General features: G+C 42.2%; 4 protein-coding genes and 1 pseudogene across 7 annotated transcripts; 1 reads left to right on the top strand and 4 right to left on the bottom strand.

Annotated features, from left to right (window-relative positions):
• Window positions 1-24,981: 24,981 nt before the first annotated feature.
• LOC110523549 (growth arrest and DNA damage-inducible protein GADD45 gamma-like) lies at window positions 24,982-26,622 on the bottom strand. The gene is made up of 3 exons (XM_021602340.3): window positions 26,392-26,622; window positions 26,054-26,261; window positions 24,982-25,936 (listed from the first exon to the last, which is right to left on the bottom strand). The coding sequence occupies exons 1-3, from the start codon at window positions 26,490-26,492 to the stop codon at window positions 25,823-25,825; spliced, it is 423 nt and encodes a 140-aa protein (XP_021458015.2). The 5' UTR covers window positions 26,493-26,622; the 3' UTR covers window positions 24,982-25,822.
• A 3,399-nt stretch (window positions 26,623-30,021) lies between these two features.
• gadd45gb.1 (growth arrest and DNA damage inducible gamma b, tandem duplicate 1) lies at window positions 30,022-31,643 on the top strand. The gene is made up of 3 exons (XM_021602339.3): window positions 30,022-30,249; window positions 30,361-30,568; window positions 30,686-31,643. The coding sequence occupies exons 1-3, from the start codon at window positions 30,107-30,109 to the stop codon at window positions 30,797-30,799; spliced, it is 465 nt and encodes a 154-aa protein (XP_021458014.1). The 5' UTR covers window positions 30,022-30,106; the 3' UTR covers window positions 30,800-31,643.
• A 1,529-nt stretch (window positions 31,644-33,172) lies between these two features.
• Window positions 33,173-34,826, bottom strand: LOC110522905 (serine/threonine-protein kinase NIM1-like; annotated as a pseudogene).
• A 6,409-nt stretch (window positions 34,827-41,235) lies between these two features.
• ccdc152 (coiled-coil domain containing 152) lies at window positions 41,236-44,309 on the bottom strand. Of its 3 annotated transcripts, none has more exons than XM_021602337.3 (8): window positions 43,883-44,309; window positions 43,650-43,755; window positions 43,132-43,200; window positions 42,935-42,999; window positions 42,657-42,792; window positions 42,187-42,314; window positions 41,772-41,867; window positions 41,236-41,609 (listed from the first exon to the last, which is right to left on the bottom strand). In XM_021602337.3, the coding sequence occupies exons 1-8, from the start codon at window positions 43,928-43,930 to the stop codon at window positions 41,484-41,486; spliced, it is 774 nt and encodes a 257-aa protein (XP_021458012.1). In that variant the 5' UTR covers window positions 43,931-44,309; the 3' UTR covers window positions 41,236-41,483. The 3 variants fall into 3 exon arrangements, with proteins under 3 accessions (XP_021458012.1, XP_036832414.1, XP_036832415.1); XM_036976519.2 differs by having other exon boundaries at window positions 44,088-44,276; XM_036976520.2 differs by lacking the exon at window positions 43,650-43,755 and having other exon boundaries at window positions 44,088-44,278.
• A 114-nt stretch (window positions 44,310-44,423) lies between these two features.
• Window positions 44,424-69,314, bottom strand: ghr1 (growth hormone receptor). Of its 2 annotated transcripts, XM_090233547.1 has the most exons (10): window positions 69,029-69,314; window positions 65,028-65,243; window positions 58,264-58,356; window positions 51,824-51,965; window positions 51,429-51,595; window positions 50,542-50,720; window positions 46,731-46,875; window positions 46,524-46,614; window positions 46,335-46,404; window positions 44,424-46,168 (listed from the first exon to the last, which is right to left on the bottom strand). In XM_090233547.1, exons 2-10 carry the CDS (start codon window positions 65,122-65,124, stop codon window positions 45,263-45,265), a joined length of 1,890 nt encoding a protein of 629 aa, XP_090089673.1. In that variant the 5' UTR covers window positions 65,125-65,243; window positions 69,029-69,314; the 3' UTR covers window positions 44,424-45,262.
• Between the last annotated feature and the right edge of the window lie 2,377 nt (window positions 69,315-71,691).

The raw sequence follows: 71,691 nt of genomic DNA, 5'->3' as shown, positions 1-71,691 counted from the left end.
TCACGTTCTGACCATCGTTCGTGTGTGTTTTCCTTGTTTTAGTGTTGGTCAGGACGTGAACTGGGTGGGCATTCTATGTTGGATGTCTTGTTTGTCTATTTCTATGTCTGGCCTGATATGGTTCTCAATCAGAGGCAGGTGTTAGTCATTGTCTCTGATTGGGAACCATATTTAGGTAGCCTGGGTTTCACTGTGTGTTTGTGGGTGATTGTCCTTAGTGTCCTGATGTCCTTGTTCTGTGTTAGTTTACACAAGTATAGGCTGTTTCGGTTTTCGTTACGTTTATTGTTTTGGTAGTGTTTGTGTTTAGTGTGTTTCTTCATTAAACATGGATCGCAATAGACACGCTGCATTTTGGTCCGACTCTCTTTCACATACAGAAAACCGTTACACCATCAACATGTATGAGTTTGTGAAACATTTGGCCAGTTCTCACCAGAACTGCATAATTCTGCTATTTTAAATCTACCTAGGATAATTTGGCACTTAGGCGGTCCTTCTGGTCATAATTAAAACCTTCACTGTGTACTAACTAGTACACTGACATTCTAAAATGATTCATCCAAAGAAAATCATGTCACACAGATTTAATTTGGTCTTGATTAGGCCAATTCCAAAACTTGTCTTTGCTATTAGTTAACATAATATATATGAGCATAAATATGATACTGTAAGTTTGTAATATGGATGGACACCAAAATTATTTTTATTTTTCATGTCCATTTCTGCTTGATACCTGGTATGTCAAATTGCAGTGTGATTTATTGTAAATGTATTTTTTTGTAAATAAGCATTTGTGGGCTACAAACATTGCAATCTTATCTCCTTGGTGCTTGAGCTTTATTTTCTGAAAATATTTTGGATGTTCAACACTTACAGACCCAGATTACATATTCATGAAAACAGAGTGACCCAAGTCTCTCCAGTATGTGAGTACAGTACTCTCTCTCTCTCTCTGTGTGTGTGTGTGTGGTGTGTGTGTCTGTGTGTGAGAAATACATTGAGTTGCAGTTCCGAGGTAGAGACACTGACTGTTCATAGTATGTTAAAGATTTTTTGTGGTCCAAAAGGGTTACTTCACTATCTGCCACATTGAGGAACTCCGGGTTAAGTGAATTACCACTTCTACCTCTAATCAGCAATCATAGAATTCATTCATGCTCCTTAGATGCCAGGTTAGGGTTACACACTCATTTTCTGTCATGGTTTATGGACCCCCTGAAGTAGCCTTGGCCACCCCCTGTATAAAACTCTAGTTCCGACTCTGTGTGGCCACAAACATGTAAGGAAGCCTTAGCATGATTGTTAGGGCCTGTGTTTGATGTTTCATAATGTTCTCTGGGAAGAACTGTTCTCAACATACAGGTAAAATGACAAAATAAAGGAAATACCAACATAAAGTGTCTTAATAGGGTGTAGGGCCACCACGAGCCAGAACAGCTTCAATGCACCTTGGCATAGATTCTACAAGTGTCTGGACATCTACTGGAGGGACGTGACACCATTCATCCACATGAAATTCCATAATTTGGTGTTTTGTTTATGGTGGTGAAAAACGCTGCCTTAGGTGCCGCTCCAGAATCTCCCACAAGTGTTCAATTTGGGTTGAGATCTGGTGACTGAGACTTCCATGGCATATGGTTTACATCATTTTCATGCTCATCAAACCATTCAGTCACCACTCGTCCCCTATTGATGGGGGCTTTGTCATCCGATTGGAGCATAGCTTTGGTAGCCAAAATAATGGTCAAAATACACATGACCCTAACTAAGCAAGATGGGATGTAAATTGCTTAATTAACTCAGGAACCACACCTGTGTGGAAGCACCTGCTTTCAATATACTTTGTATTCCTCAATTACTCAAGTGTTTCTCTTGTGGGGTAATGTTTATCTTATATTATATACAGTATATACAGTATATACAGTACCAGTCAAAAGTTTGGACACACCTACTCATTCAAGGGTTTTTCTTTATTGTTACTGTTTTCTACATTGTAGAATAATAGTGAAGGCATCAAAACTATGAAATAACACATATGGAATCATGTAGTAACCAAAAATGTGTTAAACTTGATGACAGGTTTGCACACTCTTGGCATTCTCTCAACCAGCTTCACCTGCAATATTTTTCCAACAGTCTTGAAGGAGTTCCCACATATGCTGAGCACTTGTTGGTTGCTTTTCCTTCACTCTGCCGTCTAACTCATAACAAACCATCTTAATTGGGTTGAGGTCTGGTGATTGTGGAGGCCAGGGCATCTGATGCAGCACTCCATCACTCTCCTTCTTGGTCAAATAGCCCTTACACAGCCTGGAGGTGTGTTGGGTCATTGCCCCACTAAATGCAAACCAGATGGGATGGTGTATCACTGCTGAATGCTGTGGTAGTCATGCTGGTTAAGCATTTATTTGGGCTGCAATTGCTGAGGCTGGTAACTCTAATGAACTTACCCTCAGTAGCAGAGGTAACACTGGATCTTCCTTTCCTGTGGTGGTCCTCATGAGAGACAGTTTCATCATAGCGCTTGAAATGTGTCTCATTGACTGACCTTCAAGTCTGAAAGTAATGATAGACTGTCATTTCTCTTTGCTTATTTGAGCTGTTCTTGCCATAATATGAACTTGGTCTTTTACCAAATAGAGGTATCTTCTGTATACCATCCCTACACAACTGATTAGCTCAAACGCATTACGAAGGAAAAAAATTCCACAAATGAACTTTTAATAAGGCACACCTGTTAATTAAATGCATTCCAGGTGACTACCTCATGAAGCTGGTTGAGAGAATGCCAAGAGTGTGCAAAGCTGTCATCAAGGAAAAGGGTGGCTACTTTGAAGAATCTCAAATATAAAAATCTATTTTGATTTGTTTAACACTTTTTAGCTTACTACATGATTCCATATGTGTTATTTCATAGTTTTGATGTCTCCACTATTATTCTACAATGTAGGAAATAGTCAAAATAAAGGAAAACCCTGGAAAGAGTAGGTGTGTCCAAACCTTTGACTGGTACTTCACCTCACCTGCAACCTATGATAAGACTATGCAATTAGCCTATTACAATGTTTATCAGACTCCATAAAGAACATGCAAGCAAGCATTAGGCAATGGTCTGGTCTGAGAGTGGAATACTAAAGGCAGATATTTAATCATTTGTTGTGGAGTGGGTAACAGGTGCACTGTATCACTTTAATTGCTGAGTTCTCTGCCATATATGACATTGACATCAAGTTACATCCTTAGTTCAAGAACATTGGGAAACGGTGGCTCTCCAAAAGTTTTTTTTTAAAGGGCAAGATGAAGTCACCTTTCAATTTTCAGCCGGGTAGGCTAACGTGTTTCGGCAGCTATGCATTCATCAGACCATCTCTTGAAGCAGATATTTAATAACTTTGAAGAAGATATTTATTTACTCTTGGAGCAGACATTTAATAACTTAGCAAAATGAATGAAATCACATACAAGGCATAAAGCTTAAGTCACGGGAGGTTGGTGGCACCTAATTGGGGAGGACAGGCTTGTGGTAATAGCTGGAGTGGAATTAGCAGAATTGTATCAAATACATCAAACACATGGTTTCCATGGTTTCCAGGTGTTTGATGCCATTCCATTCGCTCTGTTCCAGCCATTATTATGAGCCGTCCTCCCCTCAGCAGCCTCCTATGATTTCCATACAATCTTATTCAATGGGCAGGACAGAGAAGCGAATAGACAACAAAGGCATGTCATTGCATTTATTACATTTGAAGGTGTAACTCTTCCAAACCAAAACCAACCACCATTGACCAATCAAACGATAGTTTACATGATCACCCAGGCCCAATCTCAACAGGATGTCACGGCATCTAAAGGCTTGTGTGGGGGATGAGACCAATGTAAAAAGATAGAATTCCTAGAGACAATAATCCCTTTGCATAGAGTAACTTAGAGTTCACTCTGTACAGATAGATACAAATTACCATAGAGATCATACATCCACATACTGTAGATGGCATTAGAGTTCTATTTTTTTATTTTATTTAACCAGGTAGGCAAGTTGAGAACAAGTTCTCATTTACAATTGCAACCTGGCCAAGATAAAGCAAAGCAGTTTGACACATACAACAACACAGAGTTACACATGGAGTAAAACAAACATACAGTCAATAAAACAGTAGAAAAATAAGTATATATACAATGTGAGCATATGAGGTGAGATAAGGAAGGTAAAGGCAAAAAAAAGGCTATGATGGCGAAGTAAATACAATGTAGCAAGTAAAACACTGGAATCGTAGATTTGCAGTGGAAGAATGTGCAAAGTAGAAATAGAAATAATGGGGTGCAAAGGAGCAAAATAAATAAATAAATACAGTAGGGGAAGAGATAGTTGTTTGGGCTAAATTATAGATGGGCTATGTACTTTGCATTAATCTGTGAGCTGCTCTGATGCTGGTGCTTAAAGCTAGTGAGGGAGATAAGTGTTTCCAGTTTCAGAGATTTTTGTAGTTCGTTCCAGTCATTGGCAGCAGAGAACTGGAAGGAGAAGCGGCCAAAGGAAGAATTGGTTTTGGGGGTGACCAGAGAGATATACCTGCTACAGGTGGGTGCTGCTATGGTGACCAGCGAGCTGAGATAAGGGGGGGACTTGTAGATGACCTGGAGCCAGTGGGTTTGGCGACTAGTATGAAGCGAGGGCCAGCCAACGAGAGCGTACAGGTCACAGTGGTGGGTAGTATATGGGGCTTTGGTGACAGAACGGATGGCAATGGGGATAGACTGCATCCAATTTATTGAGTAGGGTATTGGAGGCTATTTTATAAATGACATCGCCGAAGTCGAGGATCGGTAGGATGGCCAGTTTTAAGAGGGTATGTTTGGCAGCATGAGTGAAGGATGCTTTGTTTGCGAAATAGGAAGCCAATTCTAGATTTAACTTTGGATTGGAGATGCTTAATGGGAGTCTGGAAGGAGAGTTTACGGTCTAACCAGACACCTAGGTATTTGTAGTTGTCCACATATTCTAAGTCAGAACCGTCTAGAGTAGTGATGCTGGACGGGCGGGCAGGTGCAGGCAGCGATCGGTTGAAGAGCATGCATTTAGTTTTACTTTCATTTAAGTTGGTGGCCACGGAAGGAGAGTTGTATGGCATTGAAGCTCGTCTGGAGGGTTGTTAACAGTGTCCAAATAAGGGCCATAAGTATACAGAAGGGTGTCGTCTGGGGAGAGGTGGATCAGAGACTCACTAGCAGCAAGAGCGACATCATTGATGTATACAGAGAAGAGAGTCGGCCCAAGAATTGAGCCCTGTGACTGCCAGAGGCCCGGACAACAGGCCCTCCGATTTGACACACTGAACTTTATCAGAGAAGTCGTTGGTGAACCAGGCGAGGCTATCATTCAAGGAATATTCAAGGAAGAAGTTTCAAATAGATACCAATCATGGCTGCAGTAGTATTATTCTATCACACATTCTAGTAATCAGTTATCTGGATACTGTGTGTGAGAGAGAGAGATGCATTTTGTGCCCTCAGAGTAGGTATGTACTGGTCATTAAATCATTGTCCTTTGTGTTTTCCACATTTTCCTGCGACATTTGCCATGCAGACCCAGAGGTGACAGAGAGTACATAGATTAGGGCCAAGCCTACATTTCCATTATTCGGTCAGTTACTGCAACATAACCATGTATTCTATAAGTTACCTTAACATTTACATGTACTGCAACACTCTGTGTGTCCTATAGGGAGACTTTGGAGGAGGATGATGACGATGGTAAAGATGGTGAAGACCATAAAGAGGGTAATAATGACAGTAATGGGCATGATAATGATCGTAATTATGACAAAATATATAATTTACATTAAAGATTATGATGAGGAAGATAAGGAGTGAATGGAGGACAAAACATAGCATTTATTCTTAGAAATAACTGATATTTCCTCTATGGGAGAATATTTCCTGTCTCTTCTCCTCTTGCACATCCCCTCCTACTGTGCTTTAATGTCTGAGTTATGGCTGACCTCGCAAACTGCAGCATCTGACTGATCCCATCACAAATGAGTTTTAACATTTTCATTATCCATTCTCAGAAAAATGGATCCAATGAGTTTGAATTAAATCTGGAACATATGATTCTAAAATGACGCCCGATAAACATCTCGTTTTGTGTAATGTTTTGGTTTGTCAATCAGGCCCCATTCAGCTGTCACGTTCTGACCTTAGTTCCTTTATTTTGTATTTTTTGTTAGTTTGGTCAGGGCGTGAGTTGGGGTGGGTAGTCTATGCTCTTTTTTCTATGTTGTATTTCTGTGTTTGGCCTGGTATGGTTCTCAATCAGAGGCAGCTGTCGATGTCGTTGTCTCTGATTGAGAATCATACTTAGGTAGCCTGTTTTCCCCATTTTGGTTGTGGGTGATTATTTTCTGTGTCTGTGTTTTTCCACACGGAACTGTTTCGTTTTCATTTTGGGTAGTGTTCAGTTTTAATAAAAAATATGACGAACACTTACCACGCTGCATATTGGTCCGATCCTTCCTACTCCTCCTCAGAAGAGGAGGATGAAAACCGTTACAGAATCACCCACCACAACCGGACCAAGCAGCGTGGTAACCAGGAGCAGAGGGTTCTGGACTCCTGGACATGGGAGGAGATTTTGGCCGGAAAGGGACCCTGGGCACAGGCAGCCAAAGCAGGGCGGTGGCATTATGAGAAGTTAGCACGGCAGCGCAACAGGAACGAGAGGCAGCCCCAAAAATGTATTGGGGTGGGCACACGGGGAGTGTGGCTAAGTCAGGTAGGAGATCTGAGCCAACTTACCGTGGAGAGAGGTGGACCGGGCAGGCACCGTGTTATGCCGTGAGGCGCACGGTGTCCCCAGTGCGCAGGTATAGCCTGGTGCGCTACATCGCAGCTCCTCGTATCAGCCGGCCTAGAGTGGACATCGAGCCAGGAGCTATGAAGCCGGCTCAGCGCATCTGTTCTCCAGTGCGTCTCCTCGGCCCGGGTTATATGGCATCAGCCCTACGCACGGTGTCCCTGGTTCGCCAGCACAGCCCAGTGCAGTCTGTTCCACCCCGCCGCACTTGCCGGGCTACGGGGAGTATCCAGCCAGGACAGGTTGTGCAGGCTCGGTGCTCGAGACCTCCAGTGCACGTCCACGGTCCGGTCCATCCGGTGCCTCCTCCACGCACCAGGCTGTCTCTCCGTCTCCTCCCTCCAGGTGCTCCCTCCTGTCCAGCGCTTCCAGAGTCTCCCTCCTGTCCAGCGCTTCCAAAGTCTCCCTCCTGTCCAGCGCTTCCAGAGTCTCCCTCCTGTCCAGCGTTGCCAGAGCCACCCGTCCGTCCTGAGCTGCCAGAGCCGCCCGTCCGTCCTGAGCAGCCAGAGCCACCTGTCCGTCCTGAGCTGCCAGAGCCGCCCGTCCGTCCTGAGCTGCCAGATCCGCCCGTCCGTCCTGAGCTGCCGGAGCCGCCCGTCAGTCAGGAGCTGCCGGAGCCGCCCTTCACCACGCCGCAGCCGGAGTCTCCCATCTATTCGGGGGCCGCTGCAAGGGTCCCCATTCCGAGGTCGGCGGCGAGGGTCGCCGCTCCAAAGGCGCCACTTAAGTTGGCCAAGACTATGGTGGAGTGGGGTCCACGTCCCGCTCCAGAGCCGCCACCGCGGACAGACGCCCACCCAGACCATCGCTTATAGGTTCAGGTTTTGTAGCCGGAGTCCGCACCTTTGGGGGGGGGGGGGGGGGGGGTACTGTCACGTTCTGACCTTAGTTCCTTTATTATGTCTTTGTGTTAGTTTGGTCAGGGCATGAGTTGGGGTGGGTAGTCTATGTTCTTTTTTCTATGTTGTATTTCTGTGTTTGGCCTGGTATGGTTCTCAATCAGAGGCCGCTGTCAATTTTTTTATTTTTTTATTTTTTTATTTTACCTTTATTTAACCAGGCAAGTCAGTTAAGAACAAATTCTTATTTTCAATGACGGCCTGCCTGTTCAGGGGCAGAACGACAGATTTGTACCTTGTCAGCTCGGGGGTTTGAACTCGCAACCTTCCGGTTACTAGTCCAACGCTCTAACCACTAGGCTACCCTGCCGCCAATCATTGTCGCTGATTGAGAATCATACTTAGGTAGCCTGTTTTCCCCATTTTGGTTGTGGGTGATTATTTTCTGTGTCTGTGTTTTTCCACACGGAACTGTTTCGTTTTCACTTTGTGTAGTGTTCAGTTTTAATTAAAAATATGACGAACACTTACCACGCTGCATATTGGTCCGATCCTTCCTACTCCTCCTCAGAAGAGGAGGACGAAAACCGTTACAGCAGCCAATGTACCAGATGAATGAATCACCCAGTGCATGTGGGTAAAGAAATCCATGCCATATTTCTAGCTCATCCATTACTTGATCTAATACCCAACTCATATGAATGGATATCAATCCTTGTCTGAATGATTCACAGATTTAGCTAACTCTGTGGTCTCCTTGATTCAGAACGTAATCAAATCAAAAGGATTAACCCTCATCTATTTCAGTTACCTCAGAATTAAGAACTAATGATGATTTTTGAGTGACAAGTTATATTACTCATAGGTCAAGGTCCATCATGCAGGAGTCAGGGGGGCTCATCTGGCAGGAGTCAGATATGGTACAACAATGTGTTGACATAGAGGTTCATATGCTGCCAGAAACAAGTGGCCAACTTCTTTTTTGTCATTATGTCAATATGAAATGAAATAATAAAAAGTCTATGTCAAGATTGAGCTACTCTCCAACAACTGGGGATATCACTGCTTGATACAATGCAGTCACTAAATAGTAGCCTAATAGAGGCCAATGACAGGTCTGTATGCATTCATTGTCTCACTCTTATCAAACAGTCAATGACAGGGAAAGTCACTCTCTCCAGGTATATGCAGATAAATACAGAAAATACTCACTCTGATAAAGTGTATATGTTGGAAGATTGTTCACATATTCCAACTTGAACTTCACTCCTTGCCTGTAGTTGTACTAGCCCAGTTTATCAGCTCCCCGATGTACATCCCCTTGCCAGGCTAGCTAGACTCCTTGCTCCAGCTACGTCATGCCCACGGAGTACATCCCCGACAATTTTTGAAACACAAACACATTTTAACCGTTCTAATTGGTCCCAGCAACCGATGGGTTGGACCAGAGCCAGAACACACAGGTCAATAAATTGGCGTTTAAAAAATGTGTCATTGGCTTTGATACTCTGATTGGTTAGCGATGATGCAATCGCTGATGATGCACCCTTCATTTTCGACGCCTCTACAAATGACTTCAACGATGGTAGTCTCAGACTGAAGTATGTAGTGAACATAGAGCAGCGGATGAATTTAGTTTGATCTCTTTATGACAGAATGTAAAAATGTAGTGAAATTAAACACTTATACATCCAAAAAGTACTCAATTGGTGAAACAACCCCTTTATACGAGAGGTGTTCCTGATGCGTCATCCCAGGGAGGTGTGTCAAACAGTGGTGGGTTTTTAACAATGATTGGCCATTAATGCAGGGTTTAACCTGTGTTGCGGGTAGCCTAGTGCAAAGGTTGCCAATTCCCACAGGGAGGATAAGTTTAGCACCTTCATTGAACTGTGTGCTTATGGTAACATGTATGTTGATTATCTTACGATGTTTATAATGTAACTCACTACTTTTTGGATGTTAATGAATCATTATCTGAAATGGCTTCCCATTGGTTGAATGCATTATGGGTAAAGTATTTAAATCCCTGTCATTCTGTCCTAACCGGATGGGTGAGAAGTTGGGCTCCAGGTGCTGTCCCATGTTATGTATGATTGAGCCTGGGTTGAGCTACAGACTTGGTCATTTTTCTGTTCCATGTTCATTGTCTGTTTTTTTATTATGTAAATATTGTGGGCCTATGATCACTGACACCTGTCTGTGTGTAACCTTGGTGAATATTAGAGCTCAGAGTATAAATAATCCCCCCCTTCTCATGCCAGTGCTCTAATCTATGCCAATAAACATGTTTGTCCTGGATTCTCTAATCCTGTTAACAGACTGACAAGAAGAATCAAAGTCCACAAAAATATTAGAAGAGTTTTTTAGTTCTGTGGATGCAGGGAGGACCACATATACGTAGTCGGCTATTCTGTCCCACAGCTCATTAACCTTTTACTGCAGTGGACTAAATCAGGGTCACATCGAGTGTGTCTTAGTAGTCTTAAACAAATCTACGTTGAAACAAAAGTATACACCTTACACACATGGTTATGGGCTTACAAAAAAGAAGACACCTGTACCATGTCAGATATAGAGTTGAAATGTATTTTTTTTCAGTTTTCATCCCAATATTACACTTTATATACATCACAGAAGACTGAAATATAACAAAACTGTTTGACATAGAATCACAGGATTTTCAGAGTGTTTAAAAGAATAACGTTTATGAATGATGAAATTATGAAAAATATGAACATTCCACCCATGAGGCCACTAGGTCATTTGACTGCAGGAAAGGGCTAGGAAGGAGTGTATCTGCTGTGGCTTGTGTGTTTTTAGTTCTGTGTGGTTCTTGTAATTTATGGAACTATATCATTTCAAATCTATTATGTTTTAAGGATTCAGTTTTCTGTAGACTGAGATGTTTTATATTCCGCATTCACTTGTGTGTTATGTAATCTGGCCTCAAGAATGGCCTCTCAATGGAATGGAGTCCTCTGATCATCTTACTAGCTGCTATAAGACTAACTAAAGTAACTGAAAACCCTATGTATATTTTGGCATACATCTATCTCTCTCTACCTACGCCTCCTGTACTCATCCACTCATATCAAAACATACCCGGACTTGAAGTTTATTTTCCATGGATGGTTTTCTGACACACACCACACATGCAACAACATGTCCAACCCTCATTGGATGAATGCAGTACACATTCTGAGAGTGAGTGAGTGAGTGAGAGAGAGAAATAATTCTAAACGGCTAGTCATCATAACCCCCTGCACCTATGAGGGCCAGAGGCATAAGCACATAATAAAGGAAACTTACAACAGATTTGATATTGTATAACCAAGGTAATTCTCCAGTAAAACAGGTATACAGTCCTTTATTGAAGTACCGAGTGATGCATTCATCTAGGTGTTCCCAATATGCCTTGTCTCAACCTAACATTAGTGCCATGATGGATCAGCCAATAAGCCACGAGCAGCAGAAGCAGGTAATTGTCATATTTGTCACCTTTAGAAAAGAGCTGGCTTTTGGCTGTGTGTTCCCTGTGTGATCTAATTGGACGGAGTTATCAGGAGCGAGGCAGCAGCACAGTAGAGACTGTTGATTCATATCCTGTTCCGGAGGAGAAGGATAGTATATGAGTTGTTAGAGAGACCAGCCTGGTCTCATAGACTAGACGTAACATAGTAAATGTAAATCCGGGACACTCAATTAGTAAGATATGTCACGTTTGGTAGGGTTACATAAGACAGAAGGTTACTTAAGACAAAAATGAAAGTAGGGTGGTTGGTCTAGAGAGAGAGAGAGAGAGAGAGAGAGGAGAGAGGGGGGGAGAGAGAGAGACTGGTATTTACTGTCATCCACACCGCAGGAGAGGAGGACGCTACCTTGTTTGAGAATGTGATGAAAGAGTTGAACTAATGTGTTTGTGTCGCTGGATTAATTTATTACCCCCTGCAGTTGTCCAAATACCAGTGTTGAGCATCATTCCTCACTGCAAATGACGGGTTGTGTTTCACTATCATGCTAACAGACCATCACTGTGTGATTCATCTGAGGAGCATAAAATGTGCAATGACTTCACATTTGTTTTGAATACATTCATCATAGGTCTCAATGCAATGCCAAGAACACTACAGTATACTAACAGAACAATGCTAGATATTACAATGGAGAAGGGAGAAGGCACTTTACTGCAACAAATTCTGAAGGCACTTAACCAGACAGACTTTATAAATAGGTGTTGTCACATTCATGTTATTCTATAGGGTAACATCAGTTACATTTTTGACATGAGGGATTATATGGAATTAAAGAGACAGATGAAATGGTGTTGTCATCTTCGTGAATGAACTAACACTAGTAGTAATGTTACTGTTATCCTATAAGGGGAAAACCTTATAAAGGGCTTGGAAAGTACAGTAAGTACTACATTTGGACCTTTACATAAGTAGGATGATATGTAAACAAATAAACTATATATGTTGATATATGGGACTGGACACGATTAGTCTGATGACTCAGTATTACCTAACACAGAATTTTCTTTTAGGGTAAATTATCTTCCTTGTCTTTCTGTGCACATCAAATCAAATCCTTAGTTTGAGCTATTTAAGCTAGTTCATTCAGCACTGACCTCTGTGGTGTCCTGTCACTGCTTTGGGGCACAGGCAGCTCATCACTGCAAACACATCAAAGTGTATTTACTCATCCCAGCCTGTCTTCATCTAGAGGGAACCAGGCTTTCATATCCATTACAGAGTAATTTGCTGGTAATATCTCAGCCAACATTATGACTGTAATTAAGTCTGTCAGTCAAACCACGCTTTTAACATAATTGAGCCATAAGGAATTAGCATAAAGGCTAATTTATTTGATTATGCGTGAATTTTGAGAATTATAGAAGTGAATGACAATGGCAGGAAAAACGACTTCCCAGAGGATCATTTACAGAGTTAGCACACACACACACACACACACACACACACACACACACACACACACACACACACACACACACACACACACACACACACACACACACACACACACACACACACACACACACACACACACACACACACACACACACACACACACACACACACACACACACACACACACACACACACACACACACACACACAGTGTTATGAGGGCCAGAGGATTCAATTCCCACTAAACAAAATCAGAATGCCAATACTGCAGACTGGGACTAGAGAGTGACCATTGGCTGGTTTGGCCAGTCTACACCTTGTAAGCTGGATACAGCCTGAGACCACTAGCACATTACACTCTTAGAAAAAAAATATTATCTAGAACCTAAAAGGGTTCCCTAGGGTTCTACATGGATCCCAAAAGGGTTCTACATGGAACAAAAAAGGGTTCTCCTATGGGGAAAGTCGAAGATCCCTTTTGGAACCCTTTTTCTAAGCGTGTAAGTGATAAATTGTGGTAAAATGTCATGATCTAGTCTCATGTGTCCACTTTCTGACCAGGAGGAGAGCAACTTTGGTCTTCTGTAATACAGTGATACTCAGGAGGCAGCCGAGCGCAGAAATCCAATTTGCTCTGTGGAAGTATTAGCCTCCTGTGTTAATTCTCCTCTGAAATGACTTCCATTGGGTCTATCTGCGGAGCAGAGGGACTGTGAAGGAGGAGAGGGTCGCTACTGAGCCGTGTGTTGGCGTGGGAACTGGGGTGGACATAAGCCCAGAGTGAAATAAATCCATCTAATGGTGATGCAGTTCAGACACAGAAACACCCCTAAGAGCAACCTCAGGTTGTCTTCTCCTCCCTCTGCAATGATGAGGAATGTGATGAATTACTGAGGTTCTCTCTCTTCTATAGCATCATAGTCAGCGCATTGGAATGCCTTGAACTGCCCAAAAAACGTACTTGAGGTATGATCGTGATGATACGCACACAGTGATGTAAGCTTTAATTTGTGTCTGAGCTGCACACATACATTTGCAAAGAGATGCGCTCCTGGACTGACTTCAGAAGAATTGTGGACAGAAAAATAATAGGAAAGTTAGTCAATCACATTTACATCTTTCATGTTAGGCAGTATGGCCGTGAGTATTTGGCACAGGTGAAGAGTCAAACATTACGTCTTCTAGCCCTTTGTGGGATTCAGGCATCAAACACATCAATCACATTTCTCCTCTGCCTTAGACTAATCTGTATAAATATATTTTTCCACATATAGTTCTCATCAATATTCAGATTCATCCATCTTCTCCATCTTTTCATCCTAGCAAGCAACTATGCTGCATGGTTTACCTTCTGTCTTCCTGTAACATAGTCAGTCTCTCAGAGCTAAAACCACAGGCCTGTAGTATTGTCTCTGTAAACAACATTGTGGAAAACCCACCCGTTCCTCCTCCTCACTGTGGATGGTCCATTTGACACAGGAAGTGTCCTGTTCTGACATTTCCTGTCCAATGTGCCTTCAGGCAGTCTAATGTTACTGATGAGCTGTTTGGGGATAGCTTACTGAGATCTGACCTGCCCCCTGAGCCCACTCAGACACTCTTGACACCCATTACAAATGGGAACTACAAATGTGGCTCATATGCACAGTGCAATAGCACTACAACAACATCCTTCTCCAGACACCCACATACAGGTAAAAAAAAATCCATGTTCGGGGGATCATCTCATGCTAGACAAAGGGAGTAATCTATCTCATCACCTGTTCATGTGAGAAAGCATACGTAGGACAAACGAAAAGACAATTAAAACAACACATAACAACCCATAGTATAAAATGGCGGCAGAAGAAATGGCAGCAGTTTTACGGTCGCCCAACCAATTGTGCTTTCATGTGGTTTTTTTGTGTTGGTTGTAATTTATTTTGTCCAAAATGTTTCTGCAACCGTATCTTTCAGAAAAAAATAGCTTCTGGATATCAGGACAGCGATCACTCACCTTGGATTAGATGAAGACTCTTTCGTCAACAAGCAGGACACACAGGACATTCTCCAAACACCCGACAGGGCCAATATCCCCGTTATTTGCAAGAGGAAGAGATGCAGGTACAGAGGACACGGAGCGGGATGCCTCGTGAGGACCCGCAGAAGGCGAGTGGGAAAGCTGCCGTTTACCGTCAATATTACTCGTCAATGTGCAATCATTGGACAATAAATTAGACTATTTTAAATGTAGAAATGTGCTGATCCTCAACACTGGAGCCCCCCAGGGGTATGTGCTCAGTCCCCTCCTGTACTTCCTGTTCACCCATGACTGCATGGCCAGGCACGACTCCAACACCATCATTAAGTTTGAAGACGACACAACAGTGGTAGGCCTGATCACCGACAACGACGAGACAGCCTATAGGGAGGAGGTCAGAGACCTGGCCGGGTGGTGCCAGAATAACAACCTCTCCCTCAACGTAACCAAAACTAAGGAGATGAATGTGGACTACAGGAAAAGGAGGACTGAGCACGCCCCCATTCTCATCGACCGTGCTGTAGTTGGCAGGTTGAGAGCTTCAAGTTCCTTGGTGTCCACATCACCAACAAACGAGAATGGTCCAAACACACCAAGACAGTCGGGAAGAGTGCACAACAACGCCAATTCCCCCTCAAAATATTTGGCATGGGTCCTGAGATCCTCAAATGGTTCAACAGCTGCAACATCGAGAGCATCCTGACTGGTACGGCAATTGCTCGGCCTCCGACCGCAAGGCACTACAGAGGATAGTGCGTACGGCCCAGTACATCACTGGGGCTAAGCTGCCTGCCATCCAGGACCTCTACACCAGGCGGTGTCGGCTTCTCAACAGTATTTACCCCCAAGACATAAGACTCCTGAACAGGTAATCAAATGGACTACCCGGACTATCTGCATTGTGTGCACCTAATACCTAATACCTAATACTTTTTTTGGACTATTGGTTAGAGCCTGTAAGTAAGCATTTCACTGTAAGGTCTACCTACACCTGTTGTATTCGGCACACGTGACAAATAAACTTTGATTTGATTTTAACACAGCAGCTCAATCAGGTGGAAGAACACTGACTATCCAGTAGCAGCTCACTTTGTTGAAGCTAACCATCCAATCTCCTCCATCAAATTCACATGAATTGAGCATGTTTACCAAGGAGAGGGGGTAACATCGAGATCCTACTAATACATAGGGAAGCCTACTGGATATTTAAAAACATTGACGCCTAGTGGTCTGAATATTGACTTTGATCTCAGGTCTTTCTAATGAACAAACAATCCTTCTTTCTACTCTCTTCTTTATGAACAATATATGATTTCTACAGCTTATCAGAATACAGCCAATATGTTACCCATGTTGATGATGCTTATTATGCATTATGGTTGAACCATACGACAACAATTTTATGAAATTGGAAACAATTACATATTTGTGTGAAATTAAATTAAACAATGTATGTTGATGCTAATATTATGTACAATATATAATTATGTTGCAATATAATAACAATAGCCTAATATATTCTACAGTGGGGCAAAAAAGTATTTAGTCAGCCACCAATTGTGCAAGTTCTCCCACTTAAAAAGATGAGAGGCCTGTAAATTTCATCATAGGTACACTTCAACTATGACAGACAAAATGAGAAAAGAATTCCAGAAAATCACATTGTAGGATTTTTAATGAATTTATTTGCAAATTATGGTGGAAAATAAGTATTTGGTCAATAACAAAAGTTTATCTCAATACTTTGTTATATACTCTTTGTTGGTCAAATGTTTTCTGTAAGTCTTCACAAGGTTTTCACACACTGTTGCTGGTATTTTGGCCCATTCCTCCATGCAGATGTCCTCTAGAGCAGTGACGTTTTGGGGCTGTTGCTGGGCAACACGGACTTTCAACTCCCTCCAAAGATTTTCTATGGGGTTGAGATCTGGGGACTGGTTAGGCCACTCCAGGACCTTGAAATGCTTCTTACGAAGCCACTACTTCGTTGCCCGGGTGGTGTGTTTGGGATCATTGTCATGCTGAAAGACCCAGCCACGTTTCATATTCAATGCCCTTGCTGATGGAAGGAGGTTTTCACTCAAAATCTCACGATACATGGCCCCATTCATTCTTTCCTTTACACGGATCAGTCGTCCTTTGCAGAAAAACAGCCCCAAAGCATGATGTTTCCACCCGATGCTTCACAGTAGGAATGGCGTTCTTTGGATGCAACTCTGCATTCTTTGTCCTCCAAACACGACGAGTTGAGTTTTTACCAAAAAGTTATATTTTGGTTTCATCTGACCATATGACATTCTCCCAATCTTCTTCTGGATCATCCAAATACTCTCTAGCAAACTTCAGACGGGCCTGGACATGTACTGGCTTAAGCAGGGGGACACGTCTGGCACTGCAGGATTTGAGTCCCTGGCGGCGTAGTGGGTTACTGATGGTAGGCTTTGTTACTTTGGTCCCAGCTCTCTGCAGGTCATTCACTAGGTCCCCCCGTGTGGTTCTGGGATTTTTGCTCACCGTTCTTGTGATCATTTTGACCCCACGGGGTGAGATCCTGCGTGGAGCCCCAGATCGAGGGAGATTATCAGTGGTCTTGTATGTCTTCCATTTCCTAATAATTGCTCCCACAGTTGATTTCTTTAAACCAAGCTGCTTACCTATTGCAGATTCAGTCTTCCCAGCCTGGTGCAGGTCTACAATTTTGTTTCTGGTGTCCTTTGACAGCTCTTTGGTCTTGGCCATAGTGGAGTTTGGAGTGTGACTGCATGAGGTTGTGGACAGGTGTCTTTTATACTGATAACAAGTTCAAACAGGTGCCATTAATACAGGTAACGAGTGGAGGACAGAGGAGCCTCTTAAAGAAGAAGTTACAGGTCTGTGAGAGCCAGAAATCTTGCTTGTTTGTAGGAGACCAAATTCTTATTTTCCACCATAATTTGCAAAAAAAATGAATTAAAAATCCTACAATGTGATTTTCTGGATTAATTTAATTTTTGTCTGTCATAGTTGAAGTGGACCTATGATGACAATTACAGGCCTCTCTCATCTTTTTAAGTGGGAGAACTTGCACAATTGGTGGCTGACTAAATACTTTTTTGCCCCACTGTATATGCTGTAAACTATTGTCTTTTAACAGTTTCACTCAATTAATTCTAATCAACCTAATAATGACACACCCCTCACTATTGTCATTGGTTGCACTAATTGCACTGTTTGTCTACACAACCTGGTTCAAGCATTCATGACATCACCCTGAAGAAGGCACAGTGAAGGCAAAACATTGGTGTTTTACACAATAAATTACTTGGAGTTTATTCATATAGAGTGTGCGACTCTCTTTACTTATTTTTATAGCTTACTAATGAGCTGTTGACATGAGAAATCACTCTTCTTCTCCTTACCATCTCTGAGCTCATCTTATAACCAAATGTGTCAGGGTCACATTGAAATGACCCTGACTCGATCTACTATATACAATATGATAATTGGTCCTTACATTTATTTTTTCACCTTTATTTAACCAGGTAGGCTAGTTGAGAACAAGTTCTCATTTACAACTGCGACCTGGCCAAGATAAAGCAAAGCAGTGCGAGAAAAACAATAACACAGAGTTACATATAAACAAATGTACAGTCAATAACACAATAGAAAAATCTATGTGAATTATCATGGTTAATGGAATCGCATAAAAATGCTTAGCTATTATTTCGACGGCAATGTTCTGTAAACGAACTGAAGCTGTGTATATGCAATGAATGCAGTATAGCGGTTTAGCTGAGCAGGTGTTGTTTTTGTCCACTAGATGGCGCTTTTACCCTGTAGTCAGTTGTAGCCAATGACAGTTCTCTGATTCAACACAAGAGGGAAGCAGCAAAGTGGATTTGGCAATAGCAATATCTGCAGTACTTTATTATTTTCACCAGATGGCAGATCACACACATCTCAGAGCTAGTCAGGAAGGCAGGTGTATAATCATTGAATGGTGGTGCGTTTTCTGAGTCTGAACTTACAGTGCGTGACCAGTTTGTTAACGTTTATTGTGCACTGAGTGATTTGATTTGATTTAGAAAATAGAACTGGGATTTCAACATTCTCCTGGATATTATTGAGTTTGTTTGAGCAGTATACTGAAAACAAAACAACTCTTATATACTCAGAAAACAGATAGGTCATTCCTCAATGTATTCCTTATAGTGTAAAATATACAGGTTAATACACATTTTACATTTCATTTATCTAAAGATCCAAATCAATGTCGCCAAGCTCAGGGACAGTTAACTGTCTACTGTATCCACATAGATCTGCATGGGGTACAACACTTTAAATATCAAAAGAGGAAAAATGACAACTGACTTTCATTACTTTTTAAGAATACTACAAGACTTAAAATGAAGGGAGGCAATTAAAACAATGAATCACCAACTAAAGGTACATGATAGCTCAACTAATTGAAGAGGAGCTTTACTAAGAGCAGATAAACACTTTATCCATTTCCAATCAGAACCAGTGGTATTGGTTATAGTTGAGGAGTGCAATGGGTGCAGGGGCTGAGCTGCCGTTGGTTAGTAAAGGCCTGCCTCTACTAGACTAGTGATAGTGATCCTTGAACAGATGAGATGCCTGCTCCCATATGGCTGTCCTCTGGGAATCCTTTGTGCTGTGACTGATGGGCTCCCCTTAATGCCTACCATCCTTAAAGGCTCTTTCTCTTCCAACCCAACCCATACTAGCAGCTCCACCCATCCCTCTGCTCCCCCCCTCTCCTTTCAATGGAGAGCCCACATTGTCCTGGCAAAGTGTGCCTTTCGTTTTGTACATACATCCCCCACCCGCCCTCTACTCTACCCCCCTCTTCCTCCTTCCCTGCACCCCTCCACCCTGCACACTCTGGTCTAGACTTTGTGTTTGTGAAAAGGACCGTCTCAAATCTCCTCTGCAGCCACGGCAGCTGCTCCTGGACCTCACCATTCTTTCAGAGCTGAAACAAAAGGTGGGTATCAATGCACCTTTGTGCAATGCCCCTCTTCCGCACCCTACCCTTTGACGAGGGTGTAAGAGTGGTGGCTGATCTTTGTTTTTTTTGGGGGGGGGCCTACAACCACATTAGCCATCTAATGTGGGCCAAGACCAACGGGAGCCCCTCAGGCAGCACTCAGAGCACAGCTGGCAAGCCCAGCCTCCTCAGCAAATCCTTACAGACCCCTCCCCTCCCAACACTGCACACACACACACACACACAAACACACACACACACACACACACACACACACACACACAGCAATGATATAGAGCTGAGGAGAGTTACAAGAGGGGATAGGGGGGTTCAGGAGTGAGTGTACGCGTGTGTGCGTGTGTGTGTGGGGGGGGCTTCAGATTTGCCTCAGGATTGTCTGGTTGAGGAGCCATGTTTTGGCAACAGTTGACAACATGTCAGCACTGGGCTCCATGGTTACAGCACTAGACATGACCGAACTAGAAACCCCACCACATAAACACGCACACCGGCATCAAACACTTATAAACTCACCCGTACACTGATATTGGTACTGAATACACTGTAACATACACACATACTCACTTAACCAATGCATTCACCTGCCACCTGCTGCCATTCTGCTCTGTCTGGGAGATAGTGGTGTTTGGATGTACAGTACAACCCAGTAAATTAGGAAGAATTTCAAGCACAGGCAAGCAAGATAAGGATAAATCGTTTTTATAAAAATGATAGTGATGCAGTCATGCAGCTGACCCGTATTATACACAGTACATAATTAGAGGATTTAGCATATCTTTATGTTGTGAAATATGAAAATTAATTATCAGATTAATCATGAATTCAAAGACGATATGAGATAAAGCCAACCACTGGTGATTTGCATATGAATAGCTGAGTAGGCAGAGAAAAGTGTCTGTGTGTATATGTGTGTATGTGTGTGTGTACATGCGCATATGCGAGAGTGTGTGTGTGTGTACTTGTGTGTGCACACGTTTATTGGTTAGAGTCCTGACCTCTGGTCCTCTGACCCCAGCAGCAAGTTCGTAAGGAATGATATTAGCATAGCCAGCAGACTAGAGGACAACATATCACTACAGAAAAAGCCAGCTGAACCTTACATCCCTCCAGACACAACTAGTTTCATCACAACCACCACCATGGCAGTAAAAACACATTGAGTCCCAAGGTAACACTTCAGGAACAGGATTATTCCTTTGATACTTCCCCAACACACTTTGGATTCTATGGGAAGCTTTACCCACATCGCTCAAATCAGGATGAACAACTTGGCAAGAGGATGCAATGTTTACACTTTGTTGTGATGCTCTAAATGCACAAGGCAAGCCAAAAATATTTTCACCTTTATTTAACTAGGCAAGTCAGTTAAGAAAAATTCTTATTTACAGTGACAGCCTACCCCGGCAATGCTGGGCACCGCCATATGGGACTCCCAATCACAGCTGGATGTGATTCAGCCTGGATTCAAACCAGGGACTGTAGTGATGCCTCTATGCATTGAGATGCAGTACCTTAGACCACTGCGCCACTCAGGAGCCCCTGAGTAATGCACCACGTGCAATGAGAGAGCTGTAGTCCATGGGATTAAGATTATCAAGTTAAAAGGTAGTCATTCATTGACCATTTAATAATTCCAATCAAATCATTTAATTGACTGTCCCTAAAAATAGAACCAAACAGAAACTCACTGGTACTGCAGACTAGGGGTAGTGGAAGATGTCACATCCCCCTCCCTCAGCACCATCTGCTGCTCCAGGGGCATCTTCAGCTCACTATGAAGAGAGAGAGGGGGCTGTTAGTGTTGAAAAGACACTTGAGAAGAGCCATGTGGTTGGAACAGAGCCCTTGTAAAACGGGCGGAGACGGGGGGCAACTGGGGTTGGGTGGAAGGGGGACAGATAATGAAATATTGTGACACAGGGCAATTAAAGTATCCTCTGCCACCCCCCTCCACACATATACACTGCACATATCAGAGCAGCTGTGGAGTGCAGAGATAGAAAGATGGAGAGAGCACCAGCCTTGTTGGGATGAATAGCTGCAGAGCACATGCTTTCATATGAGTGCATGAACCTCATGGGGATATTGCTATTAACATTGCATTGGGCATCAATCTCTCTCTCCGTGCAGATATGTGGATAAAGCAGCCTACTATTCCTACTACAGCTATGTTCTGATTTTCTCCTGCAAGGACACCCTCTATATTGTTTCTTCAATGGGGGGGTTAGTGGAAAAGATGGGGGAAGGGGTTGAATGGATGAATGAGAGCTGGCTTGTGCCAGGCACAGTGCCCTACCCCTCTTTATTCTCCTCGTCTTTCCTCTCTCCTCCCTCTTCTGTCTCATTATGTGGGGAAGCAGATGGAATCAGTGTTTGTGGTCTGATTGCCGGGCATATTTGTGGTATTGGTAGTAGGTTTTGGGGGGTTCGGTTGGGTTTGTAGTCTGCAGGCGTTCGCTGTCTGAAGGGGAACAATAGCGCCTGCTGCACACTGACACACACTGCGCTTGGTCACTAATTAAACAAACCATTCTGGGGGGCTGATTTCATGGCTGCACTTGGCAGCTCAGTGCAGGGCCGCAGATCTGGAGGTCAGATTGGAGTGCTATTGAAGGGCGAGGAGATGGAGAGGAGGGGTGTTCAGATCTGGAGGTCAGATTGGAGGGCTACTGAAGGGGGAGGAGATGGAGAGGAGGGGTATTCAGATCTGGAGGGTCAGAGTTGGGGCATGAGGGGCTGGGGCAACTGTTGACTACTACAGAGAGGCACAATGCTTAAGAATGACATGAAGCATGCTGGGTCAGAATGACTTCACAGTTTGTTTCCAATAGCAAAAAGCCACAGAATGTTCTGAACTTCCAATGAAAGACAGCTAATTCACAAATGGCATGTGGCAGGAGCAAAAGAGCACAGTGAAAAGCTTGATATATTTCTTGTTTCTTTTGTTCAGCTGTGACATACAAACCTGTGCATGGAGTAATGACTATATAGGAGTGGTTTTGTAATTCTATGTCATCTTCAGGTGTTTCCGTAAGCTACTCAGTCACTCTTATACTATTGCATAAAACACCCGTAGGATATGTTGCTCCTTATTTGAGAGTGACAACTGAATGTTTCAAGCAGACACACCACATGGACTGCACATGCCTTTTTGTGGTGCAGGCATTTGGCAGCACGCTGACACATAGGTCAGGAGTGAACTTAATAGATAAGTCAGCTAATAACAACCAAAGGTTCCTCTACAGCACATCAACACTCCAGTACAAAGGTATAACCTGGCCTCCTGAGTGGCGCAGCAGTCTAAAGCACTGCATCACAGTATGTGAGGTGTCACTACAACCCTGGTTTGAATCCCAGGAAGTGTCACAGCTATGTCCGGGAGACTCATGAGGCAGCGCACCAAAAAAGTAGAACCCTTGATCTGGATGAATCTTCAAAAGACATTTAGCAACACCCCTATCCTCCATCCACTGCCTCTAAATCTACCAGTGATGGGGAGTAGTGAACTACATGTAATTACATTTGGCTGTAGCTTGGTAGTAGTTGAACTAAACTGAAATCTTGGTAGTGTTTTCAGTAGTTGTTGCCAGGTAGCAGTGTAGCTAACTACTGGAACTACAGTCTAAATTTCGTTTTGCAAAAATAACAGAAAATACGTATAAAGTAGGCAAGATTTCATTTATTTTTCGGCCTCAGACCTGCCTAATTCTCGCTTGAAACAGTTTTTGAGTTTAATAGGCTAAATTACTTCCAACGTTAAGAAATTGGTAGCTTGTGTAACCGATGTGAAATGGTTAGCTAGTTAGCGGTGGTACGCGCTAATAGAGTTTCAATTGGTGACGTCACTTGCTCTGAGACCTTGAAGTAGTGGTTCCCCTTGCTCTGCAAGGTCCGCGGATTTTGTGGAGCGATGGGTAACGATGCTTCGTGGGTGACTGTTGTTGATGTGTGCAGAGGGTCCCTGGTTCGCGCCCGAGTATGGGCGAGGGGACAGTCTAGAGTTATACTGTTACATTGATGCTGTTGACCCGGGTCACAGGTTGCTGCGGAAAAGGAGGAGGTCAAAAGGGGGGTGTCGATGTGAAATGGCCCGGGTATGGGCGAGGGGAAGGACTAAAGTTATACTATTATACTTGGTAAACTTTATTACAAGAGTAGCTTCCCCCAAAATTGAAAGCTACCACATGCAGCAGTCTACACACAGGACTGATTTGAGGCACAACACCTAAACACACCTTGACCATAGAAGTTAGAATCAGGTGCAAACTCTAGTTCACAGCACCAAAATAACTATAATCCTAATCCTTCTGCAACATGCAATTGGAAGTCGGTGTGAATGCTATGCACCATCATCATCATTAAACACTGTCAGGAAATTTGATGATGAATTCAATGTAAATAGATGTGCCTAATTACCATATGAGACAATGATTAAGGCATTCAACCATATCTCAACTCTTAAGTGGCTAAGGACATCAAGTGACAATATATAATCAATGTATTAATGATCAATCACTCTGGTTACCTGCCATTTGATTAGTGGACAGAAACTCCAATTGTTCTCCTGTACTGCTATACTGTATATGCTACTAAGCTGTGTGTGGTGGTGGGTCTTAAGGTCTTGGAGTCAGATGTTAACAAAATCTGTCATTTAGCTTATTAAACACAAAAACTATGTTTCAAGTGAGAGTTAGGCAGGTCTGATGCTGAAAAAGAACGTACATCTTGCCTACTTTACCCATATTTTCTGTTATTTTTGAAAATAAAAGTATAAGGTAGTTCAGGTAGTTAGCTACACCGCTACACTGGCACAAAGTAATTAACTACTGAAAACACGACCAAGATTTCAATTTAGTTCAACTACCACCAAGCTACAGCCAAATGTAATTCAACGACTATTTGAACAACATGTAGTTCACTACTTCCCATCACTGAAGCTCTGTATGTTGGTGGAGGAGAGGTCTGAAAGTTAGGGCTAACATATATGAACATCCCTTCAACTGAACCTGGGATGCTGTAAACACAGTGATATGCCTCTCACAGGTAGATGCTTCAAGAGGTTAGAATAGACATGGGCCTGCAGGGGCAGTAGTTTGTAAACAACGACACTGCACACACATGGCTATGACAGGCCATGATGACAGGTGGCAATTAGGATAGACCACAGTACATCAGGCCTATGGGATGTACAAGTGTTGGGTACTGGTAAGAGCACCAAACAGTGTGTAAGAGCTAATGTTTATTTACAAATGCTGGATGGGAGACTGATTTGTTACCACACTTAAATGTGTGTCTAGTATGTATAGAACATTCAAGACCCAAGATTTACATTGAACTTTTTATTAATAATTTTGTCGTACAAGAAATGTCTAAAGCGAAACCTTTAGAAAATAACAAATGTATTCATTCATGTATCTTCTTTCTTATTTGTTGACATAATCAAGAATTCAACAGCAAAACATTTTAGAGAACAACAAATGTAATATATCTTTCTTTTTAGTTGTTGACATAATCATGAGTTCAATATTGTAACATTTTCGATAATAACAACTGAAATAATCTTTCATAAAAATGTTAATAAATCTCATGTTAAAGGTCTAAAGTTAAACCTTTAGAGTATTCTAAGTACATTTTTAAAAATGTATTTCTGTTTTTTGTTTTTGTCATATTTAAATCATCTGAAGTGAAACCTTTAGAGAATTAAGACAATTCTGGAAAGTGGGAAGTATATCGCTGAATGCAACGGTTGTTATTGCTGCTCAGCAAGAAGACATTTTAAAAAGTCCCTTTTTAAGAACGCTTCTTCTTGGCACCGCTTCTTCTCCTACTGCGCGTGCTTCAACGTGAGACGTTTGCTCTTTGGACCACAAAATGCAGAACTCGCTTCTCCTTTCTCTCCAAACCTCATCCGCACAAAGAATGAGGGCCATTTTTGTCGCTCTCGTGGCATACCTGACCCCATTCACATAAAGAATGGAAGTCATCTTGGTATGGACGGGACAAGAGACAACGAATCGCGGGGGCCACTCGGGCCGGCCTCGCGCTGCCTGGAACGGAATCCTTCTCAGGAGTATCCAGGGATGAGAAACAGTGTCATCCTGTAAACGGATGAGTATTTCCTTATAGGTTGAAGGTTTACAGCATCTCAAGAGAGAAGAGTCAAGATCAGCGCTCAAGAAGGGTGATCTCTGGAACCCAGTCGTTCAGACTGTGGCTCTCCTCACAGAACAGATGCAGCTTCTCCAGAGCAGCGTCCTCCCAAGAACCATCAGCTGGGTTCTGTTGACAAACAAAAGGGGAAAGGAACATTAGTCACATGGACACAATGAGCAGTTCATAACATTCTATATTATTCAATGTTTGAATTAAATCACTTTGAGTTGTAATATAACATACCGTGATAAGACAGCAGTGGGCATCTTCAAGCTGGCCAGTCTTGTTCCCAACAATCTTGGCCAGGCGCTGCATGTCGTTCACTCTGACGATGCTGATGTCGTTGTCAAAACAGAAAGACTGGATGAGGGTGAAGTGGATCTGGAGAGCAATGTCACACTCCCACTCCTCATCGGTGGCCAGAACACAGAGAGACACGCTGTCTGGGTCACTGTTGAGATAGAAAAAATGTACTTTCATTGGTCAATATTATCATAAAATAACACAATTGTGTCGGTATAAATGAGTAAATGTCAAGAAAGGTATAAATAAAGCACACGTTTAGTAGATAAAATACTTACTCATTCATTATTTTGGCACTCTCATAGACACCAACAGTGAGGCGATCCTCACACTGGGCAGACTTGAGAGCTTCCTTCAGAGATTTGCCAATAGCTTCCATCTTGAAGATAGATAGTTACGTTTGTAGAGCTAAATTGAGAAGATGTTGATGAGGATAAAACAGAAGTACAGTATGTTTGTGCTGTTTGTGAGAAACAGATAATATTTATAGGCAAGACCCCGGCACACACGCGTTCTGTGATTGGCTGCTGGGCGACAATGCACGAGTGACCCGCCCTAGCAGGCGCGTGTCTATAGACAAAACTATTGAAGAAAGGAAGGGCAGTTTCGATTGAATGGATCAAATACGAAACTCCCTGACCTTCATCCGATGTACTGGATTAATGAATTCAGACTCGTGCAGGGTCGGTTTGAATGATGAGGTTATTAACCAACTGTAAAATCCACAACCATATCCAAGTGTAACACTAAGGGCTTCCAAACTACATGAAGATATCGCTACAGCGTTACTTTCTACAATTGTTCCGTTTTTCTGATGCACCCTTCATGATTCAAATAGAGTATGTATTTAAATACCAACTTTATGTAGTCAGAAAGATTTCTGGAAATCTAAATTTATTTAGACGCAAAATATTATTGTGTTACTTACTTTAATATCCAGATAACTGAATAGGCATTTATTGGAGAACAGAATTGGCCCAACGTTTCTATTTGCATCCGATTATGGCATGCGTCGCTGCTTTGCAGGGCTCACTTCAGGCGCGTGGCATCTGCAGATGCCTGTATCTCTCTCCATAGCAACAAGATCCCATCTGTCTGTGGGGGAAGGTGAGGGGTCAACAAAGAAAACTACTGCTGCGTGATAAAAGCAGAGGTAATTCTGCGTGATAAAAGCAGAGGTAATTCTGCACCCGCAATGCACAATGGACAATGACTTGCTGCTGCTATTATGCATAGACAGCATAAAACGTTTGTCAGAATAAGAAATTGTTAGAGCGCGTTACTAAATAGATAATCAGACTGATAAATAGCCACCGCTATCCGGCCTCCACGCAGTACCCTGTCCTGAACTTAGTCACTGTCACTAGCCGGCTACCACCTGGTTACTCAAACCTACACCTTAGAGCCTGCTGTCCTGCATACATATACACTTTAATAATTGAACACTGGTCACTTTAATAATGTTTCATACTGTTTTACCCATTTCTGATGTATATAGGCCTACTGTTTTCTAGTCAAGGACATCCTATTCAACTATTGCTGTACATATACAGTTCTGTCCTACATATTCTTCAGATAGGCTATACAGACATATTCTAACCACATACTGTCCACAATGTCTATACATAATATCACATGTAGGCTATATATAGTTATACTCGAGACTCCACATTGCGTGTCCTAAAATGTATATATTTCTTAATTCCATTCTTTTTTAGATTAGTGTGTATTGTTAGATATTACTGCACTGTTGGAGCTAGGAACACAAGCATTTCGCTACACCCGCAATAACATCTGATAAATATGTGTATGGACATATAAACATTGATTTGATTATGATTTTATTTTAAAAAGCACAGAGGCAAACACAATAGCTTGGAGATTGTAATATAGTCTCACAGCTTCCCCTATATTATTGTATTGCATTGTATACACAAAGCATCCTACATTGTGACCACGGTGTTTCAACATGCCCAACTTAATCTTGCATGCCCCATTTGATTATTTAGTATAGGCTCCTAAGAACCAGCATGATTGCTACCAGCAGTCAGCCACTACTAAATTAATAGAACGTTGTTTGCTATTTGCTAATGGAAAGTATGATTTGTCTGGTTGTGTGCTTTGGCTAATTTGCATCTGCACAAATACGTTTTGAGTCATGGCTCAACGTGCAGCATGTCATTCGCCCGAGCAAGCCATGACTTGAGCCAGGAACACCTGTCAAGCGCTACTGGGGAGGGGGACCCCGTCCGACAGATGTGCTACTTCAAGAACAATGCGTTGCATATCGACTTCCTCGCGCCTGCCCTGTTGCTATGCTGAGTTGATCCTTCCAAAAAAAGAGCCTAGTCTTTGAGCTGCTATTAGATGAATCAAACTCTGATTCAAGGAACTCAATATGTTATGTTTGTAAACTGTTGTGCACTAACCTATGCAAGCTATGGGTTGTTGTCGTGCATCAGCCATTTAAACTAATTAATTTAAACTCAACTAATGATTGCCTGATAATAAACCAATGATTGCCACAATCAGTTAGTTTGTTTTGTAGCAAAATAACCTTGTTTGATCAAAACAGCATATTTTTGTTTTTATTCCAAACATTTCGGAATGATTCAACCCTGTGCTGCAATTTAGGCTCGTGGCCTCTTTTTTGACCATACGCTCGCTTTATTCACATTTAAATTGGATCAAAACTCAGACAACAGATTTTTTCGTCCAGTGAATGTAAAGACTCGCGGACAACAGGAGCAGCTCGCCTCGGGGTCGGGGTCAGTCAGGGTGACAGGGGGTGTCCTCATAGCAATCCTCCATCTGCTGCGCTGCTATCCATCAAACAATGGCGCTGAGTCAATCACTGACCCTCTAGAATTATAGAATTACTCAAGCCAATTCTAGATTATTTTATGCACCTTAAATGTCACCAAATGGGATAAAAGTGGGCCAAACTGTGCCCATGTCCAAATGCAGTGGCTTGAAATATGCCTGTGTTTCTTTAAACGTAGGCTACCTGTTGACAGTTATATTCTAATAAAGGATAATTAATAAATTGTGCAATATCTGGATTTGGGCATAGGCTTGCTCAACTTTTAGAATTACTTTTATGGAAAAGCATGGCTCTTCATTGGTCCATGTGTCAAAAGTAAATAAATAAAACCATGCAGAGAGTTGTCGATCACGTGGTCAGTATAGGCCAGCAGTGCATATTGTGAGGCACACACGGTGTCCTGGCACGCGCGGTTAATTTGCATTTGTATGGAGAGCGTGATAATATGAGTTGCTGCAGACACAATAGGGTCCGTTTTTGATCAGGTTCTACGGATTGCCACCTGCCTTCTCCAAAGGGGGGATAGTGCGTCTTATGCACACTTTATTTTCACCATGTTATGCTATTGTTGGTGTTCGGACACCTTCACCTAAAACTGAAATCAGTCTACATAATCTTAATCAGAGACAATTCGGGCACTTTTAAGCACTTTGCGCAGTTTTCTTATTCAATTGCCCTTCTTTGGATGTTTAGTTTCAGTAGGGAATAGTCTGATTTGATAAATTATCAATGACCCCTAAAGCATCTTTCGAGGCCATTGGCATCAGTGCGGCATTTGAAACTATAAAAACTCAAGTAAACTTGCAATGCAAAATATGACAGCCCAAATCTCTATTTTTTAAACATGTATAACATTAGAAATATTATAAATGCATATGAACGTAATGCAACATAGTTTATTTTCGGTTGGAGAGCATGCCTTGCACAGAAAAAGACGTGCCGTAATGACCCCTATCAATCTGCCATGAGCTAGAGTGGGACAATGACATTAGCATACCAATGCACCATTCAGGTCAACCAATCAGAGCGCTGTGTATTTACAGGGGCCACGAGCCCAAGGGTATTAAAACGCAGCACAGTCTCTTCAGACTCACCAATCTTTTCGGATTTATCCTCCAACTACACTACCTCTCACTTACGAAGTTCCCTTTGAAATATTCTGCATCATCATGACTCTTGAGGAAGTTCTGATCCAGAAGTTCGCTGAGCGTGCCCAGTGCACCGGCAACGCACTAGAGGAAGTTTTGCTCTCTGCTAAAGAAAATGACTGCCTGACGGTTGGTGTCTACGAGTCTGCTAAAGTTATGAATGTGTAAGTATAAGTTTCTTGAAATGCTAATGTAAACGTATAATTTCTATCTATGTTTTAATAATTTTGAAGTAATTTTGCATATACTTATGGTGCTTCTATTTTTTCTTTCAGTGACCCAGACAGCGTGTCTTTCTGCGTTCTGGCCACTGATGAGGAGTGGGAGTGTGACATTGCTCTCCAGATCCACTTCACCCTCATCCAGTCTTTCTGTTTTGACAACGACATCAGCATCGTCAGAGTGAACGACATGCAGCGCCTGGCCGAGATTGTTGGGGACAAGACTGGCCAGCTTGAAGATGCCCACTGCTGTCTTATCACGGTATGTTATATTACAACTCAAAGTGATTTAATTCAAACATTGAATAATATAGAATGTTATGAACTGCTCATTGTGTCCATGTGACTAATGTTCCTTTCCCCTTTTGTTTGTCAACAGAACCCAGCTGATGGTTCTTGGGAGGACGCTGCTCTGGAGAAGCTGCACCTGTTCTGTGAGGAGAGCCACAGTCTGAACGACTGGGTTCCAGAGATCACCCTTCTTGAGCGCTGATCTTGACTCTTCTCTCTTGAGATGCTGTAAACCTTCAACCTATAAGGAAATACTCATCCGTTTACAGGATGACACTGTTTCTCATCCCTGGATACTCCTGAGGAGGATTCCGTTCCAGGCAGCGCGAGGCCGGCCCGAGTGGCCCCCGCGATTCGTTGTCTCTTGTCCGGTCCATACCAAGATGACTTCCATTCTTTATGTGAATGAGGTCAGGTATGCCACGAGAGCGACAAAGATGGCCCTCATTCATTGTGCGGATGAGGTTTGGAGAGAAAGGAGAAGCGAGTTCTGCATTTTGTGGTCCAAAGAGCAAACGTCTCACGTTGAAGCACGCGCAGTAGGAGAAGAAGCGGTGCCAAGAAGAAGCGTTCTTAAAAAGGGACTTTTTAAAATGTCTTCTTGCTGAGCAGCAATAACAACTGTTGCATTCAGCGAAATGTTTCCCACTTTCCAGAATTGTCTTAATTCTCTAAAGGTTTCACTTTAGAAATGTAATCATGGCAAAAAAAGAATAGCCTTTTAAAAATATAAGAAAAGGTATTAACTCCTAGGCCTAATGCTCTGAAGTTTTGACTTTAGAACGTTTAACGCTGTCAAAACCAATACACATTTAATAAATTGGGCAACGTATAATGCTCTAAGGGTTTCACTTTAGAATGTGTTTATTAACTTTGTAAAAATAAAAAATAAAGATATTAACTTATAATGTTCTCACTGTTTATACTTAAGAACATTTCATTATGTTTAAAATAAAAAATAAGACATAGATTTATAATTCTTTCAATGTTTAACTTAAGAAATGTTTATGAAAAAAAACAATAACCTAATAAAACTGCATATTATATTTTTTTGTCATGTGTTTTCAATTTCTTTATTAAGTTTGGACGGTAGGCCTACTTATGAGGGCAGAGTGTGGGGAGGTTACTGGGTTGACAAAGGTTTTGGGAAAATTTGCATAGCAAGCGCTGAAGTCTATCATCTGCTCACTGTTATCCCTTCAGTAAAATTCTGTATTCCATCCGCCTCCTCTCGGCTGATCTGCATGTGTATAGGGGGCGCACAATAGCTGCGCGCGCTCTGCTGTCACATCCAGCGGTCCACACAGAGGGTCTATTGTATGAACGTCGCTGGACCGGCAGATGTCTCCATAGCCACGCTGCGCCATCTGCCGCTCTTTGCAGTTGGGGGTCGGACGGAGGAGGAGTAGAGGGTAGTTTGAGTGCAAAGGGGACCGGTATAGACTGGTTTGGGTGCTTGGATAGGGTCTGGCTATCATCTGCTGCTCTGCCAGATGGTATGGGCTTTTGTTTACATGGGGTCGAGCAGGACATTGGCTTTTGGAAGCACTTCATACAAAGAGGCTTGATAGTAACCCTACATTTGATTGCATAGGCATTATCCTATATTTGAAACACACCTGTTTCAGATTAACAAAACAAGCCTACGTGAATGTCAATTGGGTCTTTATAGCACTATATTTCGAAAATGTTTAGGTATTCAAGGATTAATACATTCACAATGGTAGAATGTCAATTTGGTGGTCAAATATAATACAGAGACAAGCACCTGTGTAAAATCAATCTTTTCTCAGATTAAACAAAAAATCACAATGACAAAAAATAATCTGGATTTCAGAGACTATCTATGATCTCAGCAAACAACCAAGGAGTGTCTTTAAGCAATACTCTTTCAGCACATTCTTCATATTTCATGCATTCTATTGTGATATGAATAAAAGTATACATATCACATAAGGTTGCTTTTTAAATTCACTTTGATGGGGCTCATTTCATCAGGAACATTTATACCCCTATTTCATGTCTTACATGGGGCTTGCAACACCAGGATAGTGGGTTTGATTCCCGGGACAACCCATAGGCTTACGTGAAAAATATATGCACGCATGACTGTAAGTCGCTTTGGATAAAAGTGTGTGCTAAATGGCATTTATTATTGTATTATAACAATCTTACTTCAAATCAAAGCGTATTCATCATGTGCACAGAACACAGTCGATGTAGACAGTAGATGTAAACAAAACAGTGAAAGGCTTTACTTGCAAACTCTTCAGCAACAGTGCAATAGCAATGTAAGAAATATAACACAGGGCAGAATGTGGGGAGGTACAGTAGACAATAGTAGATCATAGAAAAAGAGAATAAGCAATGCTGAGTTGATATAAAACAATAGATAACAAAATAACACAAATACCTGTTAAAGACATTAGTCCTTCAGGCCAATGTTTCAGTACCTGTGTGTTACCACAAATGTCCGTATTCAAGTTCAATAGAACATTTGTGGCTGTATGATGCTGAGTGAATGTTCAATGGATTAAAGCAGGCTTATATAGGGACCCATGTCCAGGCTGGTCACTTACTGAAGGACACATCACTTGGAGGAGTGCATCAGACCTCTGTAGGTTAGGAGGCCCTCTTTCTTAGGATCCTGGACCAACCCTCTGATCATAGGCACAGTCTCTGCGCCACGCCTCTTCTGGGCGTGGTGTAATAGGATGCGGTAAAGTCCGGTGATGGGGCTGCGGCTGCCCTTACCCTGGTTGTTGCGTATATGTTCCATGTTGACACCCAGCTCCTCCAGGGAGGCCCTGATCTCCGCCTCATCATCATCCAGCTCTCCAGGCTCTGCATCTGCCAGGCGCAGAGGATTGAGGGGGACCGGTGGCACCACTGTCCATGGGTACTCCACAGGGAGCAGCCAGTCACAGCCCAACATCTGCTCCACCGCGTAGCGATCCGCTGGCACAGGCTTCAGGATGCCTCGAATTAGCCGCTGGCACGGGCCTGGTACCCAGGGCAGGAGGGTGTAGACCCCTTCTATAACGGCGAGCCTCAGCTTGCCCATGGTGTCAGCCTGGAAGGGCATGGTGCCGGTCACCATGAAGAAGAGCAGGACGGCCATGGCCCACACGTCCACTGGTGGCCCCGCGTAGCACTCGTTCCTGAAGAGTTCAGGAGCGGCGTAAGGGGGAGAACCACAGAAGGTGTCCAGTCCAGGGTGTCGCTGCGGTTGATGACCTTGGTGCTGAAGCCAAAGTCAGCCACCTTCACACAGCCATTACAGGTGTACAGTACATTTTCTGCCTTGAGGTCCCGGTGGATGATGTTTTTGTCATGCTGCAAACACAAACAATTGACATGCTATATGAAATAATTTGACTATTCACATTGACTGAAATAATATATTTTATATTAATTCTGTACTGGACTTTATTAAAACCTGTGATAATATTGCTGATTCTATATGTGAATTCAATTTAATATTACTGACCATGTGTTTGATGGCGGACAGAATTTGTGCGAAGGTGATCTTGGCCTCTGCTTCTGACAGCCTACCATCGGAGCAGATGTGTGTATGGAGGTCCCCACCCCCAGAGTACTCCATCACCAGGTAGAGGCGGCTGTGTGACTCCACCACCTCGTAAAGACGCAAAACATTGGAATGCTGCAGGGCCTCCAGACAGGAGATCTCCCTGGAGAGTAGCCTCTGGACCTAAACATCCACCCATGTCTTATCCAGCACCTTGATGGCCACCTTGTCTGGGGGTGAGAAGGAGAGAGTCAGATGTTGGATAACTTGAGACAGGTCTTTTCCTCAATTCAGTTTCAACATGCTTTACTGTGGTGGTTTCACAGTCACACTAATGAATTGCTTTGCTGTTATCATCATTACATGGATGATACATTCATCCAAGATGTTGATGAAGTTCTGTATGGTCAGCAGTGTGACCTTTACCTTTGGTGAGGACGGGGAAGGCCATTTTGACGCGGGAAAAGGTTCCATATCCGATTGCACCACGGACCTTGTAGAAGCCAATCCTACGGCCCACGATCAGCTCCTTGATGGTCCACTCATACTGACACATTTCGGTGGTGAGCCTTTCCAGGGGGGTGAGGCGTTGGGGAGGGTCGGCCCCCTCCTCGTCCTGCCCACCTTCTGAGCTGACTGACAGGCTATAGAGGCTGGGGCACGGCCTCCTGGAGGACATCTGGTACTGGCCCCCTGGCATCCTTACTGCTACTCAGGGCATGGCAGGTAATGGAAAGGAACTGACTGTAGAAAGGAAATATAATACTGTATCAAGTCACCTTGAGAACCCAATAGTCAATAGTATGATGACATAACTGAATTATACTATAATAATAGTTGCTCAACATTTGATGTATTACAAAGAAAGTTTAAGTTTAAGCATTTCACTCACTGTAAGGTCTACAGTAGTGGCCAAAAGTTTTGAGAATGACACAAATATAAATTTTCACAAAGTCTGCTGCCTCAGTTTGTAGGATGGCAATTTGGATATACTCCAGAATGTTATGAAGAGTGATCAGATGAATTGCAATTAATTGCAAAGTCCCTCTTTGCCATGCAAATGAACTGAAGTCCTGACAGTATCCCCTCCTTGACGCGCGGCTCCTGCAGCTCCGGCCTCGGGGACGACCCGGAGGGAGAGGCGCAGGGCGATCCGGATGAAGACGGTGGAACTCCTGCAGCATTAAAGGGTCCAACACGTCCTCGACCGGAGCCCAGCACCTCTCCTCCGGACCGTACCCCTCCCACTCCACGAGATACTGAATGGAGTGAACGGAGTACGCCAGGACCCCCTTGATGTCCAGAGGGGGCGGAGGAACCTCCTGCACCTCCATACTCTTGGAGCGGGCCAGCCACCACCGGCCTGAGGAAAGACACATGGAACGAGGGGTTAATACAGTAATCGGGGAGAAGCTGTAACCTATAACAGGCCTCGTTCACTCTCCTCAGGAATTTAAATGGCCCCACAAACCGCGGACCCAACATCTGGCAGGTCAGGTGGAGGGGCAGGTTTTGGGTCGAGAGCCAGACCCAGCCTCACTGCGGTGGTGGTCTGCGTTCTCCTTTTGGCGCAGCACGGCCTGCTGAAGGTGAACACGGACAGCTCCCATGTCTCCTCCGCGCATCCAAAACCAGTTGTCCACCGCAGGAGTCTTGGTCTGACTCTGATGCCAAGGTGCCAGAACCGACTGGTACCCCATTACGCACTGGAGGGAGAGAGGTTAGTGGAGGAGAGGCGAAGCAAGTTCTGTGCCATCTCGGCCCAGGGCACGAACGCCGCCCACTACCCCGGCAGGTCCCGGCAATAGCACTGCAGAAACCTGCCCACATCCTGGTTTACTCTCTCCACCTGCCCATTACTCTCAGGGTGAAAACCTGAAGTAAGGCTGATCGAGACCCCCAGACGTTCCACGAACGCCTTCCAGACCATCGACGTGAATTGGGGACCTCGATCAGACACTATATCCTCAGGCACCCTGTAGTGCCGGAAGACGTGTGTAAACAAGGCCTCCGCAGTCTGTAGGGCCGTAGGGAGACCGGGCAGAGGGAGGAGACGGCAGGACTTCGAGAACCGATCCACAAAGACCAGGATCGCGGTGTTAACCTGTGATGGGGGAGATCGGTTAGAAAATCCGCCGACAGGTGCGACCAAGGCCGCTGTGGAACGGGTAAGGGGTGTAGCTTCCCTCTGGGCAGGTGCCTAGGAGCCTTACACTGGGCGCACACCGAGCAGGAGGAAACATAAACCCTCACGTCCTTAGCCAAGGTAGGCCACCAGTACCTCCTGCTCAAACAGCGCACTGTCCGACCGGAGGGTGACGTGTGGGCCCAATAGATCAACCGGTCACAAACAGCAGACGGGACGTACAGACGCCCAGCTTGCCTGTCGAGGGATCAATCTCCTCGCTGCCCGGATGTACTCCAGATTGCGGTGGTCAGTCCAGATGAGAAAAGGGTGTTTAGCCCCCTCAAGCCAATGTCTCCATGCCTTCAAAGCCTTGACAACAGCCAACAGCTCCTGGTCCCCCACATCATAGTTTCACTCCGCCGACCTGAGCTTCTTCGAGAAGAAGGCACAGGGGTGGAGCTTCGGTGGCTTACCCGAGCGCTGAGAGAACACAGCTCCTATCCCAGCCTCGGACGCGTCCACCTCCACTATGAACGCCAAAGAGGGATCTGGATGGGCCAGCACCGGAGCAGAGGTAAACAGAGCACTCAGGTGACCAAAAGGGAGCAGAGGTAAACAGAGCCCTCAGGTGACCAAAAGCCCTGTCCGCCTCAGCCGACCACTGCAAACGCACCGGGGCCCCCTTCAGCAGTGAGGTAAGGGGAGCCGCTACCTGACCAAAACCCCGGAAAAACCTCCGGTAGTAGTTGGCAAACCCTAAGAACCACTGCACCTCCTTTACCGTGGTGGGAGTCGGCCAATTACACACGGCTGAAATGAGGTCACTCTCCATCTCCACCCCTGAGCTGGAAATGCGGTACCTTAAGAAGGAGACGGACTGCTGAAAGAACAGGCACTCCTCAGCCTTGATGTACAGGTCATGCTCCAACAGGAGACCAGGGACACATGCTCGGCGCGTGTAGCGGAGTATATCAGAATGTCATCAATATACACCATTACACCCTGCCCATGCAGGTCCCTGAAAATCTTGTCTACAAAGGCCTGGAAGACTGATGACGCATTCATCAACCTGTACGGCATGACGAGGTACTCATAGTGCCCTGAGGTGGTACTGAAAGCAGTCTTCCACTCGTCTCCCTCCCGGATACACACCAGGTTGTAAGCGCTCCTGAGATCTAGTTTGGTGAAGAAGCGTGCCCTGTGCATTGACTCAATCGCTGTGGCTATGAGCGCTAGCGGGTAACTATACCTCACAGTGATCTGGTTCAGACCCCGATAGTCAATACACGTGCGCAGACCTCCCTCTTTCTTCTTCACAAAAAATAAACTCAGGGAGGCGGGTGAAGTGGGTGACCGAATGTACCCCTGATGCAGGGATTCAGAGACATATGTTTCCATAGCCTCCGTCTCCGCCTGTGAGAGGGGATACACGTGACTCCTGGGAAGTGCAGCGTCTACCAGGAGATTTATCGCGCAAACGCCCCTTTGATGGGGTGGTAATTGAGTCGCCTTGTTTTTGGAGAAGACCTGGTCTGGACTTTCCACGTAGTAGCACCAAAGGAAACCCCTAAAACCCTCCCTGAGCACTCTCTCGACCACCCCGTGAGAGCCCTCTGTGGCCAAGAAACAGTGGGGTCATGACAAACTAACCAGGGTAGACCTAGCACCACTGGAAACGCAAGAGAGTCAATAAGGAAGAGACCAAATTCTCTCCTTGTGACCCCCCTGCGTCACCATGCTCAGAGGAGTGGTGGCATCCCTGATCAACCCTGACCCTAATGGTCGACTATCTAAGGCGTGAACGGGGAAGGGCACAGCCACGGGAACAACAGGGATCCCTAAACTATGGGCGAACGATTCCCAGCCGTGCCTGAATCGACGAGCGCCTTATGCTGGGAATGCGAGGAAAACTCAGGGAAAGTGACATACACAAACATTTATGCAATAGAGGACTCTGGGTGAGAATGGTACCGGCTCACCTGGGGTGGCGCCAGAGCGCCCTGCCTGCTGCCTCGAAACCCAGAGGAACCAAACCGACACGGACCGGCAGTGTGACCTCTGCGGCCACAGATGGTGCTCGTGCTGGAACCCCCTCTGGTCTCCCTGCGCACCGCCCCTCACAGCTCCATGGGTATTGGAGAGGGAGTGCAAGGGGATGGAACCAACAGACCCTGATTTGAACGTCTGCAGGTAGCCAACAGGTTATCCAGCCGGATGGACAGGTCCACCAGTTGGTCGAACGTGAGGGTGGTGTCTCTGCAGGACAACTCCCGACGGACGTCCTCGCGCAGACTGCAACGATAATGGTCGATCAGGGCCCTGTCGTTCCATCCCGCGCCGGCAGCCAGGGTCCGAAACTCCAGGGCAAACTCCTGGGCACTCCTCGTCCCCTGCCTCAGATGGAAGAGGCGCTCACCTGCCGCTCTACCCTCAGGCTGGTGGTCGAAGACTGCCCGGAAACGGCGGGTGAACTCCTCAAACTGGTCCAATGCCGCATCTCCCTCTCTCCACACGGCGTTGGCCCACTCCAGAACTTTCCCGGTGAGGCACGAGACGAGGGCGGACACCCTCTCACGGCCTGAAGGAACCGGGTGGACGGTTGCCAGGTATAGGTCCAGTTGTAGTAGGAACCCCTGGCAGTTCGCAGCCGTCCCATCATATTCCTGGGGGAGAGACGAATCACACTGGGACCAGGAGGGGCGCGTAGTGGAGACCCCGGTTGTGCTGGTGGAGGCGCTGGGAGAACTCCCTGTCTCTCCCAGCAGTCCATTGTCTGGACAACGCGGTCCATGGCAGTGCCAAGAGGGTGGAGCATTGCTGCTTGCTCCCGGACGCGCTCCACCCCTATACCCGGGGTATCTGTTCTTGCTGAGTCCATAAATTGGGTCCGGTATTCTGTAAGGCGTCCGTACTGGCGGTAGAGAAGTCAGGTGCAGGAGAGCAAAGACTGTGTTACAACGGCGCAGTTTAATGATAAAAATCACTGTGAACAAAAACAATATATACAATGGGACAAAAAACCCAGACATAACGTGCACAAGCACTAACAATAAACAATACCGGACAAGGACATGTGGGGAACAGAGGGTTAAATGCACAACATGTAATTGATGGAATTGAAACCAGGTGTGTGGGAAGACAAGACAAATGGAAAATGAAAGGTGGATCGGCGATGGCTAGAAGATTGGTGATGTCGACCGCCGAACGTCGCCAGAACAAGGAGAGGGGTAAAAGGGATCATAACGCATACACTACCAGTCAAAAGTTTGGACACACCTACTCATTCAAGGGCTTTTCTTTATTTTTGATATTTTCTACATTATAGAATAATAGTGAAGACATCAAAACTATGAAATAACACATATGGAGTCATGTAGTAACCAAAAACGTGTTAAACAAAATATATTTCAGATTCTTCAAAGTTGCCACCCTTTGCCTTGATGACAGATTTGCACACTCTTGGCCTTCTCTCAACCAGCTTCATGATGTATTCACCTGGAATGCATTTCAATGAACAGGGGTGCCTTGGTAAAAGTTAATTTGTGGAATGTCTTTCCATCTTAATGTGTTTGAGCCAATCAGCTGTGCTGTGACAAGGTAGGGTTAGTATACAAATTATAGCCCTATTTGGTCCATATTATGGCAAGACCAGCTCAAATATGCAAAGAGAAACAACAGTCCATTATTACTTTGGTCTGATTAGTCCAAATTTTAGTTCCAACCGCCGTGTCTTTGTGAGACAAAGAGTGGTGAACGGATGATCTCCACATGTGTGGTTCCCACTGTGAAGCATGGAGGAGGTGTGATGGTGCTTTGCTGGTGACACTGTCTGTGATTTATTTACAATTCAAGGTAAACTTAACCAGCATGGCTACCACAGTATTCTGCAGCAATACGCAATCCCATCTGGTTTGCGCTTAGTGGAACTATCATTTGTTTTTCAACAGGACAATGACCCAAAACACAACACTAGGCTGTGCAAGGGCTATTTGACCAAGGAGAATAATGGAGCTGCATCAGATGTCCTAGCCTCCACAATCACCCGACCTTAACCCAATTGAGAAGGTTTGGGATGAGTTGGACTGCAGAGTGAAGGAAAAGCAGCCAACAAGTGCTCAGCATACGTGGGAACTCCTTCAAGACTGTTGGAAGAGCATTCCTCATGAAGCTGGTTGAGAGAATGACAAGACTGTGCAAAGCTGTCAAGGCAAAGAGCGGCTACTTTGAAGAATCTAAAAAAAAAAATGTATTTGCCTAACACTGTATGGGCACTGCACTAGGGTTTTAGAAAGGTGAAGGAATGTGCATTTTTGGACCCTTTGGCCTTGACTGTAGGTTAGAGTACACCAGTTCTATGTAACCAAAGCGCCGTCCGTGTCACACAAGGTTCACCTCTTGATTGTAGCGAGAGACGTGAGGATCAGGGGGATGTTCCCAGAGGGAGATTAGCTCAGCCTGCTCCCTACAGCACGCCACATATTAAAAGATAACAGTAAATCTAATAGGTTGCCCAGCTGCATCCCCTGGTTTTCAGGTGTACTGCCCCTGTGCATAGTCACAGGAAGTATGGGTGCTGTAGCACCCTCTGAAAAAATCAAAATATTTTTTTCACGATAGGTAGTGCACTGGACCTTTAATAGTCCTGCATTAGCCAACAAATATATCTGTCTGCAGCACCAACTCACCTGCTTTTACACTATGATTGAACTATTAGATGTTCAATGTTTCTTTTGATTTTTTTTTTTTTTTTTAAAGTTTCACCACATTAAAACAAGAGTTCAGTTCACGTAACAGTGTTGACCTTAAAATGAGGGACAGATGTAAATTAATCACCAATCACATTAAATAAATAATACTCTTCAGAAATGACTTTGTCAAAGCAACATAATAACTAGGGCTTTACAATGATGGTGAAAATGTGCCGAAATGTTGAGATTAAGTGGATTTAACATTTTCCTAGAAGTCACAGAGGGTGCAAGTCTTTACTCATATAAATAAAATCTGATTTATTGAATTCTCCATGTGGTCTATATTAAAGGGCACATCAATTAACATAACAGGCTTTTAAAATTCAATATTGGTGCACAATTTGTATTTAAACAATGAAAAAGCACTCATTTCGTAGAATGACCCAACTACTGTTTGAGAGCAAACACCAGGAACACTATACCAAAAAGAATACAAAGGCACAACTGTAGATGAATTTCACTCCTGCATATTTTAAATATGCTAAATCTTCTTTCTCTTTAGACGGGAGTCACTGAATCCGCTGGCGTGCTGCTTCTCCAATTCCTTGATTCTCTGGCGCAGGGCCTCGACCTCTCTGTTCTTCTCCTCCTGAAGGAACTGGAACTTCTGGGAGCACACCAACAAACACACAGGTAGGCCATCAATACAGAAACACAGGATAAACACATGCAACATCAACAAACAAGTGTGCACAAGGGGGCACAGGTTGCTTCAAACTCGTATTTCTGTGTGAAGTGTTGGCTTAGTACGTGGTCAGAGGCTCCTCACCCGTTTGAAGATGTTCTGAGGTAAAAGACCTGAGCCCTGGGGCTGCTGCTGGATCCTCTGTGTGGTACTCTGCACCCTGGCAAGCTTAGCACCAAACTGACAGCAGAAGAAACAGTGTTAGGATTGATCTGTCCATCAAACTCACGTCATGTACATCTTTACCCCAAGCGGCAAATGAAAACCACATGTACCTTTGCACTATCCTGCCTGTAAAAAACAGAAGTAAATCACTGTGACTGCAAGCTGGTCTACCTACAGTATGTATCAGATGACTAAAATAGCAGTCATCTTTACACAGAGCAGCTTTGCCTATTACTATAAAACCAGTTACAAATAGATATCTGCTGATCTGTCAATCAAAAACAGGTTACACACATAATTCAATTCAATTTAGCACTGTTGCCAGTCTGTATACCTCCATTTGTAACTTTAATATTTCACTTTGCCTCTCTCTCTCCTGGTCCCTCATTCTCCTTCTCATCTCTGCCATATCTGACTCCTTCCTCTCCAGGGCCTCTTTCAGTTCTGCATCTTTCGCCTCAACTGCATACAAAAACACAACATAAGACAAACAGGCAGCCCTAAATATGTAATATTATGATATATGTGTGACATTTTGTGGTAGGTCATTCTGTTTCAGAGATGGAATGCCACAGTCCAGTGATCCTCAATACTACTACAGAGCTGCCATACTGCAAGTTTTTGTCCCTGCTCAGTAGTGAGACACATGCTTCAGCTTTAGGTGTGTTGAAGATCAGTTGATACATTGAATCAGGTGAGGTTGCACTCATCTGGGATACAAACCTTCAACACTGCAGCTCTATGAGCAGGATTGATGATCACTGCCAGTCACTCAAAGGAAGGGTTTGTGTAATGTGTTCTTACGTTTGCTCTGTGTTTCTCTGTGAGTGTCCTCCACCCCTCTCCTGCACTGGTCTCTCAGAGATTCCAACTCCTTCTGATATCTCTCTCCCACAGCTCTCATCTCTGCCACCAGCCTCTGAATCTCAGCTTCCCGCTCCTGACCTCAACCAACCACAAGGGGGAAGCAATGGCAACATATTCCGTTTCTCTGTTCTATTATGTCAATTTTGAATCCAAACTATTTTATTGTGCAAGAATGAAATGTTCAAATTCAGTTTATTCAATCATTCTGCCCTCACCTCTACTGTCATATCACTCTGCCTTTTTAGGTCTGACACAGTGCTTTTCAACTTTTCATTCTCCACTGTAAGATAAAAGGGTGTTTATTACAATTGAATTATACGTTTATTACAAGTTTACATCTTGGATTCAGACAATAGAAATAGTGTACACTAAAGATGCATTGACCAGAGTGCCTTGCAGAGGAGATTATTACCTCTGAGGTCACACTGCTGCAGTAGAGTCTGCTGGAGTCCCTTCACTGTCCCCAACATCCCATCTCGCTCTGTGGGACAATGACGTAATCAGGTGGACTAATGTTACATTACAGGACCACTAGAGGGAGACACACACTATAAATATAGTTTTTAAATTAGAATTTTAGGCCTCTTCACCATACCTTGAGAAGATCCAATACTTTAAATTTTAGATTGGAATTGGACATTTGTAAAAGTTCCTATTGGTCACTTTGTTGGCATTTCAAACCAGACCAAAGTGCTACCCATCACTAAAGATAACACAATCCAGATGCGTGGTTACTGTAAAATCAATTTAAATGACATTTAACATCTCAGTCATTTAGCAGAGCGATTATGGTTAAGTAAGTAAACCTTGCTCAAGGGCAAAGACAGATTTTACACCTAGTAGGTTACTGGCCCACTGCTCTTATCAAACTAGGCTACCTGCTGGCTAGAGATCATAGACAAAAGAGTTTGAATGTATAAGAGTCCTCACCCTCAATCAAGCACTTCTCTTTGGTCTGAGAAATTTTCAGAACTCTGTTGGTCTCATCCAACTTGATCTCCAATATGTTGTTTTTACCCTTGAGCTCTGTAATTTTCTTTTAAAACAAATAAATATAAATTATAAAAGGACTGAATAAATATGCCCCTGGCTTTTTAAACAGATTTCATGAAGAATTGATGAAGGTAGTAAAGGGTAACGTTAATTGTGGCCCTATAACTTACATTGAAATCCTCAGGCAGTGGTGGAACTGTTGTTACTGCCACTTTCATGACAGGATTAATTTAAGGCAAATTCAGCATAGCCTGCTCATAGGCTATTTTAAGTTATTTAGCTAGCTAGCTAGATTAGTTACTGGCTAGCTAGCGGGCTAACGTTAACTTACCTACCTGAAGAACTAGCTGTCCTCCTACTTTATGTTAAAGTTACCTGTTCCAGATGAGTGAAATCATCAATAAACTTGTCCAGATTTACTACTGTACATTTCTTCATCTCTAGGTTCAGTGTTTTATTCTTCAATATGCTAAGCTAGCTAGCTACCTGGCAGGTGTATACCATATACATCACAACAGTTTAAACGTCTATTTTAAACTACAGCGGGAACTCTTGTCTGCACGTGTCACGTGTTCAGTATTGCAGGTACGTGCGCTCAAGATGTCCACCAATCGAACGGTTGCTATTTCTTGACGCTGTAAAATCAAATGTAGTCCTATGGAAGCAATTTAAAAGCATTAGTACTATATCAAATGAATGGACTCAGTACAGTTTAAATGTGAAAGATGTTTATGAGTAACATTATAGCTGTACAATAAAGAACCATTAGCATTTAGAGATCTCCAGAAGGATAATCTGACATTTGATAGTCCCCTTTTTGTAAGTGGTAGCTACAATATAGTAAGCAGAATTCTTTATTCTTGTTTTAATAATCACACATTTTGTATATATGCAAAATAACAGCAAACATCCAGTAAGCACAATGTCCTACTATTTTAGACTTGTTGAAAAGCCACAGTCAATCAGCAGAACACATATGGTAGATTCCCACTTGGTCACCAAATACTTCACTTTTGACACAATATTGAGATCTGTAAATACTTTTCATAGTTGTAAAGACCAATTATTGGGATTATTGTAAACAACATTATCAACAACAACACTAAGTTAAGTATTTTTCCTTGTGATGGCATTTAAAGTCACATGTAGGTGATGTTCTTCAAAATATATATTTTTATTTCACATTCATAATATGTGACGAGGTTCATATGGCCAGTTCCTGTGAGAGACCATAATTCCTTCTTGTCCTTTCCCTATTTCCTTTGTTCACTCAGTTTTTGTTTAAGTTTTTGCAGACAGGTGTGGCACCTTGAAGAACAGACCCCTCTCCTGTACTCACCATACACCTTACCAAACCTCAAAATGTCTACAGCTGTCATGTTGGGAGAAGGAACGGGAAGAGGGGGGGCAGGCAGGGAACCCTCTCATTTTTGTAGGTATGACATTTGGGACCCTACTCTTTTGATGTTTAGTCACTCAGGCACTGAATTCCCATGCCCCCTCTGATCTGTGTCCAATCACAAATGACTGGCATAGTCCCTATACCTCTGTTATGGTGTAATGTTGCCCAGTAGGTCAGGGGTCAGGTACCCCTCTGGTGTAGGTGTGGGCAGGGGAAGCTTGGTTACATCTGGCTGGGGTGCAGGTGTGGGTCCAGGCTTCAGAAGGAGGCTGTTCTGCCTGTCTACTCCCTCCACCATGGTGTAGGCAGAGACAGGGAGCAGTGGGGAGACAGGAGAGGCAGGTGGAATGGGGGGCATTTCAGCCTCAAAGTACAGGCTCTGGTACTCTCCGAAGGGCTGTCCCTGCACAAGACTACTGTCCTCTGTTGGAGCAGGCTGGCTGGCTCTCCCAGTGGGGAGTCTGGCACTCATCTTCCCAGCATCTAACTCTGAGGTGTAGCCTCCCACATCAGCATTCACCACCAGCAGCTGAAACTCATTCCTCTTCTTCTCTTTCTCCTTTTCCTTCTCATCCTTCTCTGAATTCTCATCCACATTCCTCTGCTCCTCATGTGTCAGCAGCACTTCACCAGTTAGTCTCACCTCATTCACCTGGGTGTAGAGGTCCTCCCTGCCAGGTGAAGCCCAGGGAGAATCCTCAGTGGTGGGGGTCTGGACTGGGGAGCTGGCCTTAGTGCTGGCCAGGCAAGAGGGCTCCAGGGCGCGGCTGGTGTTGGGGAGGAGGGAGTGGAAGGGGGCCTCTGGGTCAGGCAGATCAGGGTCACAGCAGCTGGCCCGGCCCGAGTCATCATCCCTGAAGCCAATGGTGATAGGGGGACAGTCTGAGGAGGCACAGTGGTCCATCAAGCACTGGGTGTCCAGCACAGTCAGCCTGTCGTTGGGCTCCTCCATGTCCAGCTCGATGAACTCCACCCAGGGGTCGTCGCTGTACAGGTCTGGCCTCAAGTCAGGGATGCCGCCCAGGATGGAGGTCAGCTCAGCCAAATTACCTTTCTATGGTAAACAACAGATAATACCTTAGAGTTAGTTTAAGGGGCAACATACACTTATTACAACCTTGCTGGTAATTCATATTGCCTCCCCATAAAACTCTAGTGGCAATGGTTTTAATGGTACAAGTAAATCATTCTAGGTATTTTTCATTGTGTGAAGTTAATACCTTAAAAAGCTCTGGGTCTATGCCTTTGATTTTGGGACCAGGAATTGGAGGCAGGAGAATCACCATGAACCTTGAAGAAAGATAGCGGAAGCGTTATTAAAAGACATGTAGCATTAGACTGTACATTTCTTTATGAAGAGGTTTGGTATTTTGAGACAAAGTGAAAGGTAAAACGTAAAAGTTTCTTACTTCTGTTGCTGGGAATAGATTAGCAGCATTAGGATGACTGCCAAACCCAAAGCAGCAAAGACAAGCAGGACAGTAACTGGAAGTCTCGACTCTGAGCACATATGGATATATAGAAAGCAATTAATACGATTCAAAACAGAGACATCATACATATTATAAACAGCAAACATTTTATATGACAGTATTTAAAAAACAATACATCAGTACCTTTAGTAGGGATGTGTATGAATATGGAGTCGCTGAATTCCCCAAAGTTACGGGATGCTAGCGTCTTGCACCTCACCCTGACCTCATTATCTGTGTTGGTGCGCAGCCCGTATAGCGATCGCTGCATTCCCTTTTCAAGGTCCACCTAGGGTTGCAGTCAAAACAGAGAGGATAAATCACCTTGAGAAATATATAATGTCATATAAAGACATGAATCAACTTAAAAGCAATAGCGCCTTGGTATGTCACCTTGGTAGATTACCCCAAAGATTCATGTTCCCTTGCATGGAAGGAGTTAACGTGAAAGAGGGAGAATGAGAGGGCAAACTGCCCTTGGAAAGAGGCAGTTTGTTCTAAATTACAATGTGGGAGGAGGCATAAGTCTTGATTATTAGGTCATTTTATTATTCACTGAAATGATCTTAAAATAATGCAGAAAATCTATTCATTTATTATTTATTTTATTTTAACAACTACACCACACCAGTCATCCAACAGACTCCCATTCAGAGCAACACACAAAAGCATCCAGGGTCAACGCCTTGCTCAAGGGCACGTCAACAAATCTTACTTCTTATTATAATTATGTTTTATTTTTACTTTATTTTTTATACTTGTTATACTTTATCTTTGACCATCATTCTATCTTCCGCCCAGCAACTCCACTCCCACTTGTTTCCAATTCCACAACCGAACCCCCAGCTTCCTTCAGCCCATCCCATCTTTCTCTGCTGGCCACCCTCTTCGGATTTCTACACAACATATATCTTTCAACTATGCTGTGATGTTTAACGTAAGATTTAAATCTATCTAATCGAATAGAATCCACAGATTGCGAGTTAAAGATAAATACTTTTACTAAGAGTATAATTATATTAATAATTGACTCTACAGATCTCCTAACATGACTATTTCTAGGGTCAATTTTAGATCAATGTTATGCATTTTCAGCCATTCCTGAACCTGAGACCAGAAACAGGCTACCTGAGGGCAATACCAAAATAAATGGTCTATTGATTCTGTATCCTCACAACAAAATCTGCAGAGCTTTGATGATTTTAAGCCCCAAATATTCAACATTTTGTTGGTGGCAAGAATTCTATAGAATAATTTTAGCTGAAAAGCATGAAGTCTTGAATCTTGCGTCGTTTTATATAGCAACTCATACACCCTGTACCATGGAATCATTACATCACAAATCTCTTCCCAACTATTTTGCAATCTGTATGTCACAGTTGTCAACATACTGGTCCTCAAATGAAACTGGTATACTTTCCTATTTATGCTATTTTTATTCCTCCGCCAGTTTTGATCCTTTATATTTGGCAGACAGACCAGTTCCCTACCTCCTCCCGCTGCCACCTGCCATCTCCATTTTTGGGGTAATGCTGTAATTGGTTGTACTCTTGGATTGAGCAGACCTTCCTGTACAATTCTGATAACTCCATGAAAGACGTAACTCTACCATTCCAATTTACAATATAATTTAAGAACAAAATACCCTTTTCAAACATCTTTCACATGAATACAGGTATTTTATCAACCAGCACATTTGAGTTCAGCCATAATATTTGATGTAATATTTGTTCTATCTTTTCAGGGGGGTGAAATTTAAATTGTAGCCAGCTCTGCAATGCTCGTTTAAAAAAGAGAGATACTAATTAATTGAAAATGAGACATGGCAATCTGCACAAAGGCAAAAAGGTAATTTTTAAACAATGGATGAGCTTTTCTTAGTAATCTACTTGAGAACCATTTAGGGTTCAAGTAAAACTTTTGAATGGAGTGAAGCTTTTAGGGAGAGGTTTAGTGCTTTTATATTTAATCATTTCAACCCACCAAATTCCTATTCATTATATAGATAGGCACTCTTTATTTTGTCTGGTTTAGCATCCCAGATAAACCAAAATATTTTTGGCTCATAAACGAATCATCAGGAGTAGGCAGCGCCATAAATAAGTAAGTGAGTAAACTGAGATATGACTAAGGAGTTAATCAGGGCAATTTTTCCATAAATAGACAGGTACTGTATATTAGTCCATATGTATAAGTGAACATGTAATTGAGTATGTGTGTGTTCATATCCACTTTATAGTGTTCAGATATTTTTACCGTTCCCATACTTTCTTTTTTTCGTAACTTGAAGTCCCTGTAGAATTTGGTACAGCCATGGAGTTATGGAGCTGTCTCGGAATAGCTGTCCATCTATAAAGAGTTTGTCCACAATGAGAAAGGCACGGTTACCCCTCTCTCTCTGTTTCCTCTGTACAGGATACAGTCTCTTGCGACGTTCGTTTATCTCACATGGAAATTGGTCATTGAGACCGAATTTGGTCTCTTTAAGCTCCCTTCCCCTGCTTTTGATCAGCTCCTTTTGTTGCTAGTGTTCAAATTCTGCAATGATTGGCCAGGGACCCTTGGTCTTGTCGCTTTGAGCTCCAAGTCTGTGTACACGGTGGAAAAACACCTGGTTTACAGTCTCTAGAGGAAATTTCAAGGCGGATTGCATGAATGCTCCCTCTGAATTTTGGTTGCGTCCTCAGGAATCCCAGAAAATATTGGATTTTCACGCATTCTACGACTTTGTATGTCTAGCAGCGACTCCTTCAACACCCTGTTTTCCCTGAGTAGACAATCCATTTTAGAATCGTGGATTTTCACCTTGGCTGTGAGTGCCTTGTTCTCTCCTTCGAGCGTGAGAATTTCCCTCTGGCTAAACTCCAAACTCCCCCTCAGCCCTAATACCTCCTCACACAACTTTTCCAGTGTTGCATGGATTCCAGCCAGAACACTAGCCTATACTTCAACGGTAAGTCAATTGTCCGTGTCTGTAGATTAATCTGTTTTTCTTTTTTTTGTCGGGTTAGAGTTATTTTGTGAGGTAGTAGGATCATTCCATGATGGAGTATGTTGTTCCTCCATAGATTAAAGCTATTGGTACTTGTCGATTACCCTCAGGATCTCCTTAGTATCCAGGTTGGCTCATTCCTGCAACTAGTTGTTTTTCAAAAGTTTTTCAAAATGTGTCTTTCCCACGACGATGGCCGGTGTCTGTAGTACAGCCACCTAGCACTGTTGTTTGGTTAGAGGTGTTTCCTAGCTGTTAAAAGCTAAACGCATCGCGGAATCCACGCAAAAACAAATACAGTAAACCTTAGTCAGGTCAAAATAATCTTTACTGCATAGTCTCAGTAGGTACTGTATGTCCAGAGAAAGGTTTATGTGAACACTGGAACACTGCTGTCACGATTGTCATAATGATTAGAACAAGGCGCAGCGTGAATAGAGTTCCACATATTTTTAATGAACTGAAACTCACTGAACAAAACAACAAACAACCAAATGAACCATGAAGCTACTAGTGTGCACACAGGCACCTAACTGTAGACAAGATCCCACACCAGAAAGTGGGAAATAGGGCTGCCTAAATATGATCGATAAACAGCTGTCTCTGATTGGGAACCATATCAGGCCAACATAGACATACAAAACCCCATAGACATACAAAAACCCTAGACATACAAAAACCTAGAGTACCCACCCTAGTCACACCCTGACCTAACCTTATCTAAGGTCAGGGCATGACAACTGCATTTAATCTTTATTGCCAATGTAAAGATTCTGAAATGACCCAATGATCTGCAATAGTGTGAACGAAATAGTCAAACAGAGTCCTCATGGAATGGGTATAGGTGGTGCCAGGAGAGTTCCTGGTCTAATCACAGAGTCAAGAAGAACTCCTAACCCAGCCCTATGCATAAAGGCCAGGGCTAGGAGTTTTTTTCCCCTGTTTTAGGGTGTGTAGACTCACCGTCCTCCACAGTGTTGAGTTGACCTCGCGGTACTGCACCTCGTACTGCAGCGTCATCCAGCCCATCGACACGTCTGCAGAGTGTGGCGGTTCCCAGCTCAACATGATATCAAAGTGGCTCCCGGTTAGACCCACATTCAGCAGGGTCCAGTTCAGCGCTATTGGAGGGTCTGGTTCCACTGGAACACATTTAAAACCACATTAGATTCACCACTTGAAATGCAGAATGGCACATCAAAAATGTAGTATATTCTAGTATAGAAAACATTAGGAACACCTGATCTTTCCATGACAAAGACTGACCAGGTGAATCCAGGTGAAAGCTAGGAGCCCTTATTGATGTCACTTGTTAAATCCACTTCAATCAGTGTAGATGAAGGGCAGGAGACTTGTTAAAGAAGGAATTTTTCAGCCTTGAGACAATTTAGACATGGATTGTGTATGTGTGCCATTCCGAGGGTTAATGGGGAAGACAAAATATTTAAGTGCATTTGATGGTAGGTGGCAGGCACACCGGTTTGAGTCAAGAGCTGCAATGCTGCTGAGTTTTCACGCTCAACAGCTTCTCGTGTGTATCAAGAACGGTCCACCACCCAAAGGACATCCAGCCAACTTGACACAACTGTGGGAGGCATTGGAGTCAACATGGGCCAGCAGCCCTGTGGAACGCTTTTTTTTGGGGGGGGGGGGGGGGGGGGGGGGGTGTTCCTAATGTTCGGTGTATAAAATTCAGTGATAAAATGATAAATGATAAAAAAGTTATTAGGGTTTAAAATATGGGAGATGTGTGGAGGCAGACAGAGGACACACAGGTGAGTGTAGGGTAGCTATAGGTAGCTATGAATGGAGGAATAACTGTGGTTTAGGAATACAGGGGCCAGGCTAACCGATGTCTTCCACAGTGAAGATGACCTCGTCATAGAGAATGTCCTGATCGCCAGAGCGGAGCTGGACACTGTAGGTCATCCAGACCTTCGTGTAGCTTTCATTGAAGAAGCACTCGTTTGTCCTGTCAACGTAGCGAGGACATTCACCCCACTCTTTGGGAGATATGCTGCAGGCAAGGGGAGACAACATAGAGGTTTTAATAATGTGCTGATGACAGGAAAGACTGACATCATGCACCTGACATAATTTAGATAAGAGGGAGAGACTCCCATACAGTTAAGAACTACAAATTATTTCAGAAGAAAAACTATTTGGCTCTCAAATATTTAATTTATTTAATTTCAGCCCCAGAATGTTTATCTCTCCCTTAATTTGGGAATATTTTTTCTCTCACTTCCTATCATTAATGTAGTAGAATATCCGCAGGTCTCTGGGTTCTGTGAGGTTCTGGAAAACTCCGACATTCCATCTGCAGCGGAATGTGTTCATGTCATGGGAGACACAGCCAGTGATCTGGGGGCGGATCTGGAAGAGGGCTGAGAGGGAGGCAGAGAAGGGAGGGAGAGAGAGAAGGATTGTTACGTTCTGACCTTAGTTCCTTTGTTTTGTCTTTGTTTTAGTATGGACAGGGTGTGAGTTAGGGTGGGCAGTCTATGTTCTTTTTTCTATGATTTGGGATTTCTGTGTTTGGCCTGGTATGGTTCTCAATCAGAGGCAGCTGTCAATCGTTGTCCCTGATTGAGAACCATACTTAGGTAGCCTGTTTTCACCCTTGCGTTGTGGGTGTTTATTTTCTGTTTTCATATTCTGTACCAGACAGAACTGTTTCGGTTTAATTTCGTTCTCTTGTTGGTTTTGTATTTTAGTGTTCTGAGTTCTATTAAATAATATGAACACTTACCACGCTGCGCATTGGTCCTCACCTTCTTCCAGCTATGACAAGCGTGAGAGGAGGTGAGCACACAAAGTCTATATAGACTTTCAAAAAAAGTCAAAAGTCAAACTTAAACATGAACACACACCCAGTCTAGTCAACCTATCTACGCCTGTTGCTGATACCATTTACAGGGCTGAGTTGCTCTTCAAGTGTAAGACAAACTGAGCGTAACATAACTCATCCTCGTAACATAACGCCGCATGGTGGACAGCTACGTTTTCCTGGAAGTATCCGCATACCTCTAAATCTGTCAGCCAGACTTTACCGCCCACAGGAATATCGGGGAAAACCCTGCCGTCATCTGTCCTCAGAACTGCACTTACATTGTACACTGCATCTGCCGTCATGTCATGTGTTCTCAGAACTGTACGTACATAGTACACTGCATCTGCTGTCATCTGTTCTCAGAACTGCACTTACATAGTACACTGCATGAAAACTACACTCATAGTAAGTGTTCAGAGATCTGCTGTATCTGCAGGAAAATGACAGCTGGCAATAAAATAGTGCAATTGGGAGTATTTTCTCCGAAGCCAATTACTACTACACCTGAAAAGCTGTAATATGCTGCATCTTATTACCTTCTGCTCCTAGGGGTCAATTAAGGAAACTATAAATAAGCTGTAGGAAAGATAAATGATCATTCCTATCATGTTTATGACAGCAATATGACATACAGTGGGGCAAAAAGGTATTTAGTCAGCCACCAATTGTGCAAGTTCTCCCACTTAAAAGGATGAGAGAGGCCTGTAATTTTCATCATAGGTACACTTCAACTATGACAGACAAAATGGGGAAAAAAATCCAGAAAATCACATTGTAGGATTTTTTATGAATTTATTTGCAAATTATGGTGAAAAATAAGTATTTGGTCACCTACAAACAAGCAAGATTTCTGGCTCTCACAGACCTGTAACTTCTTCTTTAAGAGGCTCCTCTGCCCTCTACTCGTTACCTGTATTAATGGCACCTGTTTGAACTTGTTATCAGTATAAAAGACACCTGTCCACAACCTCAAACAGTCACACTCCAAACTCAACTATGGCCAAGACCAAAGAGCTGTCAAAGGACACCAGAAACAAAATTGTAGACCTGCACCAGGCTGGGAAGACAGAATCTGCAATAGGTAAGCAGCTTGGTTTGAAGAAATCAACTGTGGGAGCAATTATTAGGAAATGGAAGACATACAAGACCACTGATAATCTCCCTCGATCTGGGGCTCCACGCAAGATCTCACCCCGTGGGGTCAAAATGATCACAAGAACGGTGAGCAAAAATCCCAGAACCACACGGGGGGACCTAGTGAATGACCTGCAGAGAGCTGGGACCAAAGTAACAAAGCCTACCATCAGTAACACACGTGTCCCCCTGCTTAAGCCAGTACATGTCCAGGCCCGTCTGAAATTTGCTAGAGAGCATTTGGATGATCCAGAAGAAGATTGGGAGAATGTCATATGGTCAGATGAAACCAAAATATAACTTTTTGGTAAAACCTCATCTCGTCGTGTTTGGAGGACAAAGAATGCTGAGTTGCATCCAAAGAACACCATACCTACTGTGAAGCATGGGGGTGGAAACATCATGCTTTGGGGCTGTTTTTCTGCAAAGGGACCAGGATGACTGATCCATGTAAAGGAAAGAATGAATGGGGCCATGTATCATGAGATTTTGAGTGAAAACCTCCTTCCATCAGCAAGGGCATTGAAGATGAAACGTGGCTGGGTCTTTCAGCATGACAATGATCCCAAACACACCGCCCGGGCAACGAAGGAGTGGCTTCGTAAGAAGCATTTCAAGGTCCTGGAGTGGCCTAGCCAGTCTCCAGATCTCAACCCCATAGAAAATCTTTGGAGGGAGTTAAAAGTCTGTGTTGCCCAGCAACAGCCCCAAAACATCACTGCTCTAGAGGAGATCTGCATGAAGGAATGGGCCAAAATACCAGCAACAGTGTGTGAAAACCTTGTGAAGACTTACAGGAAATGTTTGACCTCTGTCATTGCCAACAAAGGGTACATAACAAAGTATTGAGATAAACTTTTGTTATTGACCAAATACTTATTTTCCACCATAATTTGCAAATAAATTCATTAACCCTACAATGTGATTTTCTGGATTTTTTTTCTAATTTTGTCTGTCATAGTTGAAGTGTACCTATGATGAAAATTACAGGCCTCTCATCTTTTTTGCCCCACTGTATCAGGCGAGCGCTGTCCAGGTCTGTCTGTACTATAGTACATGATTATATGAATGTGTTCCCAGAGAGAGGGGAGCTTTCGGTAAACAGTCCTATTTGTTCATAGCCTTGAAGAGGCACTTAGGTCCTTTAGTAATTAGTACCATCTCCCATAATGTGCCACATCAACACCGCTGAGAGGGACAGCACAATAGCAGGTAGAATGGCTCTGGCGCCTAGGGAGAATTCACAGCTGTGTGGCTCTTCTGAGGAGAGATGCATACCACTGGCTTGGTTAGCAGCTCATCAGGGTGGCCAAAGGTTAAAAATAACTTGTTTACCAGATCCTTTTCTACCAGGAACTTCCTCGGAATGAAAAGGAAAAATCAATCCAATAATTGGCAATGCTCAAGTGTTTCATACTTGCTCAATTTCCTGTGACTGGTGAGGATTCAGCACAGGTGGTGTGTGTGTGTGTGTGTGTGTGCTGTGCACAAATTGTGACTCTACATCCAGACTCCCCATTTTGACTTAATATTTTCAAAATATAAATATGCACATGTATGTGAGTACTTGTGAATGTTCTTGAATGTCCACGTGAGTAAGTGCAGTCTGCCAAGTTGAGGTCATTTTTTTTCACACCATGTGCACAGCAGATATCACTGGCTCCAACAGGACGTTAAAGCTCAAATTTCAAACAGACCTTTCCAAGAAAACAAGGGTCAAATATAATTTTGGGCTCCAGTTATTCTAGTGTTCCAGTCGCTGGAAGGTGAACTCTTTTACAAAAATGTCCCCCACTTCTGATACAAAATGTCCTCTACTATCTCGTAAATTAGTCTACTCATCTCTCACATTAGGACTGAAAATTCAAAACATTCATTATGACTTTAATGAAAGGGAAATAGAGGGTTGTTTGATTGGCTGCTGTGTACTAGGAGGAATGGAGGGAGGAAATGGGTGTTTTAATCAAGGGGTTTCTAAATGCATAAAGTAATTCTCTGTAGAGTACACATGATGATGAGCGCTAGCACTGGATGATTTATAGCAGGGGTGTCACTCGTTCCATGAAGGGCCTAGAGCAGAAACAGGCCCGCGGGCCATTTCTGGCCCGCTGGGCACTTCAATCCAACCCGCGAGACATTATTACTCCCCAATTTCGCGGTATCCAATTGGTAGTTACAGTCTTGTCCCATCGCTACAACTCCCGTACGTATTCGGGAGAGGCGAAGGTCAAGAGCCCTGCATCCCCCGAAACACGACCCAGCCAAAACGCACTGCTTCTTGACACAATGCCTGCTTAATCCGGAAGCTAGCCACACCAATGTTTCGGAGGAAACACCATACACCTCGCGACTGTGTAAGCACCCGGCTCGCCACAAGAGTCGCTAGAGTGTGATGGGACAAGGAAATCTCAGCCTGCCAAACCCTCTCCTAACCTGGACGACGCTAGGCCAATTGTGCGCCAAATCATGGGTCTCCCAGTCACGGCAAGCTGTGACACAGCCTGGGATCGAACCCGGGTCTGTAGTGACGCCTCAAGCACTGCGATGCGGTGCCTTAGACCGCTGTACAACTCGGGAGGTCCCCGCAAATTGATTTTAACAAACAATTGGTCCCCCCAAAAATGCGGCCCTCCGTTGAATTACATTTCATAATCCTGATGTAGCCCTCGACCAAAAAGTTTGCCCACCCCGTGACCTAGAGTCTGCTGGTTTTTCCTTTCAATTAAGACCTAGACAACCAGGTGAGGGGATTTGCTTCCTAATTAGTAACCTTAATTCATCAACCAAGTACAAGGGAGGAGCAAAAAACCCGCAGACTCTCGGCCCTACATGGAATGAGTTTGACACGTGCTTTATAGAATCTAATTCACTATTTTCTCTCTCCTATGTGCATCACTGACGTATGCCAGATACACATACACAATTATACAGATGAAAGGGATGGTGCTATTGCCTTACCAACCTCTCGATGTTTCTTCTCATTTGGAGTGATGTTTGTGCAACGTGTGTATTAAAATACCCTGCGCATTAAAACACCCATTTCCTTCCTCCATCTCTCCTATTACACAGCAGCCGAACAAACACAACCCTCTCCTTCCCTTTGATTAAAGTCAGGATGAATGTTTTGACTTTTCAGTCCTACTGTCAGAGAGTAATTCACAAGATGGTGTTTAAAAATAAATATGTACCTAACATAAATGTACATCGAGTCTTTACCTATTCTGTTTGTTCCAGAAATCAAAAGCAATTACATGTGAAAAGTACAATTTTTCCCATTTATGGTAGAGAAAAGCTTACGTGAAGGACAGCTGGTGTTATATATTGTAGCTACTTAAGTAGACACTTTAAAGCAATAGCTGCAACCAAGGTTGTCCCCTTCAATTGAACATCTTTAAAGCTCTGTGAGACAAAAACTTGGTTTACTCTAGTATGGGAAGCATTGAAAATGTGTAATTTCTGTCTGTGTGCGTGAGCTGGCAGTGTCCTCTCCTCCTGCACTGTTCTATGTCCATCTGTTTCACTCAGACAGTAACCTTTTTGGCTGGGTCCTGCTGATTCTCAGAAAATAAAATCGAGTATATTTTTTGCTGGTCGCTCAAACCCTTTCACCCATTCTGACAGAGTGTGAAGTACCACTTACTGGAAACAGAATAACTCTGTCAAAGCACCACTGCCAAAGCTTATAAAAATCTGAGACAAAAGAGACTTACGGTAGAGTGAAAGCTTCTATTCAATACGTCAGCGCTAAAGAGTTATATAACGTGTATAATGTTGCATAACATGAAGAAACACTTAGGAGAACTGTGTGACTTAATCATAAAGGCCTGAACCACCTAGGAATAGAACGTTCTGCACTCAAACTTTGTACATTACAACGCTGCATCTGTTGAGAGGGGGAGTCTGAATAACTAAACCGTTTCCCACAGTGCACCACTCACTGCTCCCACTGCCCCCTCCAGAATTCCTGGAAATCCTGTTCCTGGGAAGAACTCGATATGTGCCCATGCATGCATGCTTATTTAGAGCACGTGTTCTAAGAGGTTGTAGTAGTCTGTATAATAAACTACACAGTGCCATTGCATTTTCATAAAGCATATTACAGAGTTTTCACAAATAAGCATTATATTTATGTATTTTTAATGTAACACTTAAACCAGAGTGTGTAATGAGATCATTCATATTGTATATCAGTAATCTATTCCTCTAAGAGTTAACTTAAATGTGTTCCACGCAGTTAAAGTGTGATGATACCCCCCTGGTGTGTACCCATAACATGTACCCATAGTGTGATGAAACCCCCTGGTGTGTACCCATAACATGTACCCATAGTGTGATGATACCCCCTGGTGTGTACCCATAACATGTACCCATAGTGTGATGATACCCCCTGGTGTGTACCCATAACATGTACCCATAGTGTGATGAAACCCCCTGCTGTGTACCCATAACATGTACCCATAGTGTGATGATACCCCCTGGTGTGTACCCATAACGTGTACCCATAGTGTGATGATACCCGTTGGTATGTACCCATAACGTGTACCCATAGTGTCATACAGTATATCATCCAGCACTATATAGTGTACATACTATACTGTCCTTAGCAGGAATTCTACATGCAAAGGAAGTACTTGACTTATATGTTAGGTCAGTATTGATAGTCCTGTGAAAGGAAAGCCCTTCTAGTTTGGTCTGGTTCCTCATTGATCAAAAGGTACCTTGTTTAGAGGTGGGCGGCTCCTGCGATAAAACTGGAAGGATGAGGACGAGGCAGATGAAGAGAATGTGGGAGGTTGCCATGATGTTTGACCCTAGAAAAACATGACAGGAGAGTTATTGAGTTATATGAGTTATTTCACTGTATCATCTCCACTGAACCATAACCCTAAAACGGACCAGATAAAGGTACTGTACTCCCATACCCTTATATAAGTCCAGTCTGGAAATTAGGGAGGGATGTTTAATTATAGAATAACGATTCACTTTTTCAATGCTAGTTAAGGATATTTTAGTTTTCAAATTGAATTTATTAACTACAAAAAGGGTAATAAAAAAAGAGATTAATCAGATATCAAATTATATATACAGTACCAGTCAAAAGTTTGGACACACCTACTTAGGGGTTTTCTTCATTTTTGATGAAGACATCAAAACTATGATATAACACATATGGAATCATGTAGTAACCAAAAAAGTATTAAACAAATCAAAATATATTTGAGATTTTTCAAAGTAGCCACCATTTGCCTTGAAGACGGATTTGCACATTCTTGGCATTCTCTCAACCAGCTTCATGAGGTAGTCACTTTGAATGCATTTCAATTAACAGGTGTGCCTTGTTAAAAGTTATTTTGTGGAATTTCTTTCCTTCTTAATGCGTTTGAGCCAATCAGTTGTGTTGTGACAAGGTAGGGGTGGTATACAGAAGATAGCCCTATTTGGTAAAAGACAAAGTCCATATTATGGCAAGAACAGCTCAAATAAGCAAAGAGAAATGACAGTCCCTCATTACTTTAAGACATGAAGGTCAGTCAATCTGTAAAATGTCAAGAACGTTAAAGTTTCTTCAAGTGCAGCTGCAAAAACCATCAAGTGCTATGATGAAACTGGCTCTCATGGGGACCGCCACAGGAAAGGAAGAACCAGAGTTATCTCAGCAGTATAAGTTCCTTAGAGTTAACTGCACCTCAGATTATAGCCCAAATAAAAGCTTCACAGAGCTCTAGTAATAGACACATCTCAACATCAACTGTTCAGAGGAGACTGAAACCACTACTAATGGACACCAATAAGAAAAAGAGACTTGCTTGGGACAAGAAACACCAGCAATGGGGGAAATCTGTCCTTTGGTCTGTGGAGTCCAAATTTTGGTTCCAACTGCCGCGTCTTTGCGAGACAAAGAGTGGTGAACGGATGATCTCCGCATGTGTGCTTCCCACCATGAAGCATGGAGGAGGAGGTGTGATGGTTCTTTGCTGGTGACACTGTCTGTGATTTATTTAGAATTCAAGGAACAGTTATCCAGCATGGCTACCACAGCATTCTGCAGCGATACGCCATCCCATCTGGTTTGCGCTTAGGGGACTATCATTTGTTTTTCAACAGGACAATGACCCAAAACACACCTCCAGGCTGTGTAAGGGCTATTTGACCAAGAAGGAGACCAACAAGTTCTCAGCTTACGTGGGAACTCCTTTAAGACTGTTGTAAAAGCATTCCTCATGAAGCTGGTTGAGAGAATACCAAGAGTGTGCAAAGCCGTCATCAAGGCAAAGGTTGGCTACTTTGAATAAAACATATGTTTTTGATTTGTTGGGACTCTTTTTTGGTTACTACATGATTCCATAGAAAATATTAAGAAAAACCCTTGAGTAGATGTGTCCAAACCTTTGACTGGTACTGTATGTATATTATATATATTTGTGGCATGTATGTAAAATGTGTGTAGAATGTACTTATGTAGCTTATTTTTAATATAGTATATTCTACCTACTTATTTTTAAAGCACATCTCCTGAAGAAGATATAACTTTTGTCTATTTCTGTGCCACCAAATGTTTGCATATACTGGTAAAGTTACCAGGCTGCATGATATGGGCAAAAAATCTAATCGTGATTTTTCAACTAAAGATCTTGATTTGACTTGAGATAGAGATCAAAACATTTAGGTGTTTGAATCATAGAAATAGAATTTTAGAGCTAACGTTTGCTTTGCCCTAGATAGTGCATTTAGCTAAATGGCATTTAGTTAGCCAGTTAGCTAGTTAGCGATTAGCAATACTGATCATCACTGGCTGTAACACTGTAGTTAGCTTACACAAGTAACACTGTAATCATGTTATTGCATTGCAAACTAATGAAGTTTATGTAATTACACAAGAGGAATAAGTAGGGACTGTTCATAAAAAAGAGAGTGGCTATCATGAAATGTGATTTAATTAATTTCCATATTTCCAGGTATCAAAAGTGAAAGTGAAATGGACATTCCTGGGGCCAAGCCTCCTGCCATCCAGGACATATACTGTATAATAGGCAGTGTCAGAGGAAAGCGCATAAAATTGTCAGAGACTCCAGTCACCCAAGTCATAGACTGTTTTTTCTGCTACTACACGGCAAGCTGTACCGGAGCGCCAAGTCTAGGACCAAAAGGCTCCTTAACAGATTCTTCCCCCAAGCCATAAGACTGCTGAACAATTCATCAAATGGCCACCAGACTATTACATTGACCCCCCCCCCCCCCCCCTCCACCCCCTCCATTTTCTTTGTACACTGCTGCTGCTCGCTGTTTATTATCTATGCATAGTCATTTCACCCCTACCTACATGTACAAATGACATCAACTAGCCTGTACCCTCGCAGACTGACTCGGTACCAGTACCCTTTGTACATAGCCTTGTTATTGTTATGTTATTGTGTTACTTTTTATAAAAATATTTTTTTAAATTCATAACTCTTCTTGAACTGCACTGTTGGTTAAAACCTCTTTGGGATAGGGGCAGCATTTTCACTTTTGGATAAATAGAGTGCCCAATTTCAACCTCCTGCTACTCATGCCAAGAATATAAGATATGCATATTATTAGTAGATTTGGATTGAAAACACTCCGAAGTTTCCAAAACTGTTTGAATCATGTCTGTGAGTAAAACAGTACTTATGTAGCAGGCAAAACCCCGAGGACTAATCATTCAGAATGATTTATTTTTGAGGTCACTGTCTGTTAAATGGGTTCTCATGGGGAAACGATATTTCTTAGGCACTTGTTTGCAGTTCCTACCGCTTCCACTGGATGTCACCAGTCTTGGGAATTTGGTTGAGGTTATTCCTTATTCCTCATTCCTGTGCAATGAAGAAGTACGGCCATCTTGGAAAAGGGTAACGCTGTTGAGAGTTGGGCAAGACTTGAAAAGTAGCGTTCATTTCCTCTTGTCCTCTATTGAAAACAGATAGACCCGTCTTCAATTTGATCGATTATTAACGTTTAAAAATACCTAAAGTTGTATTACAAAAGTATTTTGAAATGTTTTGGCAAAGTTTACAGGTAACTTTTGAGATATTTTGTGGTGACTTTGCGCAAATTGAAAGCAGTTTCTTTCTGGATTAAACGGGCCAAATAAATGGACATTTTGGATATATATGGATGGAATTAATCAAACAAAAGGACCATTTGTGATGTTTATGGGACATATTGGAGAGCCGACAAAAGAAGCTCGTCAAAGGTAAGGCATGATTTATATTTTATTTCTGCATTTTGTGTAGCACATGCAGGGTTAAAATGTGTATTTTAATTTATTTCTTTGTTTACTGCTGTGCTATCATCAGATAATAGCTTCTTATGCTTTAGCGAAAAGCCTTTTTGAAATCTGACATGTTGGCTGGATTCAGAACGAGTGTAGCTTTAATTTGCTATCTTGCATGTGTGATTTAATGAAAGTTTTAATTTTATATGATTTTATTTGAATCTGGCGCTCTGTGTTTTCCCTGGCAATTGGCCAAGTGGGACATTTGCGTCCCCCTATCCCAGAGAGGTTAAGGGCTTGTAAGTAAGCATTTCACAGTAAGGTCTACACTTGTTGTATTCGGCGTATGTGAAAAATCTAATTTGGTTTGACTTCTTAAGTCTGTGGCAGTCTTGACTCCTAAAGAACACAAAAAAAAAGAAGTACTGAGAGGGGGAATGGGATGTGCTGGAGCTGGGCATTGGTGGGAAGTTAATGATTCATTTGTTGTTCTTAACGCTTCAGATGGTTAACTGATTCAAAATTATATTTGTTGCTCTTGATGAAGTAACATTTGCTCATTTGCTCATTACCGTAATGTGGTCCATAACATGGTAGATGACCGAAATGCATCATCAATGATAAAATATTCATAGAAAAATATGACTGAAAACTAAATATTTGAGCTTTGCATAAAATGTGCTGTTTAAATTTATGTACTTTTTTATATTAATAATAGTTTAAAACATATATGGGTCAAAGACAAAAGGTTTTCAAAGTAAAAAAAAAAAAAAAACAGCAATTACAATTCCCTAAAAAGCTTTCTTATGGTCATTGGAGTGTTACCTATGCCCTTACATTAGTTATATTCAAGAATAAAGCCAATCATTCATTTTTATTGTGATTTGTATGAATGTGCCCTAGTAAAATGTAATTCAGTATAACATTAAGTGTTTTTTTATGTCATTGTATGCCCATTTATCATAATCACTAGTTATATATTCATGCTTAGACTGGCAGAAATGTAACTACCCAGAAAAAATGACATTCTTTTATTTTGAATAGCACATATTTGATTTGTCACAGGTACAACTCATAATTTGTTGAAGGTTTTTTACAAAAACTTTCCGCCTTACACTGAAAGAAATGCTAAAATCTTTGAAAATATCTTTCACTCCTTCCTTTGAGATTTGTTTTTGTCTCTCTGAGTCAACAAAATAAAGATATTGTATTTTAATATAAAATACTGATGTTATACTGCACCCTGAATGACACATATCACTAAGGCCCACAAATATTGATTAAATGTGATTCCTTCAGCAATAACAATAATGAGTTTCCTTCAGTTGATACTGGAGTTAAGTTTTTTCACGGCGCCTCCTCTGATTCAATCTCCACTTTTCCCACTTTTTTTCAGATTCAGATTGTGTCATTGTATGGATCGGTGGATGAACAGGATTGACATCCTTCTTTCATCTATGATAGCTAAAAAATGAAAATGTAATCATTATGACACTGGCACAGAATAGGATTCACATCCATTAAATGTTATTAGTAGTCTATTAATAATAGGCCATACAATGAAAACACTTAATCAAAGTTTAAAAGTTAAATCAACTCCATCTCCTTATCTCTCCCAAACATGTTTTGTTACTATTTAATTTCTAATGTTAATAATAATCCCTTTACTATAATTTGAGCCTGCAGCAACAATTTACGTTGCATTAAATTGCATTATTACACAATTATTACATGATAGTTAATGTTGTAATTATACTTTGTTACACTGTAACGGGTAAATGTCTATTTAATGCAGGTACACAAATGCAATTTCAAGATACCTACACAAAATAGATAAAATGCCCATCAAACTACTTCAAATCAAACTAGTACATGCTTGATTTTTCATATAGTGCCCCAAATGTGAAGCAGCTATGAACTAATATAATTCATTATCCAGTTTTTATCCATAATTGTGTGTGCGTGTGTAATATTATATTAATTAATATAATCCATCAGTTATACCTTAAATGCAATGAAATTAAACATGAACTACAGTGCAAAAGTGCAACTTAATGTTAAGTATTATCCACCTAGCTTTATATCCTAGTACATCCTATTCTGTTGCTGACAGTAGCATGAGACCATGAAAACAATACCTTGCTTTTTTTCTGGCTAGTCTTTCCTCCCTAGTAACTGGATCTGCATTAATATTTTGTCTGTGCTGTGCAGCCCTCTTCTTATTAGACAACGACATATACAGTATAAAGACAATGCCTTGAAATACCTTAAAATGCCATAAAATTATTTAAAATTATAATATTCCGTATTTATACAAGTAAATATGAATTGCATGACTAAATGTTGTAACTAATGAAAACATGGGATAACAAAGCTACTGTCATTCAGCATAATGGGTGACATTGTGGTATACCATGAAACTTTTGTTGTGCTGAAGGACAAAAGCATGATACTGAAGGACGGATTTCATACATAAACATATTTAACCATTTCCTTGGCCACCTATATAAAGTAATGACCTTGACCTATAAAGATTATCCTTACTTTTCATATTTAATATATAGCATTTTATAAAATAACATTAAAAGTATATTTTCCGTGTTGTACTGAAGGACATGTGTTTTTGTCACAAATGTTACTAGACGGTTAAAAGGTGAAATCATCAAATATTTCAGAGATTTACTCACCTCATCACATTGCTAGAGGGTCTTCAATGGGTCTTCTTTGTGATGTCACACACTGTCACATGATTACCATCATGTGATATACTTTAACATGGCTTTTTACCCTTGTTATACTGAATGTAATTGATGAAGCGCAAAAGTCCAGACAAAAGTTATTCAAGTTTTTAAATATTTCTTAGATACAGTATATCACCCCTTATTCTATATATTGTTGCAAGCACTAACACAATTATGCCATGGGTGTTCATTTATATTTTTAAGATGAATTTCTACATTTAAAATCACTTTTTTAATTAGAATTTTAACCCGGACAGTGACACTGAAGGATATTTTTTACACTTTAGAGATCAATAACTCCCTTAATTTAATAGTTTGCAACACAAATATTTCTGGGTCAAAAGAAGGATTGAGTGAGTGTTGAGTGATTAAATATTATATTTATACATATTTATAGTTTTATGTTAAATGAATGGCCTTCGGACACCAAATCTACACACCACGACCCATATTATAAACAAAATCCAGGTTATGAACATTACAGTAAGGATAACTTTTTTTTTACCCCCTTTTTTCGTAGTATCCAATTGGTAGTAGTTACTGTCTTGTCTCATCGTTGCAACTCCCATACGGACTCGGGAAAGGTGAAGGTCGAGAGCCATGCGTTCTCCGAAACACAACCCAACCTGGAAGCCTAACGCACCAATGTGTCGGAGGAAACACCGTACACCTGGCGACCTGGTCAGACAAGGATATCCCTGCCTGCCAAGCCCTGACTAACCTGGATGACACAATAATTCAAACAAAATTATTTCTTAAAATTATAAAAATGATGTCTACTTTGTTCATTATTCCTGGTTTTCCTGGGGGGTATTGAATTTGACTGTTCGGCCACATTTTGAAACCTGACAAAGTCAACAGTCCACTGTTGAACATGACATTTGTTCTGCAGTCAACAACTCTGGGCTGAGTTGTGTCCAGGGTTTATGAAATCAATCCCTCCTACATCCTGGCCCCATTCCAGTTATTTTTCCCTCTCTATGAAAAATATAAAGGGTCGTTCCAACAATTCAGTGCTTTTGAAAAATGTAAACTTGGTAAAAAAAAAAGTTTGATTTCACCCAATTATAGCATTCTGTCATAAAGAGCACATGTTCAACTTCATAAAAAACACTCCCATCTCAAGAGGTTAGATAGAAAAAATTACTATAGTAAGTACCTATTAGGCACCAAATAAAGTAACATGGTTGACCGTAACAGGGTTGATGATTTCATTTTAAATCAACAATGAATTCCCTTGTGACAAGGAGAATGGAAGCTTGTTATGTCCAATAGGGAGGGGTAATTTAATGAAAGCTTCACCCAAAAAACAGTTAAAACATTTCTAGCCATTTATTTTGCAAGTCTTTCTTCATATTACATATGCATTTAATTCTTCATGTGCTTTATATTAAAGGGCACTTAATTTAATATAACATGCTTTTAAAATGCAATATTGGTGCACAAATCTGTGGTGGGGCAAGCCAGCAGAAAATACGGAGTGTTGTGCCATGATTGGCTCAGTGTTCTGTGACTCATGGGGACACTACATCACTGCCAAGTCTAAGGGTAGAGATAGAAAATTCAAGTTTCTTGGGTACTGCCATAATCTTTATATCCATAAAAACTCAGTTTAGCTGGCACGCTTCAGTCAATAATCCACCGAGTTTCCCTCCATCAAAATGCATACAAAATTAATCCCAAACATTACTAATAAACTTTTCCAAACAAGTCAAACAACGTTTATAATTAAACCTTAGGTACCCTAATACGTAAATAAACGATACAATTTAAGACGGACAATCGTTATTGTCTTTACCGGAGAAAAATACCAAAGAACGCGCTCTCATTCACGCGCTTGGAAACACTACACCCAAAATGGGAGCCACCTAGAAAAACTACAATTTCTGGCTCATTTTTCCAAAAAACATCCTGAAACTCTTTCAAAAGACTGTTGACATCTAGTGGAAGCCCTAGGAATTGCAATCTGGGAGGACTTCGCATTATAATAAAATTGACAGCCATTGAAAATAGTGGTAGGCTGAAATTATTTTTTGGGGGGTATGGTTTGTCCTCAGATTTTTGCCTGCCATAATCAGTTCTGTTATACTCACATACATCATCTGAACAGTTTTAGAAACTTTAGAGTGTTTTCTATCCAAATCTACCAATTGTATGCATATCCTAGCTTCTGGGCCTGAGTAACAGGCCGTTTACTTTGGGCACGCTTTTCATCCGGACGGGAAAATATTGCCCCCTACGTAAGAGAGGTTAAACTAGGAAAAGATACCCTTAATCTTAGATTTGGGACCCCACAGCCACTCCACTGAATAGCAGGCTAATGATTGCTTTGCAATGCTCGCAGTTAGCCTGTGATTCCTTCCAAACCACATTGTTGAATTTGTGATTTCCAACTGACTGTGTAATGTTTATGTCCAATGACTGATGAGCACCGATACGTTTTATCTATAATTTGTCTTCAGTATTTCTCTTCATATGTCAAGGATTAAAAACGATTTGACAGTAGATTGTTGACTTGATTCATGATGATGACTGCTAGCTAATATTTTAAAAGTACGATGTTGACATTATCGAACAAAAGGAACATATGGTCCTTTTGTTCGATAATGTCAACATCGTACTTTTAAGATGTAACTGGGACCTTTTGGAGTGCCAACAGAAGAAGATCATCAAAAGGTAAGGCATTTATTATATCTCTATTTCTGACTTTAGTGTCGCACCTGCCTGGTTGAAATATGTTTTTCATGGTTTTGTATGCGGGGCGCTGTCCTCAGATAATCGGTGTGCTTTCACCGTAAAGCCTTTTTGAAATCTGACACAGCGGCTGGATTAACAAGACGTTAAGCTTTATTTTGATGTATTACACTTGTGATTTTATGAAAGTTTAATATTTATAATTCTGTAGTTTGAATTTCGCAATCTTCATTTTCACCGGATGTTGGCCAGGTGAGACGGTAAGAAGTTAAAATGATAAACATTCAACATTGGACATACTGTCAATGAAGCATGATTTGTGCTCGGAACTTGGAACTGCAAAATCTGACTTTAGTTAGTTCAAGACAACTGGGAACTCGGGAAAAACAAGCTACAACTGGGAAAATACATTTTGAACTTTCACCAACTTGGGCCTCTTTCTAGAGTTTTGACCTGAAGATCACTGACGCCATCATGATTCAATGTTTTTTCTTCTTCGAGTTCCCAGTTGTCTTGAAAGCACCATAAATCCAGAGAGTGCCAGACTTTGATGACAAGTTTGATGACAAAATTTGCCCACAAAGGACCGCCACGCGCCACCTTCCTGTTCAAGTGAGCACAGCACAACAAGGTGAGTCCAAAGATGTCTTGATGCTGCTGCATAAATTATGTAATATGCCAGGGAGATATGTATACTGTAGCTAAGAAAGTAATACTAAGTGTATGTTGTGTAGTAAGCTGTTAGTAGCGCATGTGCCTCACCCTAATAATTTGGTCTATTTTCATCTCTTAATTTCAGCTACTGTTCTGACTTGGTGGTGCACATGTAGCCTATAACCTGTTTTTGAGAAATATAATCATTGAATATTGTAAGAGCTTTCATTGTCTGCTTCATATGCCCCATTTATTTATCCTACGGTTCTGACTTGGTGTACAGGGAGAACACTGTAAGAATGGCCCATGTTCTGAATTCTGTAACTGTACATTTCAAAAGTGCTGAACAAATAGTTATATTCACTACATCCGTCCTAGCTCGCTCATTAATGTCTTCATCGAAATTACGGATTGCCTCTTATCCGTTCATTGTCCCGGTATTCCATAGTTTGTACATCTCAATTGTCAGTAGAAACCACATTTGTTTAAGCAAGTCAGCCAGTAAGAGGCTGAATTAACTGTTTCGCTGCCAGACAAGGCTCCGCTGATAGCCAGGTGTAGCAGTGTTAAGGTATTGGGACTGCTGTTGGGACTGCTGTTGGGACTCCGTTTGTCACCATTATAGTGCAATTAATGCATTGGTTAGTGTTGTGTAGTGGCTTTGCTGGCATTCACCCCAGGTTTTTGTTGTTGTTGACTCACCAAGATTTACATGCTAAAATCGCCACTGAGCTACACTAAAGGAAATGGTCAAATCTGTTCAAAGGGGGAGAAGACCTTTCAGTAGATAAGTAATTATTTCAATCCAAAGTGTGTATTTGATTACCAGTGTTTAAATGTATACGTATTCGTATTGAAATTTTAGTATGTTCATTAATACATACACATCTGAGGAAGCATTGTCATTTAGACAGATTGTTGAAGAAGATATCAACAAACATCATATTCTTAATTTTATGAGGACAGTCATGTGTTTTAGACTTTAAAATATACAAAGTGACTTTAAATCTTTAAAATATTTCAATTAAACCTCCCCATACACACACAATTTAACTGAAAGTGGGCATATGCAGTAGACTAGATTGAATAAACTTCTTTGAACAACAAAATACTGCATACTACCTAACCCTGGTTTTAATATCTATGCAAACTACTCACCGTATCAGCAAGTTGTATATCGCTGTTGTTTTCTTCAAAGGCGAAACGCTCGTCTCGGCTGAAGACGGGAATCCTTGCATTTGGTAGACCACAACCAAAAACGTTCATGGCTTTAAAAAAAACACAATTTAAACGTGGCCATATTCGACATATGTAATGTTGAGAACAGGTTGCAACTTGTAGCAAGACACATAGCTTTTTCTGTCTTGCACAGAGATTCTAAAAATCTCTGGCAGGCAGCTGCTTTTTTTTAGTGTGGACTGCGGAGGATGGTGGGGGATGTCTGGTCGTCTATCCTAGGCGCGCTCAAGTTGCCAGAGCCAACATTACAGCGCCACCTCCTGGTAAATATTTGATATAACATACACGACTACAAATAGTTATTTACACATTTAAGCACCAAAATTACATAGCCTGCAGTTCAGACATGAATAAAAACCGTTGTCATAGCTTCGTCAGGTGATTCATCATGTTAAACACTATTATTGCACACAGAGTGAGTCTATGCAACTTAATATTTGACTTGTTAACCCCATTTTCACTCCTGAACTTATTTAGGCTTACCATAACAAAGGTGTTGAATTTGTATTGACTCAAGACATTTCAGCTCTTCATTGTTTTTTAATGTTTTTTAAATGTCTAAAAACATAATTCCACTTTGACATTATGGGGTTTAATATGTGTATGTCAGTGACACAAAATCTCAATTCAATCAATTTAAAATTCTGTCTGTAACAACAAAATGTGGAAAAAGTCAAGGGGTGTGAATACTTTCTAAAGGCACTGTATGTTATCATTTAATTTAGGATTCCATCAACACCACAGGCCTTTCTGAGTTGGAGAGTTTGTATTTTGTCCTGTAGTTCATTCAATGTAAGTGGAGAATCCAGTGGGTTCTTATTGTCTGATTCTAAGATTAGTAATTGATCATGTCTATGTTTATGCTGTTTGTTCTTTGTTATAGAGCCAAAAAGATTGGAGAAATGGTTTATCCATCTCCATTTTGGGTAGATAGCTCTTCGTATAGTTGTTTGTTTAGTGTGTTCCAATTTTCCCAGAAGTGGTTAGATTATATGGGTTCTTCAATCCCATTGAGTTGATTTCTGACATGCTGAAGGCATAGGCACAGGTTTTCTCGGTCTCTGTTTTTGCTTGGAAAAGTTTCTCCATTTCTTTCTTAGGTTTTTGCATTCTTCATCAAACCATTTGTCATTGTTAGGTTGTCTGGAAGCTGAAAGGTCAAATATACTGTTTACACTTAGAAAAAAGGGTTCCAAAACGGTTCTTTGTGGATGGACAGGGTTCTACCAAGAACCGATTGGATCAGAATAACCCATTTTGGTAGACAAGGGTACTTTGTAAGGCAAAGGGTTCTACCTAAAACCTTTAACATCCAAATAACACTTTTTAGAATAAATTATTCTTTGGAAGGCGAGAATGATTCTTTGGCAGGCAAGAAAGGTTCTACATAGAACCATATAGAATATTTCTCAGCATGCCTTATTGCAGGTAGATTCTCAGAATTGCTTGTTTTGCTGTAATATCACGTTGATTGGTTGATACATTTGATGCTACACAAAGATAAATTACATACAGTTTTCTAAACTAATCCAACGTGATGGAGTTATTGCATCTGTTAAGGAGATGGTCTTCCCTACCCTGGCAGTCGTTCTGAATGCAGGTTGTGGGTGATTAAAAAAGTCTGCTTTGATTCCAATAGGAATTACACATCACTTTGCAGGCCCGTATAATGCGACTATGCAAAATGTGTACAAAAAATGTCTATGTAAAATTCCAATGTAAAATGTATGTGTAGCAGAAAAGCTGTAAAAACAAACAAGATACTTGTCCTCTGAAGAGGGTGGATGGGTTAACAATAATAAAATAAAATAAATACAAGAAAAAGACAAGTCTTTGGACTCTTTGAAATCGTTCCCGGTAGTTCGGAACTGTTTTCTGAAGTGCAATACTACACTGCCCTCCAGTGCCCCAGTTGAGTGCCTTTTCAGCTATGGTGGAAACCTGTTTACCTCTCAGCGAAACAGGATGTCTGATGCTTATCTACAGCATGTCCTCCTGCTGCAATACAACAGCAATTTCTGCCTTCAATCATCTCAGTAGGCTAGCTTCAGAATAGGCCTACTGCAATGCCATGTCTGATATGTGGGTTTTTTGGACCTAGCTGCACTTTTTTAGCTTAAACTTAAAAAATTACTTGGTGGAATAAATGTGTGATTACACTGTGCATATTGTAAAAACATTTTTTAGTCATATTTCTATTTCTCATGTTAGTCATTTAGCAGACACTCTTATCCAGAGTGACTTACAGTAAGGAGTGCATACATTTTCATACTTTCTTGTAATGGTGTCCTGTGGGATAAGTGTTTAGCACCATCCATGTTGCTGTGTCACTTAAGCCCTTCCTTATACCTGGTCTCAACATGTTTCCTTTGTCCTGTACATTTTTAGACAGGTGTACATGATTAAAATACACATTGTGGTCTGATTGTGATCAGATCTTAAAGGTGTAAATTGACATGTTAAATTGGTAATTATCATTTTTTAAACATACAATTGTTTTTGTTCAGTATGGGATGATGTATGTCAGTATGTCAGCTGCTATATTGTGTCTGGTTGATATCATAGAGTCAGTCATACATTAC

The sequence above is a fragment of the Oncorhynchus mykiss genome, chromosome 5, assembly GCF_057628025.1.
Source record: "Oncorhynchus mykiss isolate SJ-2025 chromosome 5, ASM5762802v1, whole genome shotgun sequence".
Taxonomy (NCBI): Eukaryota; Metazoa; Chordata; class Actinopteri; order Salmoniformes; family Salmonidae; genus Oncorhynchus; species Oncorhynchus mykiss.
The sequence above is the reverse complement of the archived record's forward strand: the minus strand, read 5'-3'. Positions and strand labels throughout refer to the sequence as shown.

Excerpts from the sequence above, each read along its gene's own strand:
- LOC110523549 (XM_021602340.3), bottom strand. The coding sequence starts at position 26,492 with ATGGAAGCTATTGGCAAATCTCTGAAGGAAGCTCTCAAGTCTGCCCAG. Across the intron at positions 26,262-26,391 it reads AGTGCCAAAATAATGAATGA|TGACCCAGACAGCGTGTCTC; the intron begins GTAAGTATTTTA and ends CTATCTCAACAG. Across the intron at positions 25,937-26,053 it reads CCCACTGCTGTCTTATCACG|AACCCAGCTGATGGTTCTTG; the intron begins GTATGTTATATT and ends GTTTGTCAACAG.
- gadd45gb.1 (XM_021602339.3), top strand. The coding sequence starts at position 30,107 with ATGACTCTTGAGGAAGTTCTGATCCAGAAGTTCGCTGAGCGTGCCCAG. Across the intron at positions 30,250-30,360 it reads TCTGCTAAAGTTATGAATGT|TGACCCAGACAGCGTGTCTT; the intron begins GTAAGTATAAGT and ends TTTTTCTTTCAG. Across the intron at positions 30,569-30,685 it reads CCCACTGCTGTCTTATCACG|AACCCAGCTGATGGTTCTTG; the intron begins GTATGTTATATT and ends GTTTGTCAACAG.
- ccdc152 (XM_036976519.2), bottom strand. The coding sequence starts at position 44,150 with ATGAAGAAATGTACAGTAGTAAATCTGGACAAGTTTATTGATGATTTC. Across the intron at positions 43,000-43,131 it reads GCAGCAGTGTGACCTCAGAG|TGGAGAATGAAAAGTTGAAA; the intron begins GTAATAATCTCC and ends TTTATCTTACAG. Across the intron at positions 41,610-41,771 it reads CTCAGAACATCTTCAAACGG|AAGTTCCAGTTCCTTCAGGA; the intron begins GTGAGGAGCCTC and ends GTGTGCTCCCAG.
- ghr1 (XM_090233547.1), bottom strand. The coding sequence starts at position 65,124 with ATGGCTCTCGACCTTCACCTTTCCCGAGTCCGTATGGGAGTTGCAACG. Across the intron at positions 50,721-51,428 it reads CTTCACTGTGGAAGACATCG|TGGAACCAGACCCTCCAATA; the intron begins GTTAGCCTGGCC and ends AATGTGTTCCAG. Across the intron at positions 46,615-46,730 it reads CATACACATCCCTACTAAAG|AGTCGAGACTTCCAGTTACT; the intron begins GTACTGATGTAT and ends ATATGTGCTCAG.